The 60948-nt window shown below is 37.4% G+C and overlaps 5 protein-coding genes across 6 annotated transcripts; 2 read left to right on the top strand and 3 right to left on the bottom strand.

Moving 5' to 3' along the window:
- Positions 1–10204: 10204 nt before the first annotated feature.
- LOC311069027 (uncharacterized protein) lies at positions 10205–13889 on the bottom strand. Of its 2 annotated transcripts, XM_084091951.1 has the most exons (13): positions 13758–13889; positions 13413–13438; positions 13150–13234; positions 12926–13016; positions 12509–12597; positions 12070–12197; positions 11823–11874; positions 11588–11685; positions 11358–11494; positions 11219–11284; positions 11070–11116; positions 10839–10987; positions 10205–10762 (listed from the first exon to the last, which is right to left on the bottom strand). In XM_084091951.1, the coding sequence occupies exons 2-13, from the start codon at positions 13426–13428 to the stop codon at positions 10467–10469; spliced, it is 1254 nt and encodes a 417-aa protein (XP_083948077.1). In that variant the 5' UTR covers positions 13429–13438; positions 13758–13889; the 3' UTR covers positions 10205–10466. The 2 variants fall into 2 exon arrangements, with proteins under 2 accessions (XP_083948077.1, XP_083948078.1); XM_084091952.1 differs by lacking the exons at positions 13413–13438; positions 13758–13889 and having other exon boundaries at positions 13150–13383.
- Positions 13890–20153: 6264 nt separating this feature from the next.
- tmem179aa (transmembrane protein 179a-A) lies at positions 20154–22840 on the bottom strand. Its single transcript, XM_084090925.1, has 4 exons — positions 22490–22840; positions 22265–22402; positions 21942–22020; positions 20154–21827 (listed from the first exon to the last, which is right to left on the bottom strand). The coding sequence occupies exons 1-4, from the start codon at positions 22789–22791 to the stop codon at positions 21648–21650; spliced, it is 699 nt and encodes a 232-aa protein (XP_083947051.1). The 5' UTR covers positions 22792–22840; the 3' UTR covers positions 20154–21647.
- A 705-nt stretch (positions 22841–23545) lies between these two features.
- Positions 23546–30001, top strand: prph2lb (peripherin 2-like b). The gene is made up of 4 exons (XM_084090926.1): positions 23546–23703; positions 24180–24994; positions 25492–25738; positions 26530–30001. Exons 2-4 carry the CDS (start codon positions 24417–24419, stop codon positions 26782–26784), a joined length of 1080 nt encoding a protein of 359 aa, XP_083947052.1. The 5' UTR covers positions 23546–23703; positions 24180–24416; the 3' UTR covers positions 26785–30001.
- Positions 30002–33595: 3594 nt separating this feature from the next.
- serpina10a (serpin peptidase inhibitor, clade A (alpha-1 antiproteinase, antitrypsin), member 10a) lies at positions 33596–38367 on the top strand. Its single transcript, XM_084091889.1, has 5 exons — positions 33596–33778; positions 35079–35649; positions 36302–36575; positions 36786–36933; positions 37530–38367. The coding sequence occupies exons 2-5, from the start codon at positions 35085–35087 to the stop codon at positions 37716–37718; spliced, it is 1176 nt and encodes a 391-aa protein (XP_083948015.1). The 5' UTR covers positions 33596–33778; positions 35079–35084; the 3' UTR covers positions 37719–38367.
- Positions 38358–60202, bottom strand: ppp4r4 (protein phosphatase 4, regulatory subunit 4). The gene is made up of 25 exons (XM_084091888.1): positions 59201–60202; positions 58131–58204; positions 49525–49627; positions 49257–49404; positions 48566–48639; positions 48341–48447; positions 48065–48172; positions 47529–47650; positions 46896–47018; positions 46650–46813; positions 44790–44909; positions 44608–44685; positions 43477–43560; positions 42288–42470; positions 42096–42201; positions 41858–42005; positions 41576–41717; positions 41187–41225; positions 40997–41068; positions 40410–40473; positions 40240–40320; positions 39494–39584; positions 39270–39331; positions 39026–39182; positions 38358–38873 (listed from the first exon to the last, which is right to left on the bottom strand). The coding sequence occupies exons 1-25, from the start codon at positions 59303–59305 to the stop codon at positions 38828–38830; spliced, it is 2601 nt and encodes an 866-aa protein (XP_083948014.1). The 5' UTR covers positions 59306–60202; the 3' UTR covers positions 38358–38827.
- Between the last annotated feature and the right edge of the window lie 746 nt (positions 60203–60948).

Raw genomic sequence — 60948 nt, forward strand, 5'->3', positions numbered from 1 at the left:
TACAAATTTGGATATGGTTTCTGCTCCGCGGTCAAGGAGAAGGAGGAAAGCTTCATGTCCTCCGTCCCAGTTTTTTCCGGGACCCGCATCGACTCTCCAGGCCACTGCGGCCAGTCCTGTCCACGCTGAGGTAGATGGGAAGGTGAACGAGTCCAGCCCTGTCCCAGCTAAGGAGTCCAGGCTTGTCCACGCTGAGGTAGATGGGAAGGTGAACGAGTCCAGCCTTGTCCCAGCTAAGGAGCCCAGTCTGGTCCCAGCTTCAGAACCGTCGGCTACACCATTTGTCTCAGGGTCACAGTCGTCTGTTTTGTTCCCTGTGGTTCCCCTGGCTACCCCTGCTACTGTGTTACCCCGATCTGTCCTCCCCAAGACTGTACCTATGTGTCTCCACCCAGACCTGTTCGGTTTCCTTGCCCTCAACCCTCGGCCATGTCCAGTGAGTTTAGGACCGTTGCTTCACCGATCCACTCTGGACCCCTGCCGATGAACTCTTTTGTTCACGCCCCCTTGTTCTCCTCGTTAGTCTTGATTGTTCATCGGTGTCACCTGTGCCCTGGTGATGTCTCTTATTTAAGGTCCTTGTGTTTGTTACTCGGTGCTTGTTCGTTTTGTATCTTGTCATCCTGTTCTGTGAGCTGTGTATTCCTGTGATCAGAGTTTGTATCCTGCCTGTTAGTTCTAGTCTCATGTTATTGTCAAGTTTATTAGTCTAGTCCTGTCTATGTTCGTTTGCCCCCTCGAGGGTCTTCGTTTTCTTTCTGTTTAATAAATCCGTGTTTTATTTATTACTGTCTGCGTTTGGGTTCATGGCCGTATCTCATGACAAGGTTTTACCTGTTCTTTGCCAATTTTCTTCTGCAAGAACCGCCTCCACTTATGCTTGTCAGGCATTGAATTGTTTTGTTTTTTTTATCAACTGCCTTGTTTCTACAGAATTATCATATGAAAATTCAACCACTGCAAATGTCTTTGTCTCCACCTGTTGAGAGATAAGAACAAAAACAAAATGAGGAATAGATACACCTCTAATGTTTCTAATAAATACAGTTAAATCATATGCCTATGCTGTGAGTTTTACAGGTGGGATTTCTGGAAACACAGGAACACCAAATTCATCAATCGTTTCCTTAAAGATGACATTAAAGGTTCAAAAGATATTGAATAAAAGTCCTGAAAGAAGGCATTTTTACTATATGCCTCTCGTGACTGCACAGGGCCTGCACAGGGCCTTCAGGCAACCATTCATTCTAAGCAGAGCCTACTAGATGTTTCATATAACAGTTTAATACAAGAGACAAATTGTGAACCAAAGCCAAAGGCCTTCAAAGTCTTTAAGTATAAATGGTCCACTCTGTCAAAAGTTTTTTCTTGATCTAGAGATAAGAGTCCAATATCAATTTGATGGTTTTTGGCAACTGCAATAATGTCTCTCAACAAAAATAGGTTGTCGAAAATGTTCCTTTTGGTGATACAGTATGACTGATCGTCATGAATTAGTTGCAATACATTTCTTTCTAGTAATATTTCGAGATGCACCAATTGCAATTTTCTTGGCCAATTCCGATTGGCCAACATTTCTTGTTCAGCATAAATAAATGCAATAGAATAAAGAGATATGAAATATACACGACTTGAAGTTTTTCAGGTGAGTCTAAGAGTAGGTTAGTTTTCAGGTAAGAAATACTACAGAAATTAAAGTAATCAAATGTAAAATAACACTGGATAGTCTTTGTAAAAATTAAATACAGATTAATGCTTACAATTAAAGTTACAAAAGCTATATTCAGTCAGGAGCAGAGACATGGCAGACAGCAGCGGGAATATTAGGCCTAGTCCACATGGACACGGGTATTTTTATAACCGGAGTTTTTCCTCCTGCGTTTAAAAAAAAAATCCCGTTCACACATGCTCTGTTTAAAAGAAATCTCTGCCTACATGAAAACGCAAAAACACCCTATCAAGCGCTGTCAAGAGCATGCCACACCAGCAGGCGGCAATATAACCCTAATCGTAAAGCCACGTTGGCCAATCAGAAGCCTGAATCAGAAGAAAAAACCCCGGTTTTACTGTCTACACCATAGACAGTATATAAACTGGACACAGCGACCCCATAGGTTTCAACGGAGAAAAGTGAAGCAAATTAGAAGCACTCACTTCCTGATGGCTGAGCACACTGCGCAGACTCAAACTGAGCTTGACGACGTGGATGTGACGTGAGCAGCCTGTCTGACAGTTGTAAGTCTTCTAGTAGCTGTGCCAAGCGAAATCTGAATCATTCCCTTACGAATCTTGCAGAGATGGAGAGCATGAGTAGGAGCTGTCCATGAGCTAGGAGCAGGAGCAACTTTATGACTCTCTATGGGCTTCTCCCTTGACTTTATCGGACTTTATGCCTCCACGTCCCCCCGATTGACTGCGAGCTTCTTCTCCTGTCTATACGGTAATTTCCAGAGAGTCGCGTGGTTATGATGCAATCGTTAGCCTACTTTTACAAAAACTGCTTCTACGGGGCCATAACGTAAGATACAAGGTAATGGAGCCTTTTATACATTGTCGTGTTTCGTTAGAAATAAACAATGGACAAATGGAGTCTTTAAACGCCTCAGATGTAAAGTTATTCACTGTTATAGTGACGCCAAAATGAATGGGAGTCAATGGAATGCTAACAGCAGGTGATGGCTTGTTAGCCAATGGCGGCCCCCAGGGGTGGTACGCCATTCGAGAGCTCGGTTACCCCCCTGGTCTACACGACAACCGCCGTTTCTGAAAATCCTCACCCTGGCAGGGGTTTTCAAAAATGTTCGGTTTCAGTGACCTGATACTGCGTTTCCGTGTGGACGAACGGCCGAACCGCGTAAAAAAAGTCACGGTTATAAAAATACCTGTGTCCGTGTGGACAAGGCCTTAGACTGCTGTCACTTTAAGAGTTTATGCACGGATCAAATATAACGTTACACAAGAACATTCTTATCTTTCTCAACTTTTTACGTTCCAAAACTGACTGTGTTTAACTGAATACTTACAGGCATTTTGACATAATTTTGTGTGTATTTTACTGTTTAAGCACATTAAGCCACTCATTTTGGCAGGTTTGTGTCAATTCGCCGTCGGAGAGAAGAGAGCGAGAACGTGCAGCTGACATTATAATTGCTTGTTATAACCAATAAACTAATAAAAAAAAGTCAGTGTAACACTGATAATCGCAACAAGCCTATCTGAAGATAAACTTTTCTCACAAAAATGGTTCACTATTTTAATGTAATGATTGTAAACATTTTACCTGTTTCCTCATCTTCTTTTCTAATTAGATGTGCGTTTGGGAGCCAGACTCATCCAATTCATCTTTCTTCAATGGCCTCAAAACCTTTTTCCTCAACAAGAATGAAGGCATTGATCAGTCTTGTGTTTTTGAACTTTGTGGTCAACAGATTGAATCTGTGGAGAATTTGAAATCGCCATCAACCGTTTGGCCACTTTGGTGCTTTCCTTTGGAGTCACTTAGAGCTTGAACGTTCTCAAATGGGAATGCACTGCAAGCATCAAGACTGACGTAATGAATTGCTTCTGCTGGTACATGTACTATTGGATGGATATATATTGTGCACCATGAGGTGATCGCCACTAAGTTAATTTGGTTTGTTGTATTTGTCCAGCAGACATTCACACCTTTCTGTCTCCTCAACCTACAACTGATTGGTCAGGATTCACTTTAGCACAGTATTGCGTACAAAGTGCAAACTAACACAGGTCAGTTGCCTTTCACCTGTCAGTGTCCCCTCATAAATGTGATATAATACAGATGATATTATGCAGTGTTTGGTCTGTGTACACTCTTACAACTGATTCCAGTCACGTATTACGGTGTACATTTTAGGACATCCTCAGACCTCGTACATAGGAAGACAAGGCATCATGCCTCAGACTAAAAGGCTTCAGTCATTGAACAAAACGGCATCGCGCCTCAGACTGAAAAGCTTCAGGTCTCAGGAAAAACAATGTCAGGTGTCAGGTCTCGTACAATTAGGCATCAGACGAAACAGCCTCAGACAAAAAGGCATCAGACATAAAGGCATCGGACGAAACGGCATCGGACATAAAGGCATCAGACTAAAAGGCATCGGACTAAAAGGCATCGGACGAAACGGCATCAGACATAAAGGCATCAGACATAAAGGCATCAGACTAAAAGGCATCAGACTAAAAGGCATCAGACTAAACGGCATCGGACATAAAGGCATCGGACGAAACGGCATCAGACATAAAGGCATCAGACATAAAGGCATCAGACTAAAAGGCATCAGACTAAAAGGCATCAGACATAAAGGCATCAGACTAAAAGGCATCAGACATAAAGGCATCAGACATAAAGGCATCAGACTAAAAGGCATCAGACATAAAGGCATCAGACTAAAAGGCATCAGACATAAAGGCATCAGACTAAACGGCATCGGACGAGACGGACTCAGGTGGAGTTTGGAGGTTCGCATTGCCCCGCCCCATGTGACGTCACACGTACGCGGTTCAGATCAGATACAACAACAGCTGATGGAGGAGGTAACCCGTCATGATATTTATATATTTGCTTTCATTAAATGTTTCACTAATTACGGTGTATACAGAAGATAACGTGCATTTCGCGAGTTTTATTTGCACGTTTAAAAAGTTAGATGACATATTTCAACTAGCTATAGCTAGTATGATGGCAAACTATCGATAGTTTTCACGATTGTGAAGTTAAAGCGTTGTTTCGAGCTATTAGACTGCTTGATTAAAATGTGATTGTCTTATGTAAATAAACTTTTTTTTTTTTTTTAAATCAATAGCGTTAGACTCATCAAAAGCAAACGTTGGGCTAACAAGGCTGGAAATAAGGGATGGTGACGGACGGAAGTAAGTTAATTATTTTATATTATTATGTAGGATACAATTATGGATAATATAAGTTTTTATATTTAAATGCATCTGAAATATAATTGAGAGTCCCATCTCCCCTCACCCCAAACGTCAGTCCGCTCAGTGAATATCATATCAGCTATTTCCACCTATGGTAATATGCTCATATTGTATTACAAAGTTTTCAGGACAGAAATATGGATAAGGTGAAGGCTTATGACAGTCTAAGACAACAACTGGATAATGGTATGTAGGCCTAATGAGCTTTTTGGAGTAATATTGAAAAATATTGTAATTATATTACTTATTTTATCATTACATGTGCATGGAATGGAAACTTATACAAATTGTATTCACTTCTGCTTTGCCTCATTTGTAGATGAGCTTACTCAAAAGGGCTTTGATGCCAGAGTCAAGCACTTATTGAGTGGAGGAGAGGAACATAGTGCAGAAGGAACATCAGGTAGGCTATCCTGTTATTTATTTTTACATATTGGAAAAACTTACATTTATTTAATAAATTTTCTTCTAGCCTATATATTTTGTTTTTCTCTTTAACATTCTAGAGACAAGCAAAGTAAAAAATCAGAAGGCATTCATGGGTAAGAAGACAAAATGTATAGCATCCTAGAAATATTGTCACCTTTGGTAAATATGAGCAAAATAGGCCTAGTCTTTAACCTTTAAAGTGGTCATGGCATGCCTTTTCGTTATTCTGATCTAAAACCTGTGGGATGACCTGACGAAGAGAGTCCATTAGACCTCTGAATCTAAGGAATGGAGGAATAGTCTCAGATACCTTGTCATGTATTCTACAGAAAATTCAGAGCTGTTATTTTGCCAAAGGGGGCTTACACAAAGCATTAAAGGAAGGGACACAAGTATATTTGAGCAACAAATAATTATGTCCGAATTTTATTTTATTTTTTCAATATAATTAAGGGTTACATATTTTGTGAATACTTTGAATAAAAGATAAAGAGGATAAACACACATTTTCCCATACCCTGGTTTGCTCATATTTACCAAGGGTGCCAAGGAAAGTAAATTCAACTGTCATTATAAAAGAGTTGTTTTGTTTGCTTGGTTGCCAATTCTTTAATTTGAAAATTATCGTTTAATGGAATTCTTATGTCTGTATTACAGATGCAGCACATATTTTTACCAAAGCAAAACAGTCAATGAAACCACAGGTGAAGAAATGCCAGTTTCCCCTCCGTCAAAAAGGAAAACCCCTTTTAAAGGTTAGTTGCTGCAATTATTAAGTCGGCTTTAGAAAGCCAACTTACTAATCTACTAGTTAAGCATTTGATTATTATTAAATTGGCTTGAAAAAGCCAAATTACTGAAATGCTATTTAAATTTATTATTATTATTATTATTATGAGACTAAAATGTCTGACTCTAACTAGCCCTTGGGCTTTCAAGCTAGAAGCACCAAACTCTGGTCTATCCATACATCCAAAATTCTAGCTTTTAAAACTATTTCAAACTTAATTCTGTCAAAACTAATTTAAACTTTCTCAAGCCAGCATCAAAGTTGGTCTTGTCAAATGTTACTATGTAGTTATAACCATTGTGATTTAATAGCATGTTTGTGGGGAAATTAAAGGTGTGTCATTACTTAGACTAACCTATTATTTCTCTCATGTTACAAGATAAAAATGACTCCCATGGAGTGGAAACCAAGAACTGCGAAAAGACCAGGCAGATATCAAAAAATCATCCTTGAAGAGGCCCCACCACGGATGATTGTCACAGGCACTGAGGGGTATGATGAGCTCCTAAAACTTGGCCAGGAAGCCTTTTGGCCAGACAAAGAGAGAGAGGGGAGTGTATTTACCCTCTGTCAGGCAGATGGGACGCGGTGGACGAAGGAACAGTTCAATCAGGAATTTGGATCCGTGGCAGAGATCCCAACCCTCTGGAAGCGAACATTTTACATTGGATGTAGAGAAATGGGTATGATAATGTTGAAATTACATGTCATGTGTAAACTTGCTCTTGTCTTAATACAATACCAATTTCATGTTGTATCTACAGATTTAATTTGCCTTGATGAAGCCAGCTCAATATCAGGTATGTACCATAAGTTTTGATGACATTTTAAATACCATGGATGTTTTGTAATACATAATAGTGATTATTTAGTGTGTGTTCCATTTATTTATGTATTGCTCCCTTTTTTTCCAAGGAATTGATGAAAGTGAAGTGGACTCATCTTTGGTAACTTCAGTTTACTGATTTATATTTGTAAATAAAGTCTTACTGAAATATTACTGTTGAATATTTGGATGTTTAGATAAGATTGATCGATATTAATGGTTGTTTGTTTGTAGGATTTACAACCAAACAGATCCAGATCTGCAGACCAAAGTGTAGTGAGGTGCATAGGTTCAGGTCAATGTGCTGGGAGATCAGAAAGCACTGATTCAGTTCCAGGTTCATAAAGATAATTAATTAATTAATTAATTAATTAATTAATTAATTAATTCCTTCCTTTATTCTTTCCTTCCTTTAATCATTCATTCCTTTATCAGATGCAGTGAAAGACACATGAAACCTTCACCCACTAATCCAAATTTAGAATCAGATGCAGAGAGATTCAGTAGTGCTGATAAATCCTTAAAGGATTAAAATTCTAATTTGATGTAAATTACAGCTTATAGTACCAATGGCTGTCCAGCTCCAGAAAAGACCAAAAGTATTCCATGCGTGTTGTACACTAGATTTCAAGTCTTGTGAATAGGCCATGTGATAGGTTTTAGTGGGGAACAGAATGTCAATCAGAAATATCAGAATTTGATTGATTTTTCAGAGCAATGTGCAAGTGGCTACACACCTCCAGAACTTGTTGCAGAGAAACCCATGCAAGAAGGCATAGGATCTGTAGATAAAGACAGTTGTCCACAAAATCAAGTGTGTTATGTGTCGTCCAATGTTGTCACCATATTACCGTCATGTAAGTAATATTGCAAACCAACACATACATGTTTGCAGTATTTCTTTCTTTTTTTTTTTTTTTGTAAATTTGAATTATAGTGGATAGATTTTTTAATGTTAAATGCATTTAATTATATACATTTTCAATCTCAACTTTATTACATATAGTATATGTTCCGAGGCTGCCATATGTGGATGAGTCCCTAATCCATTACAATGAAGAGAACCTGTTGGGTGAAGGTGCATTTGGAAAAGTATATAGAGGTTATTTTCAGGGCACCCCAGCTGCCATAAAAAAGATTCTGTGCACAGCAGGACTTCCAGACCAAGACATCCAGCATGAGATTCTCGTCTCACTGTAAGATTAATTCTCATCATTAATTAAAGATTTATTTTTAATTTAAATCTTATATAATAATCAACAGTTGGGGAAAATGGAACAGTTTGGAACAACAACATAATGATTTTTTACTGTGTGTAACTTACTGTTTTCATTTTTGTAACAGTTTGGCTGTGCATAAGTGTTTTGATCATTTAATTAATGCCTCTTACACTTCGTTTTTTACACTTTCGTATTTTATAGGCGACTGAGCCATCCCAATATTGTTCGACTCATGGCTGCAGCCCGTACGGACAATGCCTTCCTGCTGGCCAATGAGTATATACATGGTACAACCCTGGCTGATGCACTACACAATGACAATTCTTGTGTTAAGGTAAAAAAAATCTATATATATATATTTTTCATGTAACATTTGTGAAAAATTGCCCTAATATTAAATAGGGGAAGAAAAAGATGCATGCTTATCTAATACTTGTCAAACAAATGTCAAATCAAAACTAAGCATAACAAGAGGGAGGGATATCTGTACTCTGTTACCTTATTTTCTTTAATTAATTAAACCCCCGGTTTCACAGACAAGGTTTAAGCTAGTCCCGGACTAAAAGTCTTAAAGCATGTTTGAGCTGGTTTAACTGAAAGTAACTTGCACTGACAGATCTTAAAATATGTCAGTGCCATTGTTTTGTCTCAAGATACAGACCAGTAATTTTTTAAAATCTGAGTCTTATTTATAAAAGCTACTTCAATGTCCTAATTGACCTAAGGTCTCATCCTGGCTTAATCTAAGCCCCGTTTGTTAAACCAGGCCAAAACGTAGCAGAGTTAGTAATTTTGCCATCTTTATTATGCATAGGCAACAGTTATTTCTAAATAACTTTGTCATAGCCGATTACTTCGTATCTACCTGTTGGTTCTGATCTCGTAATAACAACCTTCTTAATTGTAAAACAATAACATATGTAAAGCAAACCAAGGGAGACAACATAACCTTATCAAAATTTTCTCTGTATGTGGTAGTTTGAATTTTGGTCAATTTTTTGTGACGTTTTTGCTGTTTTGTATGTGTATCTCTCTTCAGTGAAATGTAAAACCCTTTCATAAGTTTGTAATTTCAATTTGTATTGTATTTTTTGTTAGCTTGAAGGAGATGACAATTATTTTGTTGCCCTGGACATCTCAATGGCCATTGAGTACATCCATTCCAAAAATGTCATCCATCAAGACATAAAGCCAGACAATGTTTTGGTAATATAATCTATTTAAAAAAAATAAAAATCTACTAGTTACAAACAAAAATATTTAAACCAATTTTGTTACTCTAAACAGATCGACCAGTTCTCAAAAAAGGCTGTACTGACAGACTGGGGCCTTGCCAACATCAGAGACACTGTTGTTCTGCGACAAGGAAGCAGACTTACTGGAGGAAGAATAGGTCCAATGGGTGGAACCTTTCTTTATATGGCCCCAGAATGTCTGGTCGAGTTTGAACAGGCTTCCAGAAGTTCAGACATCTGGTCTCTTGGAGCAACTTACCTGGAGGTTTTCACAAAATCAGTGCCATGGACAGTAAAAAACCAAAGACAGTTGTGTAGTCTAATGGCAACAAAGGTGCCGCCACATGCTTTGCAACATCTACACGAAAAGTACAGGTTTATTGATACAATGTTGCACTATGAAGTAGCATCAAGACCTGAAGCTTCCTCTGTGGTGCTTTCCATAAAAACAGTGGAGGGGCCAGATTTAAAGAGCCGTTATGGTTACAAATGGTAAATATAATGGTTTGTCACAACCAAACATAGGTTAGACTTTTCCTCAGTATACTGTACATGGACAATGTAACATTTATTTTTCAGTTTGTTCTAGAAATACCATTGTTGGTAAAATGTTTAAATTTATAAGCATAGTCCTTCTCTCTCTAACACTGTTGGTTTGAACCACCTATAAACATTGAAATACTTTACTTACTCATTACTTTAGGTAGTGAGTGTAGGAGAATGTACAAAACTTAACACAAAATTCCATGTTATGTTCATGTTGTCAGTTTAATCGATACTGTTTCGATGTGAAACACCAATACATTATACTTTACTGTACAACAAATGTTATGCAACTCACTTGACTTGCCTTCACTGTCAAATCAACAAAAAGCTTTTAAAGCTTTAACTTAACATGCATTTGTTTTACTATTTGTTTGAAATTCATGTTCACATCATTAAAAGTGTTTTACATCCTTGTAGCATTTTTTTATTCATTTGGCATCTATATGTGAATTTGGTTTGATAAGCAGTTACAAAGTCCATGACTCATTGGCCAGTAGCTGGTATATTTCATTAGCCTCTGCAAATGTGGATGGAATGGAAATGCCTCTTGTTTCAAGGACTGTGGTGAATTTCTCGACCATCATGAGATAAGCTGCAAGAGACCCATCTGGTGATGATGGGAAGTTTGTATCATGAAGAATAGCCTCAGATATTGTTCGGAATGCTTCGTTTGCCACCAACAAAGGCTCATCTTCACCACAAACAAGCTGTTCTGCATACTGCAGGAGGTCATCATCTACTTTGCAGAGCATATCTGCAAATCCTGCAGGAAGATACAAATTCCTTTTTCAAGTTGCTGCTGCTTTTCTAAACCATTTTAATTTAGATAAAATGCATACCTTCGGGTGGGGAAATAAAGAGAAGGTCTGGTTTCCCAAATGGACCGGGAACATTCCTTTGCTTGCGAATGTCATGAGTGTTCCACAGTCTTTGCTCTAGGTCCAGCTCTCTCTCAAGAAGGGGAAGGTGTGTATATTGCAGGCAATTTCTGTAGGTTAGCAGCATGTATTGTTTATTTTTTCATAAAGTATAAGCAGATACATGAGGGCTGACAACAAATTTTAACTTACATGTGTACAGGATTGTCCAAATCGAGCATGTCAGACTGCATCATGGCCTGAAAATGCAAATTTGAATAAAGGTAAATAAATTACTAAAATGTTTTAATTTGCAGCAATAATCATTTGCCATAATTCCAGTTCATATACAAAAAGTTCACCTCAAATGTCACCTGCCATTTTTTGATCCATGTTTTCTTCAGCATACTGTTGAAGCATTCAGCTCGCTGATAAAACAAAATATTAAGTGTTAATTCTTGTGACAAAAAATATATTTTATCTGCATTTATGCTCACATACCTGATTATGTACCGATGTCCCCACTCTGAAGGAGTCTCGTCCTTGATCACTAGACTCCCGGAAGTGAAATGCCACTTGCATCTGTCCGACGAGAAGATTTTCCTTCCCTCTGTCTGCTCTTATGAATCGTGGGCAACCTATAGTAAATTAAAGTAATTTTTTTAATATTGTGAACAAATATGAGAAGCTCTCTCCTATCATGACTATTGTAAGACATCAAATATACTTACCACTGTGTTCCTGAATGGCATCAAAGAAGTACCTTGCAATGAAGGTTTGCTGTCGGTTAGAGGTGCCAGCCTTAAGCCAAATAATTTTCCTAGAAAATCTATGAAGAGAATTGCAAGTACATTAACAAAGAAAAAAAAAAACTATAGACTTGTTTTTACCAAAAAAAGTAACAAATTAGACTACATCTCAGAGGCTAAAATTACAAAAAAAGGCAATGAAATTTGTTAAATGTACCCATCAATACCAAGATGTACCCAGATTCCAAAGAATTTCAATTTGTCATTTCCTATAACAAATGATAAAATATGTATCACAATAAATATCTATTATTCAATCAAAACATCAGTCAGAAAACTTCGAATTAGTTCATGCTTCACTTCACTTTTAAAATATGGATTTTAAATGACATTGGGAATAGAGTTTCGCTTAACTATCCCTTTACTAATATCTGTATATATTATTAATATTTAATAATATTTACCATCAATATGCCAAGTGTAATTTGGTCCACGGCTGAAGTAGTTCCTACGTTCAATTCTTTTTTTCCCAGGACATCTATTAAGAAGACCACTACCATCAAGTTCTCTCATTATTAGAGCCACATCATTCCTAGAGAAATAACAGAGAAAGTAACACATTAAATGATGTTTTATTAACATAGTTTGGGAGGAGCACGTTCAGATAATTAACACGAGTGGAGAGCACTCAGCAATCAATGATAAGAGGTATATATATATTCAGCAGTCTCACCTCAATCCATTGACAGTTTAGCAGCATCCCCCCACCACCCCTTCTCCACACTTCTAGTCCTAACCATTTACATACCCCCTGTAATTGTATATAAGTGTGAACTCATGAAGTGTTTAATTAAAAACACAATCTTGACCACATCTAAAAAAGTACGGTTATTATATTGGTACCTGTAGCAAGGCTGGATTCCTCTGACATCACGAACCCGTTTGTGCATTGCACGGATTCCTTGACAAGGTGACCAGTGCCTCAGTTCACTCTAAATAAATATTATTTGGATCATTATTACCAGTATATGTAGGTTGACAATCCTGCTATGGGAGAGGCTTTTTCCTGCAGAGGTTAGTTTCAACTCCACTTAATATGCACCTGATTCAACGAACCAAGGTATTTGAGTTTTCATAGAAATTACAGTTGACCAGTTGTCCAGTTGAAAGAAAACCCTTGATAATACTATCAATGAGGGTTTTCTTAACCTAAGGCAGTTTATTGCTGCAGGTGCTTTGTAAAATGATTGGAACTGAAATCTGAAGGTAAGTGGCTTTCCAGGAGCAGGGACACTGAGGAACACTGCTTTAATACATTACCATCACAGCTTGGCGAATTTCATTATGGGGCCTTTCAAAACTCCTCCGTTTCAAACCAAGTGATTTAAGTAATCTTCTTAGATGCCTTTCACTGCAAGATAAAGAATACAATGCTGTAAACATTTTTCATGTGTATTGGGATACACTGTATATTTAACATCAGTATTATCAAAGCAGTACTGAGCACTGCAGTTCGATTAACATTAACTAAGCATAAAGATTACCTGATTTTGTATCCAGAAGCACCAAGAAAAGAGCACATTTCTCTTTGTTTGAAGCCACAGTCAAAAAGACACTTTATCATTTCATCTACAAATAAGTTAAGGCACATTACGTACGTTTTTTTTTATTTTTTTATTCTGAAGTAAGTTTCAACATTCATTCTGTAGTTAAGCAAACAGAACATGATAGTAGCCTATACCATTTAGCAATTAAACCATAACAATATATTTAGTTAGACACACAAGACAAGTTAAATGCAGGATACTTATCTCTGTATCCATTCTTGATTGACTGAAACACACACAAATATGTAGTTTAAGACTGAACCAGGCAAAATCGTTTAATTCAACAACTGTTAGTGTTAGACTAATACAGTTAGATTAAAAATTAGAATGAGATTTCAGTCTAATAGCTCGAAACAACGCTTTAACTTCACAATCGTGAAAACTATCGATAGTTTGCCATCATACTAGCTATAGCTAGTTGAAATATGTCATCTAACTTTTTAAACGTGCAAATAAAACTCGCGAAATGCACGTTATCTTCTGTATACACCGTAATTAGTGAAACATTTAATGAAAGCAAATATATAAATATCATGACGGGTTACCTCCTCCATCAGCTGTTGTTGTATCTGATCTGAACCGCGTACGTGTGACGTCACATGGGGCGGGGCAATGCGAACCTCCAAACTCCACCTGAGTCCGTCTTGTCCGATGCCGTTTAGTCTGATGCCTTTATGTCTGATGCCTTTTAGTCTGATGCCTTTATGTCTGATGCCTTTATGTCTGATGCCTTTATGTCTGATGCCGTTTCGTCCGATGCCTTTATGTCTGATGCCTTTTAGTCTGATGCCTTTTAGTCTGATGCCTTTATGTCTGATGCCGTTTCGTCCGATGCCTTTTAGTCCGATGCCTTTTAGTCTGATGCCTTTATGTCCGATGCCGTTTCGTCCGATGCCTTTATGTCTGATGCCTTTTTGTCTGAGGCTGTTTCGTCTGATGCCTAATTGTACGAGACCTGACACCTGACATTGTTTTTCCTGAGACCTGAAGCTTTTCAGTCTGAGGCGCGATGCCGTTTTGTTCAATGACTGAAGCCTTTTAGTCTGAGGCATGATGCCTTGTCTTCCTATGTACGAGGTCTGAGGATGTCCTAAAATGTACACCGTACTTGTTGCAATTATCAGATGACGAATTGCATGTTCATGTGCTGGGCGTGAATTTTCTTTTTCTAGCCCAAACCACTTCAGCAGAAATCACGCCCTTGCAGCTAATTTCATTGGTTAAGGTTATAGTTAAGGGTAGGTTTAGGGATCAGTGTTTGGTGTAGGCATTCATTACTGTGATTAACGTGACCAATACGATCTTAAGAATCGGCTGCAGGGCGGGGTTTCCGCTGAGCTGGTTTGGGAGGAAAGCCGTTTATGGAGGAAAGTCACGCATGTGCTGAACAAGAGCGTGCACTTTTCACACCCGCACTAAAGGAATGGATTTATGGTTGTATTTTCACTTTGCTTAACCACATAGTTTAATATTTTCAACTACGAAAAGTCAGATTTATAACATTCTGTTATCCATATCTGATCATTAACACGTTTAAACTGTGGATCTAAGTTCTACATTTACATTTGCATTAAATATGCCAATCAATGTCTACCAGTTCTGAGAAGTAGTTTGTAATTATTCAAATGAATTATAATTATGAAATTAAACAAATTCTTATTACTATATATATATATATATATATATATATATATATATATATATATATTAAAAAAAAAAAACATTAGGGAATGTTCTGTATAAATTATTTTAGGTTGTTTAAAAATAACCTCTCTGCAATGTTCTGGGAACGTTATTTCATAGTTACAAAAATAAAACCTAAAAAGAACGTTCTCCTAACGTTAGTATTTTTAAAATAACGTTTGAAAATTAATAAATAAAAAAATGTTTTGGGAACATTATTTTATGTTTGCAAACTTATTTTTAGGTTATTTAAAAGTATAACCTCCCTGCAACATTCTGGGAACGTTGTTTTATGGTTGCCATAACATTAGGGAACGTTCTGTATAAGTTATTTTAGGTTATTCAAAAATAACCTCATTATAATAACCTCACGTTATTTTATGTTTACAAAAAAATAAAACCTAAAAAGAACATTCCACTAACGTTAGTAATTGTAAAAAAAAAAAAAAAAGTAAAAAAAAGAAAACGGAAATACTTCTGCGGAACGGAACGTTCTGTGTTTGCTTTTTATTGTAGCCTATGGGATTATTGGGGTCCGATCTTTATAATCCAAGTTGAATTCATTTGTATCATGTCCAGTGGTCCTTGGAGTCACACATGCCCTGCATCCCAGGGGAATTCAGCTGTTTTCATATGTAATCTGGCCATGTTCCCATTAATGGCCACCTATGATGAATATCTGCTCGAAACTCTTTAAGTCGTTTCTGAACGTCAACAAATCTGAGTAAACTCGAAAACTGTGCAGAAAGTGGGTTTACTTATTTAGTTATCTGATATTTTCCTTTAAAATTAATTATTAGAGTTGATTATTGGTATATTCAAAATTCTTTGTATTCAAATTTACTACTCTGATATGTTTGATTTTCCACAATTGCTTAAGTTATTCCGTGTGCTTTAAGGGCCATGGTGAAGAAGACCTGCATAGTTTATCTTGAGTCATGATTGCAAGTAGGCTAGGTACTAGTAGTTTAACGTAGGCACTGCATATAAAATGTTTAATTTCAGAAGACTCAGGGCTGCTTCTTCTTCTTCACGATTTTCTCTCCTTGTATTCTGCAAACGTCTTACTTCCTTTGGGCCGTTCTTTCTCTATACTGTAATCTTCACAAACTTCTTTTATATAAAATACTTATTAGCCTAATATTTCTTATCTTATCTTGAAACTACAAGCTTACAATTTTAAAATGTACTTGATTCATTTGTTTGTCTCTGTAATTTTACATTTTAATAAAAGTTGTTATTACCTATTAAAATTTGATGTCTGACAATCATTGCTCGTCTGCTTGGACCTCACTGCATGGACTGTCAAAATTTGAAAAATTTGGTTTAATGCGTAAGCTCTAACGCGTTTAATTAAAAGTAAAACAAAACACAAACTCACCTCAAACCCAATACAAATAAGATGTACCGTTTAAATTTGTCCAAAAACTACATCTAATTGCTACTAAGTTGATAAGAGTGCGTTACCAAAGGCAAACACTAAAGCTGTCCTGTTTGTATCAACATAAGAAAGAGTATAAAGGTTTTACTTTAAATTAGGTTTATTATTTTCAAACAAAATACGAAAGATTAAATGTAAAGCCATACAATCAGAGATTTCACACATTTCAGAGAGAGAGAAAGAGAGAGAGAGAGAGAGAGAGAGGCCAACAACGCATGTCATCACAGTGAATTCAACAAACCTGATTTTAACAAAGTAACAAAGCCGACTCAACGGTGAAATTTCCCTTCGTCTGATCAAGTGGTCCTGAACATTTCACAATTTTCAAAAGAACTGTTGAACTGTTGAGAACCACTCGGCCAAAGAGGAAGCCACAGGTCACCGAGGAAAATCAGTGTAGAGTGAACGCCATAGATCCGGCATCTTCGAAACCTGCTTGGAAAAAACAAACATTTGAAACCGAGATTCTCCGTTTTTAAGAGATCTTCTTCTCACAGACAAACTGCACATCTCTTTCCGAAAACACGATGCTTTTATAGAGAGCAAAAGGATGGGGTTTCTCACTCAGGGCGGCGTGGAATGATGATCCTGCCGGTTGGACTCGTCAGAGAGGTTCTTACCATGCGTGGGTTAGTTCTCCCTAAACCTGCCTGCTTGACCGGTTATGAGCACGCCTTTCCTTGTGAGAAAACCACACTTTTTGCACAGTTTTCGAGTTTAATCAAACAATTAAATTCACCAATTTACTGATCTGAGTGTCTCCACTGTGCTTATTTAGGCTACTCATAAATAAATTATTTACTTCATTCACTTAATGAGTGAGGAGTTTAAAAAAACATAGCCTACATGCATGTTAGATGAGTTTACACTGTTTTCAACCAGGAGTCACTGGAGAAGAGATATAAACTGTAACTTACTGTAACATGAAGAAAATATTAATATATGCATATTATTTAGTCAGTGCAAATCAAAGCAAAAGAGTAATTTACTATATTAAATTACAATTGGGGATCACTTGTCCTGAAAATACAATTTAATTTAATAAGATCAGGTGACTGGAATGGTCATGGCAGAACCTTCATTTTGTGTTTTGTGACCCATTTTTGTGTTGATTTTGATATCTGTTTTGGATCCAACCACTGCCCATTATAAGATTTCTAGCAAAGGCTTTCAAGTTTAGATTTTTTTTATCTGTTGGTATTTGTTAGAATCCACGATACCATGTATATGAACAAGATGTCCGGGACTTCCAACAGAAAAATAGGCTCACAACATTATTGGGGTGGTGGTGGCGCAATGGATAAGACACATGCCTTTGGTGTGAGAGACCCGGGTTCGAATCCACTGTGAGACACCAATGTGTCCCTGAGCAAGACACTTAACCCATAGTTGCTCCAGAGGCGTGCGACCTCTGACATATATAGCAATTGTAAGTCGCTTTGGATAAAAGCGTCAGCTAAATGAATAAATGTAAATGTAAAATGTTAAAGATCCAGCAGTATATTTAATCGTGCACATGGGGTATACTTTTTTATCCCTGTGTGCGCCGAACCCATCACATTGGGTTTGCTGGCAATTAAGAAGCTCTTTTTTTTTTTTTTTTTCATCTGGCCATAGAGCCCCGTCCCGTTTGAAGTTCCTGTCGTGTCTGACTACTGAATATGCTGGAGTTTGTTTTTGGATGAAAGCAGAGGATTTTTATTGAAACCCTCCTAAACATCTTGTGGTGATGTAAAAAATATTATTTTTTTGTGACCCCAAGACTCAACTATTTTCTGCAATATATATATATCTGACTAATTACATAAAAAAACATATGATGACTTACAATTGTTGCGGTAATGCACCATTACACTGGTTGCCAGCCGCTGTTAAAAAACAAGAAGATTATTGTTGCTTTGACAATGTATTAGTTCACCCTCTTGCTTAACATTACCAGATGATAGTATGATCAATTAGTATATAACTGAGAGAACACATTTAGATCTATTTAGCTTGAGAATATAATATGGTAGTGATAAATGCATTTAAAAACAGCATTGGAACACGTTGCAAATTGCTTGACAAATGCATATCATCATATTGTAAATAAGAGAGAAAAAATTCAATATGAGAGTACAAAAATGTTCTATTGAGAAATATGAATAGACTTAAAATAGAAATTAATGTTTAATTTTAACATTAGCCTTAATGTTTAAGACTCTAAAAGTTTAAAGCTGATGTCACTGTATTCTTCAAGAAAGGATTCACTTTGGATTCAAAAAGACAAATGAATGCCATTCTACAGGATATACGTGTAAAGATGTCATCTTTTAACATGCGAAGTCTAATCAGAAGCTGTTGTTGACACGGCAGACCTGTTCTTTGAGGTCACAGTGAAACTAGCCTAACTGCTAACATTCCTCTGCGTTCAGAAGAACAGATGTGATGGAGGGTCATATAGCATAAGAGGGCATTAATCATACTAAATGTTTCAACAACATAAGTATAAATACAGACTATAAATTCACAATCTGAAATATGAATAAACAATGAGTTCTATGAAGCACACAGTGTTGTCCCACTCTAATAGAAAAAAGGTGGTTAGGGTTCTTGAATATTAAAGAAGCCTTGCATGTCAAAAAGGTTCTATTTAAATAGAAATGTCTTAAATTACTGCATAATACTTTCATATTTAATAGGTTATTTCATTTTCTCTAATGAAAAAGTATGCTTACAAACTGTTGAATTCATAAAATGTAATTAAAATTAAAACTAAATGAATTAACTAAATCCATAAAATGATCCCATGATGGGACCCCTATATGTTCTATATTTGAAGCGCCTGACAGAACCCTTTAAGTTTCTATATAACCCTTTTTTCAAAGAGCACGTTTTGGCTAAACTTGCTTGTGAAGTAGAGCTAGTTCCGGTGATAGCATCAGATTGCATTTCTTTGTTTGTTTTTTGAAGGCTCACAGCAGTGAGCCTTTTGCAGGCCAAGTATTACCTAAAGTGCATGTAATGTGTGATATCTTCAATCTCCTATAAGATTAACCCACATAATAGTTCAATGAAACTTGTCTCCAGTAGCCTTATAGCCCACCTTTGGAGTGTCCTGAGAGACCATGGCTGACCTGCTGTTCAAAACCTGTTCAAAACAAAATCAATGTTTGGCAAATTTGAACAGCAGGTCAGCCATGGTCTCTTAGGACACTCCAATGGTGGGCTATGGAGGAAATTGGATGCTATAAACTATAGTAGGAAACAACCACAACATAGAACATTTGTATAGTTTTCTTTGGCTGCTAAGCAACCATATTATATCAGGAAACTGCAAACTGGTAAAAACTGGTCTCAGATGACACAAATGCTATATCTATGAAGTCATCATTAGGCCAGTATAGAGAAATGGGAGGGAGATAAGTGGAATGCCGTCTGTACTGAACTGAACCATCGCTCCTCCACATTCTTATTCTCTGAGAGGATTGGTGACATTTTTAGCCTCTGTGACAGATCTGTATCAAAACAGCTCTTTCATGTGTAAATTAAAGATCCAGTTTGTTACCGACAACCCGTTCTTTGAAAACGATCAACTTCACATAACCACTGTCGCTATAGTTTGTTCAGAGCTTATAGGCTAAAGAGGAAACATATACATTTCTAAGTAATAGAATATACTGTATGGCCCTTTCTTTATAAAGTTTTATAAATTTGAGTGTTTTGTTGAAATTATTTTATTTGAAAATTGCACATTTCATTTTGCTGAATCATCAGGAAGTTTTAACTGAGGGTTCATGTTAGGAAATGGTTGAAATATTCTGTCAAGTTAGGTTTAGATTAGATTAGAAAACTTTATTGATCCCCATTAGGGGAAACTCATTTTCCACCATTACAAACGACACAAATAGACAATTAAACATTAAAAACAACAACACAGTCAATTCATACATTTTAATGTCACATCCGATGTTATAATGTTGTACAGTATAACCAAAACATGGCCAATATTAAAATGTTCAAATCTATGCAATTTTGTCCATATAAAAGTAAAAAACTAAAAGCTAAACTGATCTGATTTAAATGCTAAAGGTTCATTTATACATCACAACATTTATAATGTACAGTATGAAAAATAGATATTCATTTTGGTATTTGCTAAAGATTACATTTAAATTATTGCTGTTTTTAAAAACGTTTGAAGTGAGGTTAGATGAGGGTAAAGGTCATTAAATAATCTAAATGTAAAAATTGATAAAATGAGCATGGACAATATATCAGAGGTTCTCAACCTTTTTGAATCAAGGTTATGCTAAATGAATAACTCTAAATGTAAAATAAAGCAGTTAGTGTTATTTTCGAGATGCGTCAATAGGGCTGTTTTGTACCTTTAGCTGTATGTGTAGCAATTTTTTTTTTTCAGCCACTTGGTGGAGATAGAGACAATGAAACTGCAAATCCATATGCATGGTGTGATGAATGGTAAGTTGCACTAGCACATGCCTTGAAGCCAGTACAGCTTTACATAATAATCAGAATAAAAATAAATAAATAGTTTCGCTGATTATCATTTAAGGTGTTTGAGCTTCAATAACAGAAGACAGGTAGCCTACCTAAGCACGGATAAAATTCCAGTTGCATTTCAAAACAGTAGACTACCACAATAAATTTTAGGTTTCACATAAATAAGTTATAATGTAAGGGATCAGCAATAATAAGGGAGAAGCAATCGAATATTGTGTCAATCTAGTGTGTTGGCTACATGCAAAAGACTGTATAAAAGTGAGGATAAACTCTGGTCCTATAGGTTAAAGAATAAAGCCGCATTAAGAGCCATTATTCAATTTTATTTCTGATTATGTTCTCATGTACAGTAAAGGCAGTACAGTTTCTATTTGCAGTCGACTTTACAATTCACAACAGAGTGAACTTGTAAAGCACTGACATCTGACCTCATTTACGCTTTACTGAGTCTCCTAATGCATGAGATACAACAATATCTCACAGGCAGTCTTCATTATGTCCTATACTGTAAAAATAAGAGCGAATATGAACATGTGATAATTCCATGTACAGTTTGAAGAGAATTATGTCAGGGTGCTGTCTAAAGAACAACAGTGGAAACAATTTAACTCTGGATTCAGCCTTGTGTCCCATGAACATTTATTTAATTAACATAATTTGAGTTAAAGAATCTAATAACTAAGACTCATATATAATGTTTGATAGAGGTTTTATACAAAAATACATTTTATCTTGAGGGCTTAATTCTGCTCTCAGAAACTAGCTCATGCAGTGTGTAAATGGACTAAGTGAGATATGTACAGTATGTTTAAATCATGGCGTTCCTGTTGTACATATAAGAACTCCTCTGTAAAGGATGACCTAGCAGGAGCTCCTTCTCTTGAACTAGACCGTCTAGCAGCTCCTGTTGTCGGTGGTTATGGTAAACCTTCAGGAAGGCTATCACTGTTAGACCCAGCCAGCATAACCAGGCCGACCACAGGCCAAACTGTGGAAAGAAGAAAATATTTACATATCACATATTATGGATATTTTGAAATACATACTGTAAAATCTCAGCTTGTGAATGTAGATTTTATATTACTTGTGGATGAATGTTTACCTGTGCAATGGCAAACTGGTCATAAAAGGAGGAGTTGTCAACACCGAGCTCTAAATCTGTGTCTTGCAGATCCTCACAACTGCCAAAGAGAAATTAACCAAAATTAAAGCAGAAGTAATATAAAAAGTGACTATATTTTGGAACTATTTACAATCACAGCCATGCCAATATTTATTATATAGGCTATCTTATATATACAGTACACACAGTATACATATACATACATTGTAGACAGTCAGCCAGTCATGATCTGCAATGCAGCACTTCTGCTTGTGTGATATTGCTTGATTCTAACTAGGTCAAAATGGTTAAAACCCGTCTACCTGCTCGGCATCGCCCCATTTTCAGTGACAGCATCACACCATCCACTGAAGCCAACACTGGAGATAGTACCGGCCACAAACACTATAAAAACCACCAAGAGGGACAGGAGAAGATTCAGGAAGGCATGCAAAAGAGAGCTGCAAAGAGATGAGGACAGAAAAGAACATCATTTACTGCTTGAAACGTTGGGGTGATTTCATAATCAATTTGATGTAAGTGCTTACTAGTCGTGGCCTTTGCAGAGGAAGAAAAAGGTCCGCCACGCCTGTACGGCCGAGAGGATGAGAGACACGATGCCCACGAAAGTGATGAAGCGGCAGGACGACTCTGGTCCCCATTCTTCAACTATAAAGCGCTGTTTCCCCATCGTCATGTTCTCGTTTTGCCACATTCCCGCAGTAAACAGCAGGCATTTCCCCTGAAAGTCATCGCCGTTTTCAGAGAGAGGCACAACGGCGATAAAACCGAAAATAAAAGCTAAAAAATAAAGGATGCACTGGCCAAAGAGAAAACTATCCACGGCCATAGTTCCGGCGACTGCATTCCGCTATTGCGCATGACGGTGAATGTCGGCATCGTATTATTGGACGACTAATGTCACCACCGCATGCATTGCACTCTTTACTTTATGATTGCAGTGTTGTCACCGTTGCCTAAGCTATTTTAAATATTAAATGTTAACAAAAATTGTTTAGATATGAAAAATATCGAACGCTGCAAAATGCAAAAATTGTGTTATATTTAATATTCATTTCAGCACTGGACATGGACTTTTTTTTCTTCTTTTTTTTACTTCTGACGTTTTATTTTACACATTTTATAGACAAATGGAAATGGAATCAGATTCATATACAATACATGCTGTCAGATTCATATACAATACATGCTGTCAGATGTGTTTAGCATCATTCTTACGTTCTGCAACTTATCTCTAAGCTGACCAACACAATTTTTTCCCAATCTTTGACATAGCCTTACCATTGCTATAGGCTACATGTCAAAAACTAATTTGTCCAGTATACTGACAAATACCAGTCTGAAAATACATAAACATACCAGTTAGGGTTTACCCCAAATCTAAACATTTTAGGGAGTTTGTCCTTGAACTGATCCATGTTTTGGGTTGGTGGGGGTTATTTCACATATTAATAAATAGTCCTATATATTATTACTTATTATTGAAAGCATGGGGGATGTGGAAGCACTGATTTTATTCACTTGGGATTGGCCCAGATGGCTTGGAGGTGTTCTGTTAAATCCTAGGGATAAATGGATTACGTGGAGGTCAAAGTGAGTCTGGACGGAAGTCACTCTAAACACGCTTTTCACCTCTTCTGTAGTCCCTTACCAGAAATATGCAAAAAAGGGAATATGACAGCACCTACAATCAAGGTCCATGGATTACAAGCCCTTATGCGACTATGTGAGATCTGAGCAGGTAGGTTAAAGAGGGATAGGGATGTGGAAATTCGACTGAAAAAGACATTAGCTATTATTCAAACCATTATTATTTTTTAATGTTCTTTTGCAATAGCTAATGTAATTATCTATCTATCTATCTATCTATCTATCTATCTATCTATCTATCTATCTATCTATCTATCTATCTATCTATCTATCTGTCTGTCTGTCTGTCAATCTATCTGTCTATCGATATTGTGTATCGAGTATGACTGAATATAAGCTATAATTAATTCAGTAATTTTCAATATGCAATTTCTAAACTTACTGAACTACAATAAGCTTGCACATTACATTAAACTCAGAAATAATCCTTTAGTATTTACAAGAATATGGTATCAGAATATTAGTATATATAGTATTTTTACAGATATATACTATGTATATTAAATAGACATTTTCACATGTAAAGTGTCTGTGCATTAATTCCTTACATTTTCATCTTGATTTCAGTACCTGCACTATTATGCAGCCAAGACCGCCATCCAGGAGTGTAAAAATACCTACTCTAAGCTGCTTATGTGGACCTCTTGGCCTTCTCTCCCAGTTCACTCCCCTCCTCCCTGTGGAACATATTCCCTGTTCTCTCCCATTTACCCAGTACGTTATATCAATGTAAATAAAATGTGCTTCTCACATGGACGTAAAAATGTACTGCTGAGACGGTAAAAGTAACACTTTACATTGACAATGGCAGTTTTAAAAGTGACATTTACGAAGACAAGGAGAGACAAACTGGCCCAGGTTTTATGGGTGCTGAATTGGGTGTCTGTGGTCACGGGAGTCACGCTCTTCAGCCTGGGCTTATTCTTAAAGGTGGAGATCGAGAAGAGGTGGGAGCTGATGTCAAAAGAGGTCGACTCGGTGCCAAACATGCTTATCTGTGTTGGCTTGACTGCCTGTGCGATCAACTTCCTGGGGGGCAAGATCTGCTATGACTGTGTGGACACCACCAAGTTCCTGCGATGGAAGTTGCTGATGCTGCCTTACATCATATGTACCTTTTTCTTTACGTTCTGCATCCTCGTGGGCGCCCTGATGTGCTATAGCATGCGCAACGATCTGGAAGAGTCGCTGTTTTTAGGCCTTCGTGACGCCATGCGCTACTATAAGGACACGGACACGCCAGGTCGCTGCTACATTAAACGCACAATGGACATGCTGCAAATGCAGTTTCAGTGCTGCGGCAATGGAGGGTATCGGGACTGGTTTCACATTCAGTGGATTAGTAACCGCTACCTGGATATGACCAATAGCGAAGTGGTGGAGTAAGTCAATTTTAGTCAATGCACTTTCATGTTAAGGGGTTAAAGGCATTGTTCACTCAAGAATGAAAATTCTGTCATCATTTACTCACCTTCATGTAATTCCAAACCTGTATGACTTTCTTTTCTCTGCAGAGCACACATTTAAAGAATGTTTTTGTCTCTACAATAAAAGGTAGTGGGGTCCAATATAACATTGAACCCCATTGAATTTCATTGTGTGGACAATTTCCAAATATGTTCCACAGAAGAAAAAACTCATACAGGTTTGGAACAACATTTAGGTGAGTAAATGATGACATATGTAATTTTCATTTTGGTTTAATTAGCCCTTTAACAGATGATGCAGAAAGTTGAAATAAAGCTGAGGATTACATGCATTTCAATGCACACTAATATTTCAGAGCAGTGCATCAACCTTCATCATCAAAACATTTCTTTACTCTTATCCATCTGTGTATGCCTCCATACATCATTTAATGCACTCTTCTCTTCTTCAGGAGGCTGCGGAGTAACGTGGAAGGGAAGTATCTGATCAACGGGGTGCCGTTCAGCTGCTGTGGTCTGCATTCTCCTCGGCCCTGTATTCAGCATCAAATCACCAACAACTCAGCGCACTATCATTATGACTATCAGAAGGAGGAGCTGAACCTGAACCGAAGAGGTTGCAGACAGGCTCTGCTTGAGCACTACACACAGATAATGCAGTCCATTGGCTTAATCGTTCTCATCATCTGGCTATTTGAGGTGTGTGATATTGATCTGACCAAATTAAAGTCCATATTCTGTAATATATACACTACTGGTCAAAAGTTGGGAACAATTTATTTGGAATAATTGAATAAAATATACCGTACAAACAGTAAAATTGTGAAATATTATTACATATTAAAATAACTTTTTTCTATTTTAATATTTTATAATGTAATTTATTCTTGTGATGGCAAAGCTGAATTTTTAGCATCATTACTCCAGTCTTCAGTGTCACATGATCCTTCAGAAATCATACTATGCTGATTTGGTGCTCCTTATTATTATCAATGTTGAAAACAGTGCAGCTGCTTAATATTTTTGTGGAAAGCGTGATACACTACCATTCAAAAGTTTGGAGTAAGATTAAAAGAAAAAATAAATTAATACGTTTATGCAGCAAGGACGCAAGGCTTCTGTTTGCCTGGACCAGATGGGATAGCCTTCATTGCCCTCATGCATCAATGAGCCTTAGGCACCCAACACCCTGTTGCTGGTTTGTGGTTTGTCCCTCCCACTATTGGAAAATTTTCACCACTGCTGACCGGAAGCAACCCACAAACCTTGCCATTTCAGAGATCATCTGACCCAGTCGCCTTGACATAACAATTTGGCCTTTGTAAAAGTCACTCAGATCTTTATTCCTGCCCATTTCTCCTGCATCCGACACTTTGGTTATGAGAAATGATTGTTTGATTACCATCTAATATACCCAGTATCTTCAATGTGGGTTGGTCACTTGTAGTCTACTCATTTTCTTCTTTTTTTTACCCCCCTCATTTCTCTAGGTGTCTGTGCTGACAGGAGTGCGTTATCTTCAGACAGCCATGGAAAATGTGCTGAAGTTAGGGGACCCTGACTCTAGGTCTGATGGCTGGCTTCTGGAGAACAGCATTGCAGACACTGCACGTTATAACTTCAACATCATCAAGAACCTGGGCAAGTGCTACCAGGTAGATGATGATCCCAACATAGATGTACCAAGCACCAGCCAGCAACCACAAGAGAACGTGCCCATTAAGGAAATCCCTGTCGCCAGGTAGAGCTAGAGACATTGGATATTGAGACTTATCCAGCCATTCAACAATGGCAGCCTTGGAAAGGCAGATCCAGCTCTGCATTGTAGCCTTTGACTCTTTACTTTATTTGCACAAAGAGGGGAAAAAATGAAGAATGAACTGGAACAGAAAAACATCATATTGGATGCTGAAAATGTGATCTCAGTTAAAAGGCACTTAATTGCAATGTAATCCTTGTGCCATACAAAAGGAACTGGGGAACAGGACTGATTTGTATCAACTCAACAGCCAATAATCAATCAATCACTTCATGTAAAATCTCATTTTGCAATTCTAAAAAGGGGGAAATTCCAGTGATTGATGACTTGCAAGATTAATTGGGATTAATATGTTAGTAACACTGTTAAACATGGCTATAAACAATGATGGTAATGGAAGACAAGCTTCCCTGTGCCTCTACCCTGTAATGAATATTATTTTGTTCATCCTAATGATAATCACGTTTCAAGTTAATCTGAAAAGGGTTCAATTATAGGCCTTTGTTCCATTACTAAAGAGTTATTACCATCCATACACTATAAAATGCCTTTTGGGATCCAACAAGGATCTTTTTTTCTCTTTCGCTCACTTACTTTGTTTCATGTAGGTCTATTCAGTTTTACTACAAGTCAATCATTCATATATTACTTTGGAGACTTACATAGGACTGAGCCAATGGGGCTGAATTTGTTTTTCTTTCTTTTTTCCCCAGATAACGTATCGGTGCTAACAATGGCTTCTGAATGCATTACTGCAGCACTGTTTTATATAAATCTCACTGTTTTGCAATGTATTACACTCATGGTGTTTTTTTAATTCTTATAATTGAGACTTTATTTTTTACAACTGCTACTTTATTATATTTGGAGTGTTTATTCAAATAAAAAAATAAATTATGTATATAATTTACCATTACAGCTATCTTGCATATGCAGAAAGACAGACATCTGACTAGTTAAAGCCATAATTTTAAAATAAAGTCTTAATTATAAGAAATAAAGTTGAGACAATGCCTATCTACTGCATTACAAGTATGCTCTTCAAGGCAAGCTAAGATGCTTAACTTTCAGGCACAAGTACTGCTCCAAACCAAATCCCCTGAACTAAAGAGATTGCACTGCACTTATCTTGCAGTCCGCCACCGAGGTACGCATCCGATTAACAGCATTCTCTCCATCTTGGATTAAAAAATCACGACTCAATCAACCGCTATACTAGACCTTTTGCGCCAGAGAAACGAGGGCGCCGCCATCTTAAGAATATTGTCTTTTAACTTCCGTTTTTGCGGTCGCTCTGTATATTTCTATGGCGCTGCTGTCCAGGAGTAATTAGCTTTTTAAGTGGATTTACTTAATGTAAAGTTAACTAAAGTTATCATGAGGACTGTAATGTTTAAAGCAGATGACTTAACAAATGTCAGTCGACCGGGAAGATTTTAAAACGAGCCGTTTATTAATAAACGCAAAATCGCTGTGAAAATACAGACCGGAAGTCAAAAGAAAATGAGCGAAGCGCTGAAAAGGGGCGGGGCTACATAAGGTCTAGCTAGCCTGAAGCCAGGGCTGAGTCTATGGTTCAGCCCCGACAAAACGTTGCACAACGTTTTTTTACACAGAAACGGTGATGCGTTGAACACACTGTTCTGATGACGCAAGAGTTGCAACTATGGCAGCTGAGAAGGCCATTCTTTGTGTTCTTTGTGAAGAATTTTCGGAGCCTGATGAAGTCGTTATAAATATGTGTTTAATACTACAAAATATGCCCGATGTTACAGTTACTGCACTTGCCGCCCAGAACAAAAGAGAACATCCCAATCAAGTGAAGGGATTGCTGAAACTGAAATGGAAGCACACATCTTACCTAATTCAGACTAAAACACATCTATTTAGCCTCACATACTGACTTCATTTGTAGTTCATACTGTTTTAATACCCTGTATTTTCTTTCTCATTTTTAGGAAAAGCACTTAATTACCATTGTTTATTTCTATACCAAATGTCATACACTTGCAATGAAGCTAAAAATATAAACAACTACATCATTATGTTGATATCCTATATTTTTACAATAAAACTTACTACAAACATGTCTTCTAATATCCTCAGTTGTTGCGTATACCGAGCTGCATCAAACACATTTGTAAATTACTTTCCTTGAACCCATTGTGCGAGTTCTTCTTCTTCTTCTTCTTCTCTTGATTAATGGCGAATTGCATTTGCAACCAACTTTAGGTGCATACCGCCACCTACTGTACAGGAGTGTGTAACATCATGCTATTTAATTATTCTCATATTCTGCTCATCAACCCTGTATCTTTAAGAAATTTAAAAAGAGCCGTTCTGGAGCTTATTATCCCTTCTCACTCTCCTTCTGTTCCCAATATCCCCATCAGATTCCACTCCCGCCCTGCTTCCTGAACCCGGTCTTGAAACACCTGTCTTTCCACCTCATATAATATACAGTGTAATATGACATGTTCAGCATTTTCCACAGTTTTCACAGTATTCACTATTCCTTTTCCCCATTAGAAACAAGGTGCCATTCAATCCTGTGTGATCCACTCTCAGTCTTGTCATTATGATTTCCTCCCGCCTAGTCCTTTCTTTATAATTTTTAATACTGACAGATTTTTGTATTTTATGATATACCCTTCCTTTCATGTCTTCTTCCCACCATTTCTGCCATATTTCCATACCTTTCTTTCTAATCACTGCTTTTCCTTCTCCTTTTCCAAGTGGAATTGGAACTGTTATTGCCTTGCCTATGACTGTAATGCATCTTTTGCTAGTTTGTCTGCACTCTCGTTCCCTTTCACTCCCTCATGTGCTGGCACCCAACAAAACTGAACGTCTATTCCACCCCAATGTAATCTTAGCAGACTGTGATGTAGTTCTAAAAGTAGATCTTCTCTGGCAGATTCCATTGACTGTATGCTTTTTAGAACAGATAATGAGTCTGTACATAATACTACCCTATCAGGTCTTACTTCTTCAACCCATTGTAATGCAATGATGACTGCCACAATTTCTGCTGTGTATACAAATAACTGGTCAGATAATCTTTTGGAAATATTTATTTTGAATTCTGGTATATGTATTCCAACTCCCACATATTCCTGTTTGCTCTTGGATCCATCTGTATAAATTTTGAGATAATTATTGTAACTGTTCCTTATATAAATACTTATCTTAATTCCCACTTCCTCCATTCTCCATTCTCATTTCTTTTCCAGGACCAGGATACTAAAATCTGTTTTTACCTCTGGGAAAAACCATGGTGGAATATTACTAACTGGGGTGGACGTTGTGAAATCTAAGGCTTTTATTCCATATTCCCCCACTCTCTTTTCCCCGTTCCATCCAAACCCACGCCCCTGATACTTATACTCCGGACAATCCTGTATGGTCTCCTTAGTAGGGTTCTCTTTCTCACTTCCTTTCAATCGGATCCAATAAGCTAATGCAAGTTTTTCTCTCCTTAAAGGGACTGTGTGTAGGAATTTCTCCCATCTTGTGGTGAAATTGTATTTTGCATTCAAACGAATAATGCTCTCCAGTGCCTCACTTTTTCAAATGCGTGTTGCATCTACGGTAGCCGTTATGTACCAAAAAGCTATGACAGGATGTCTTATAATAGCACTTCGAGTTTTTCTTCGGGTGAACAGGTTTGTTATTTAAAACAAACTGAAACTTGAAACAACGAAAAAAAGAATGTTACAGTATGAATTACTGACTGTGAAAAAAATTAACTATGGTAATTAGTAGTAATGCCTTCTTTACTCGTTATATTTTTTGAAGTACGTGCATTGTTAGATATCATCATCATCAGAGCCTTCTCTAACGTTACTTTACTCAATAGCTGCTATTCATCAGAGCCTGTTTAACTTTTAACTATAAATGTTCTACTGTCTTTATAATAAAGTACACAACCAAGCAATGAAAAAAAAAAGCTTGTAATTAAGACCGTAACATTGACTTACCTGTCGAGAAGAAAGCAGGCAACTTCAGCATCTCTTTTGAAAGCTTTCTCCTGCATTAGCTATCCCGACATTAACCCTTGTTTTTGTAATCTCCGGTCACGTTTCCTTTTACGGTCTATTTTGGACTTTTTCGACGACGAGGACTCATCCTGTGACTCAGCATATGTGTGAATGAACGGTGTATAAATAACCGTGCAGTGCAGCCTTTCAAACTTGCCGCGGCAGTGACAAGCGCCTCTCACTGCTCTGCTCCTCCACTTCTGCTGGCTTCAGTCACATAGCTGGTTCTGAACGAAAACGCGTTGTGGAAACGCGTTGGCTTAGTACTTTTTGTCCCTCTCTGCTATTATAGTTTTTCAAGATGGCGGAACTACATGGAAGCCTCCGTGGACCTACCCGTCCCATGTATATAAAGATAATAAATTCTTCGTTTACGAGGATTAGTCTGATCATTGGCATAGGTATTTGTACACCATTGAGGGCATATTTATGAATAAAAATATTGATTTTAGATAATAAAATACCTAAAAAGCTACACATAGTCCCTTTAACTTCAGTGGTGTCTCTCCTGTTTCTATAAGTATTGCGTTAGTGGGTGTTGACTTAATAGCTCCAATGCACACGTAATGCTCTGTACTGTAATCTGTCAATTATTTTCAATTATGTTTTTGTCATTGTGCGAGTTCACTTACCGCGTGCTTTATATAGGCTACATGTTGCTGCTGATTGGACTGCAGTTCTGACACACCCACCAAACAAGAGAAAACGTATCTCAGATCTCAAACCCTGTTGCACACCGGTGCACGCCGTTTCCAGGAAACATGACGTTCAACCCGGAAACCGTAGCAAAACGTTGCGCACCGTTTTGAACTTGAACGTGCCCCAGGTATGACGTTAGAATCCGGAAAACTATAGGCTTGTTCGACTTCATGCAGCTCTGCGCAGACCGATCGGCGGCTGACTTGAAGCAGTGCATGCCGGTTAGAAATTTTGTCCGACTTGATGCAGCGCCGACGCCACGTGACTGTGACGTATGCCATCAAAGTACCGCGAGAGCGATTCGAGAGTAGCCGGAGAACTCAGCCAGCGCAGCTTCTCAAGAGCGGCTGCATTGGGCTGCACGAGGGCGGATGACGACACAGCTGTTCCACGATTGGCCGGATTCACTGCATGACAACGATCACGTGTGTTTCGTGTTTATTCGAACACCTTTAGTTCTTCTAAAGCTCTCAAATCAGTTTATTATAACAGTAAACACTCTTTTCATGTCGTTGTCATGTTATATTGTGTCATGTTTATCAAATAAAACAGATTAAAAAACGTAGACTCCACTTCATTTATAACAGCTTATGTTGAACTTTATTCTTGTTCAAACAGACGCTGTATGAAGCAGTAGCCTACATAAAGTATTGAATAAAAATGTATCTGAAAAATCTGTGTATTATTTGTCAAATATTGCATTTATTTCACTTCAGCTGTGGTAAAGTATGCAAACACCACGTGAGCAGTCACTACGGGAACCAGAAAGTGTCCGACTTCACGTCTCCGTTTGCAGCTCCTCCCCGCCTGCACGCGGCTACTCTCGCCGATCGGTTGCATCCAGCCGCAGCCGATGTCGAACACACCTTAATTCGCTGAGGGTTCCTTCGAGATTTTCGGTTTGTGGTTAATAAAGGTTAATAATATACACATTATTGTGTATAATAAAGCATGTGGTAAACATTATTTGACGATACTTTAACCCATAGCGAAATTTTGAAGCAGTTATGTTCATTTTTGAAAACGTACGTTTTTAATAAGCAACTAGAAACGTCAAAGTATCGTCAAGTTTTGTTTACCACGGGCTTTATTTGACTCATTAGGGGGGAAAAAACATTATAAACCCCATAGGAAAATCTCGGACTTTGGCGAGTCTTCCAGTTTCTGACGTCATACCTGCTGCGCCACTCTATTGTCACGTGTTACTGTTCCTTTTCTCAGCACTGGTAAGGTAAACAGGATGACCAATATTTTTTTTTGCAAAGTGTGCAGGGGTATATTTCCATATGTTGCTCAAATATAAATCTTTGAAATTAATATATTTACTTTTTCGTATAATGCCTCAAGACACACACACACACACACACAAAAAAAACCCCCACAATGCAGATAACACAAAAGACAATGCAGCCAAACAACTTTAATTTTCCTTGACATCTTTTGGTTTTTTTTGTGAACAGAATCACGATTTTATATAGAAGGGTATTCAAATTGGATCGTCGCAATCATTTTATACTGGAATACATTCGTTAAAGGGATAGTTCACCCAAAAATGAAAATGCTGTCATCATTTACTCTTTCTCAAGTTGTTCCAAACCTGTATGACTTTCTTTCTTCTGCTGAACACAAAAGAAGATATTTTGAAGAAAATCGGTAACCAAACGACTGATGGACCCCATTGACTTCCATAGTAGGAAGAAAAAAATACTATGGAAGTCAAAGGGGACCAGCAACTGTTTAATTATCAACCTTCTTTAAAATATCTTCTTTTCTGTTCAGCAGAATAAAGAAAGTCATAAAGGTTTGGAACAACTTGAGGAAGAGTAAATGATGACAGCATTTTCATTTTTGGGTGAACTATCCCTTTAATATAGGTAGGTATATAAATATTATTATTATTATTATTATTATTAATATTATTATTATGTTACCACTCAGTTGTCAAATAGCTAGAAAAAAAATGACACAAAGCAAAAATAAATTTGACTGGTTGGGAAATTTGTTTATGTTGCTCATGTGCGATGAATGTGAGACATGCGTAAACTACGTACATCATCAAGAATGCGCAAAGGGCGGATGTTGCGTAATCTCCGTACGTTCCGTTTGTTATTGATGGCGACATCATGTGAACGGTTAGTTTTAGACATTTTACCTACTGTGTTTGCAGTGAATGATTTTAAAACAGACCTGTCTGTAGTCATTTAACAAGGATATTAGGCACTGACGTCGAATCAAACATTTGTAAGTATTATGGCCTCCGCCATATTTTTATTGCATGATTTTATTTTATGATGGCATCTCTGTAGAATCTAATGCACGCGAATTCGAACACTGTATTGAATTATGTAACATTTCTATTATGTTTAGTAACAGTGTTGCTATGTTAGCGCAGTATGTATGCGAAAAAGAACCCTTGAAGGAACTGCGCTGTCAACACACTACCTTGTAATCATCACGACTGTTCACGAACTTTAATTCAAATTTCCACATCTTGTATCCAAATTTAAACGATGCTGTTTTGTTTAGCTGTTTTATTTGTCTTATTTTTTTATTTATTTTTTGGCTGTGATGAGAATGACAGTAAATTGACAGATTGGTAATTATGACAGATTACTTTACTACAATCTTTAGATAAAGGTCTGCATGTTTATCAGCCTTTAAAAGTAAGCTAGATCTGCCATTTGGTTCCGCAAACCACAAAAACATCTTAGTACTTCAGATTTGTTTACAACGAAACGGCCATGTCATTGCAATGGGACATAAATGAACCAATCAATAGCAAATTGTTGTTTACTAGTTGTGACCTATCAAATGTTCAAAGTTCATGCCTATTGATCAGTTACGTTACCTTAACAAAACAATGACAGTCAGCTTGGTGTTTTCCAGTGCGGGCTCTCATATATCACTTTTTATTTTATTAATCATACAGAATTGTCTCTTAGCCCCATATAACATACTGTATCACATTTCTAAGCCCTTTAAATGATCAACATGATCAGAACATAACGGGAATTAACGGTTATACAGAATTGTATTGCATTATTTTGCCCCCTAAAATTAAAACTGCAGAGCTTTGATCATAAAACTAAGCATTTAAATATCTTACTAAGACATAGCCTATTATTGGTAGATATCGTGACAATTGATTTATGCATTTTATGTTAGTAGTACTCTATATTGTTGTAAATATCTCATTGATTTACATTACAAGCTATCAGAATTGTATCTAACTTTTTGGCCATAAAAATAACATCTGCACCAAATTGCATATTTTTTGCTGTCTGGGCCTCTGAATAATTTTTTTTTTATTTCCTCCTCGGGTGTTTCCATATTCCCTATTCTCACTCTATCATGCTGTATGAGCCATATGATTCAAAATACACAAATAAGCAAAGGTTCAATAAACTGTTTCATAAAATATATATAAATATATCGTTCTGACTATTATTTCATATGTCAGGCTTTACAGTGTTAATTGTATGAGACCTATATAGCTATTTTTTGTTCATTATGATAAATAAAAATGCCTGTTTTTCACCAGAGCAACATGAAGATGGACATCTTCTCCCTCTTGGTCAGAGCAGCTCTGCTTGCTGTGTCAGTTCTTGGGCAAACCACAGATGTTGAAGAGCTTGCCCGAATGAATGCCGACTTTGCTACCCGGCTTTACAGCAAGATTGCTAGCTCAAGTGATGATAATGTAGCCGTTTCAACCCTCGGGGCTACCTTAGCTTTAGCCACATTAGCAGCTGGGGCTGGTGGGGCTTCTCGTACTGAGCTGCTACAGGGTATTGGTGTGGCCTCCATGGAGAAAGAAGGAGAGCCGGAAAGAGTTCAGACCCTACTCAAGCAGCTGAGGGAGACGACTGCTCAAATCCAGGCCACTGGCCTCTTCGTGAAGCAGGACGTCAAGGCAGATGACAGCTTCAGCAAACAGGTTAAGCAGTTTTATGATGCAGATGTTCAAAATGTGAATTATGCCAATGGACAGCTGGCCAAAGGGAGTATCGATAGTTATGTAAGAACCAAAACAGGGGACAAAGTCAAAGACGTGGTGGAGAATGTAGATCCACAAAGCATGGCGATGTTAATCAGTGCAACTTTTTTCACAGGTAAGTGAAAAACAAATGATTAATGTCATAATTTATATTTTATCTTAATATTCCAAGTAGTTATATATTATCTTCTGCTAAGAAAAATAGTCCATTACAATTAGGGATGCACAATATATCGGCCACCATATCGGTATCGACTGATTTATGTTCATTTTTAATGTGATTGTTATCTGCCCAAAGAAAATTTGGCAGATATTATAAAACCGATAAATAATGAATTTTTCCTTCAGCTGGAGACACTTCAGATGCGCACTGTTCGCCATGATGGTTTTGAATTGCTTGAAATATGATTTAAATCACTTAAAAAAAGAAAAGGAAAATAGTTAAGTGCAACATATAAGGTCTTATGGGCTGCATGAAATGATGATGAGGACACTAAATTGTGTGCTTGGGACATGGCTTTTATTGGTGAGACTTTTGTTTTTATAATCAGGCTCAAAAATTTGGATTTAGAATTATTGGCCAATATATCTGTTATCAGCTTTCAAATTGAAAGAATTATTGGTTATCGGCCAAAATTTTCATATCGTTGCATCGCTAATTACAATGTACAAAACAATCAGCTTGCATTTGACTGCTGAATGTCTATTCAACTTTTTCAGAGAGCAGTGCAATAAGCTTTGAAAATGATCCTCTCAATCTTTAACAGGTTATTGGCTGAAACCCTTCAACGTTACCTTCACCCAAGAGGATCGTTTCTTTGTGAACAAGTATAACATTGTGCAAGTGCCCATGATGCTCCATTCAGGAATATACTACCTGGCCTATGACCCCATATTAAAGGTTGGCATTCTGAAACTGCCCTGTGAGGATGGCATTGCCATGCTTGTCCTTCTTCCAGATGAAGATGTGGACTACACCTATGTTGACGAATCCATGACTGGTGAAGTGTTCCGCGGATGGGTTGCAAAGCTGAAAAAGACGTGAGTCATGTAATCAGTCTCTCACATTTTCGCAAATTAATGTTTTTTTTTTTTTTTTTAAATGACTCAAATTTCCATCAAACTCATGCTGAGCAGCCAAAGCGCGCAATCATATGACATGCTTGACAGATTCTAGTTACTCTGTAGAAACATGCAATTTCAAGACATTTCTTTTGATCTCTAAAAGATCAATTTTATCTCTCTCCTCAGGAAGCTGGAGATTCAGTTGCCCAGATTTTCACTGAAGCAGTCCAACTCACTAAGTATGAGTCTGCCCAGTCTGGGCATTAAAGAGATCTTTGGGAGTACTGCAGATCTCTCTGGAATCAGCAGCGATGAAAGCCTGAAACTGTCAGAGGTGTGAGATTTTTCTAACAATACAAGGAGACTGTTAAAAACCATGTCAATTCATTTATTAATGGAACCATGATTTTAACTAGTATTGACATAACCAGGAGGGTGTATGTGTGTGCATATATACTGTACACTACTGTTCAAAAGTTTGGGGTTAGTAAGATTTTTTAAAATGTTTTTGAAATAAGTCTTAAATGCTCACCAATGCTGCATTCATTTGATCAAAAATACAGTAAAACAGTAATATTGTGAAATATTATTACAATTTAAATTAACTGTTTTCTATTGGAATTTATGTATTTTATTCCTGTGAAGGCAAAGCTCAATTTTCATATGCTATTACTGCAGTCTCAGTGTCACATGATCCTGCTGAAAGTATAAATTCCTTTTTCTAAAAAAAAATCTTACTGACCCCAAACCTTTACAATGTTATAATATTATAAAACAAAATTCTTGAAATTTTTGTATTTGTATAATTTAATATAATTATTTAAATGAATCTGGTTTATTTCTGAAATCTAATGTGCATATCAATTCTATGGAATGGTAGTAAAAGAAGTGATATACCAGCATGCATTGACCAATGCCGCTTGATTCCAGGTGGTACAGAAGGTCACCATGGAAGTGGATGAGACTGGAGGCTCAGTGTCCGATGCCTCCACCAATCTCTTTACGAGCCCACTTCCTCCCAGGCTCACTTTCAACCGACCCTTCATTTTCATCGTTTACCATGAGGCCACAAAATCCATCCTCTACATAGGACGTGTTGTCGACCCAACTAAGAACTAAATATGTATAAAGAAACTACCGGTGAATGTGATTTTACCAAGTACATGTTCCTGGAACAACATTCCAATCAACCAAGTTTAGGCTTACAGCCAGGGTCATGTGCTTGTACATCAGTATTATTCACCTATCATTTTCCTCTGATTTTAGGGATAAGTTATGGCTAGGGTTAGTTTTAGGGGTCGGGATAGGTTTAGAATTTTCGGACAGGAATGTTGTTCCAGGATCAACAAAATATGTTGATCCAGGAACATGTCTTACTTGGCAAAATCACAGTGACCAGAAACTACCAATGGTGTAATTACAGTAAGAAACTAGCCTGTATCAAATCCTAACCACTTCTTTTGCTTGAATAACCAACTTTGAATTTAAAATGTATTTGTGTAATATAACAGAGTAGTGTTTTTGATGTGATCAATATAATATAGACACAACACAATGCATACTAAGAAAATAACTGTAAATGTATAGTGTTTTCTTAAATGGTTGATTTAGGAGATTTATTGATAGTGTGATGGAGTTACCCACACAGTATAATGCTACATGTGACAAGTAAGTTTTTTGTTTGTGCTTTGTCAGTATCAGCATTGTATTTGTATTAGCACTTCAACAGGCTGTTCAAACACAACTCATTAAAGCACGTCATATTCAACATGAATTTTATTCATTGGGTACTAAGATGTTGGCGTTAATCAATCAGGTGCTGGGCAGCACCAGGCACAATCTCATTGGTGGGATGGGATGGAGAGTTCCAAAACTCTTCAATCATAAAAATACATAGTGCTTCTTTTTCTCTTAGCCACTTCAAAAATATAAAACAGAGAATTTGCAAAGCATGCTATCATACAAGAAACAAAATAATGAGGCAGTAAATTAAATACATTCAATTACTCCTCAACTCTCGGTTTATCATGTCATGATGTATGGTGTGAGTTTTTGTGAGAAATAAGGCATAGATGGATCAATGCAGACCTTAAATGATGCCCCAGCACATCTTAAGCCGTTTCTGGTATAGAAGAGAATGGACACATCAAAATGGAGGGACACTGCTGCTGCTGCAGAATGAAAAGTCTTATAGAAAGGGGCTTTTAAGTCAGAAGGCAAAGTGGTAATCACTCTCTCCCAGACTGCATTCCAAATGAATTCGACTTCCGCTGTCTGTCAGACAAAAACAGAAAAACAACATCAAAGAGTTAAGCTCGCATTGGCTGAATCATTCCAGTTTACAATCATAAAATACCCAACGATTTCACCAACGATATGATTAATAATGATCTTCAAAAAATACAGGATGAACATAAAAGACGTACACAGAGAGCTTCCTAGACTGTGTGTCTTTATTCCCATTACTCCGGTGATCCACAGAGCTGCTCGTGTTGCTGCGGATCAGGACGGGCATGGAGGAGGATGATGGGGTGGAGGAGATTGAAGAAGCAACATTGAAGTGGTGCGGTCGAAGGTTATCATCTGGAAAACAAATGAGGGCAAGTAAACAACAGCAATTTGAAGGCAAGGAGCATACGTCATTAAAAATTATGAAATACTATTAGTTACCATTTAATGGTAGCATAGGACTCTTTCCCGATCCAGGGCAACTTCCTGAATCCTTCACTTTTCTAAAGAGAAAATTGTGAATATAAATACATTTTGTACAGCAATGAAACTACTGGTGATGGGTGATGGGTCATGGTAAATTCATGATAAAATTTCAAAACCCAGACAGAACTCAGCTGGTGTAACCCACTGCAATAGCAACACAAGATGATTATGCCACGTACAAGGTTTTGTCTGGGTTTGTCATCTTGGTTGTCGTAGGATGGCCACTGAGGGAACGACTGCGAGCTAGTTTGGCCCTCCGCATCTCCTTACCTGAAAGAGCATTATCAATGTTATCAGTGTTGGGAAAAAAAGCACTTTCCAAATCTGAAACTTTCAGAAAATTGTAACTTTTTTTATGTCATTTGTAATGTTAAATAAAATTATTGCAGTAGTTTCCTGCATGTTTATGTTAAGTCTCTTATGCTCACCAAGGATGCTTTTATTTGATCAGAAATACAGTAAAACCAGTAATACTGTGAAATACTATTACAATTTAAAAATAACTGTCTTGTATTTTAATATTTTAAAATGTAATTTATTCCTGTGATGGTAAAGCTACATTTTCAGTAGCCATTACTCTAGTCTTCAGGGCCACATGATCATTCAGAAATTATTTCATCAATGTTTAAAAACAGTTGTACTGTTATACTTTTTTCAGGATTCTTTGATCAATAGAAACTTCAAAAGAACAGCATTTATATGTAATTTTGTGATTTCTTTGTAATATAAACATCTTTACTGTAACTTTTCAATGCATCATTGCTGAACAGATGTATTAATTTCTTTTAAAAAAAAGAAAAAATCTTACTGATCCCAAACTTTTAAAAACAGTGTATATGTTTAAAAAAATAATTTTAATAATAATAATGTTATTTTATTTTAATAACACCATTAACATTATTGTGCATCAGAGGAGGATGCTAACCAGTAGAAGTGGATGATGTTGCTCCTGATGTAGATGCTGACATTCCTTTACTACCAGACAGGCCTGACTTGCTGTCTCGTTCTGCATTACAAACCAAAAAGTGAGCATTCATACAGTAGATCTACAGTAGTATGCTAGAAAAACATCCAATGTTTAAAAGAGTCACTCACGTTTCTTCTCAGACTGTTTATCTCCAGTTAGCTTTGCCTCACTCTGCTGTCTTTCTAGTAGTTCCTATTGGTTGTTATTGAATGTTACAAAACCACAAGTTGCACACAGTAGCAACATTTAAAAATTCATTTTTGTCTTTATTCTGACCTCAGGAAATAAATACACTTGACTTTGCATATTTACATGGGCTTTTCAGGCCGGATCAGTCAAGAGTTAAAACTGACAAAACCATACTGAAGAAACCATAACTAGCATCCAAGCAAGCAATAGCAGTCATTTCACCGTCTAGGTTAACTAAAGACTCGATATAGTCCGGCTATGAGTAACCTACTTCTAGCCAAAATAACCTTGAATTTGGTTATGTACAAGGTGTTTCATTTATTTGTTATCTAATTGATGACTAGTCTATTCTTGGGCTATGGTTTAGACATCTATAAAATTTTCACGAACAGCCCAAATTTTGCCTTGTTTTAGCCTAGACGTCTGGGTTGTGTTTGGACGGCTATTAGACGTCTTTTAAACGCAAAAATGCTTGCTGGGATAGCTTGTCTTCATAAAAGGATTTAAAAAAGGGTAAATCTCTCACCATTTCAAATAAAAGATTCTCCTCCTTCTCCTTTTTTTGGTCCAAGAGCTCTCTTTCATGCCTTTTATGATACTATAAATATGAAGAGTTATTTCAACACTAGTGTTCCAAAAAAGAATAGGTGTTGAGGTGTATAAAAATTGTCAGAACAACTAAATGGAAAGGGTTAAAGTCACAGATCTTTTCATACCGGCTCTGTAATGTCCATTTTGTCCAGCTCCAGAACTGTCTAAGAAAACATAATAATACAGTTTTAATTAAACAAATTTAATTACTTCTAATTAATGAAATGATACTTAATATGTGCAGTATATAATAAGGCGCAGTCACATTTACTGTTATTCAGCACATTTTCGTCAGAATCCACACAATCTAAAATTTCGAAAGATTTTGCTGATTCAAGTTGATCAAATGAATTTGCCGCATTGACCAACAGAAAGCTGCTTGGTTTGAAAGTGACTTCCCAGTGAGCTGTGCTAAATATGATGCTACACTATTGACAATAAACCTTTATTGGCCATTCAATTTTGCAGAAACTTTGCTAATGTGACCGCCGCACCTTAGTAATGAGAGCCTCACCTTACGCAAAGTTCCCACTACATCTTTATCCTTCTCACGGCACAACAATTTCCGCACACAGAACTCCAGCTGCTGAAGTAGATGTTTGTCTGTTGGTCTGATGGTGGATCTCAGTTTGGGTAACATATAACAGAGTTTGTACCTGCCAGAATGTTTATTTTTTTGATACATAAAACAAACAATAAGCAGTAGTACTTTAAAGCATTAAAATAAGCAATTCAAATTCATGGCACAGTAAAAAAGGACGCAATAACAGATGTAAAAAAAATGTGAGCTGTTCACCTGACGTTGGCAACGGGGTCACTGACCAACTCAAGCGCTGGAATAAGGAAATGTTTGCAAAAATACGACTTGGAGAAGAGATCTATTGTAATCTCACACAGGTCCAGATAGCGAAGCCTGTTCCAGTAGCTTCTACCTTGAGCAAGCTCTTAAGTTCAGAAGAAAAAACAGTCCTGACCAACTACAATTGCTGAATCTCATTCACAAAAATAAGCAGATCTTGCTTTTTTCTTTTTACCTTGCTTTATTTTGCTGATTATCTCTTGCCGCTGTTCCTGTTTGCGGTTATAGCGCAAGAACACACATAATGTCCTGACAGCTTCTCGCTGGACTGGCAGAACATTCTAGAACAGCGTAAACAGAAGGACAGATGAAACACAATTACAATTGACAGGATGTACAGGGAGGAGTGTGCGTGTAAGAAGTTTACAGTCGTAGTGATGATGTTGAACATTCTCTGAAAGAAGCGGAAGTAGATCTGATCTCCGGAGATGACACGGGGCAGACAGGAGTAGCACTGCAGGAGTTTCTCATGACCCCGCCAGTGCAGCGAGGATGCCGCTTTCTGTTCCGCCGCCACCAAAGCAGGCACCAAGTCCGGTATGTTCACCTGCTGTAAGGGCGAGTGTGAAACATACACTTCAGTTCAAAAGTTTGGGGTCAAATCTTGAGATCTTTTTTAATCACAGTTATAACGTATCACAGTTTCCACAAAAACATTACACGGCACAACTATTTTAACATTGATAACAGTAAGAAATGTTCTTTGAGCACCAAATCAGCATATTAGAATGATTTCTGAAGGATCATGTGACACTGAAGACTGGTGTAATAATGCTTAAAATTTCAGCTTTGCAATCACAGAAATGTGTTACACTGTAAAATATATTAAAGTAGAAAACAACTATTTTCCATTGTAATAATACTTCACAATATTCCTGTTACTGTATTTTTATATGCATTCAAATGCATGTTTCATGGGTAACGATTCATTTTAAGGCACGGCATAGCAGCCCACGCTCCCTGTAATTATTGACGAGACGTTGGAAAAAAATTAGTGAGGGAAAGCAAGAGAAAGAGAGGTAGAATGAATAGGATGAGAAAGGATTCACAAATAATTTTAGTTTGAGCAAGCAGCTGATCATGCTGTCTTTGAAGTGGAGTGGCATAGTGAGTGGCACTGAATTGTGTGTGTGGTAATGGTGATTTGCCATTTTGCTGTTTGCACAAAAGAAAAAATAACTTAACATAATTAAAATAAATAATAATAATAATTTTTAAATAAAAAAGAATATTTCTATTTATTATTATTATTTTAGATTTATTTTTGGCATTTTTGTCCTGACAGGAAGTGAAGAGGGAGATGGGATCGGGAAAGGACCACGAGCCAGGACTGGAACTCGGGTCGTCCGGAGCGCAACTGTGCTACATGTCAGCAACTTATTCTTTTTTAATAAAATAGTAAATAAGTAAAAAAAATAGTTTATTTTTTACATTTTTTAATTGTTTTATTACTGCTAGGACCATAAACATTTCAGGCCAAGCTAAAATGCTAACAGATCACACAAAAGATAATGCTGCCTAAAAGCATCAAAAAGTAAAGCACACTTAGCTGTTACCTTGCTCTCAGGACCTGCTCCCTCCCCTCTAGATGTGGCCAGCTCTAAAGTCTCCTGAAGATTGTTCAACAGAGCATCCAGCACCTGCAGATTCAAAAGCATTGAGCTAATGCTGCAAAAACAGACAAAATCAACAAAGCCACCATCAGATGTTTCAGAAACACATTTCTAGCAACTCCAGGAAGCAATTCTAAAATTAGAGATAAGCTGGTGTGAGATCACTGACTATAATAGATAGTCTATAATGTTCATCATTAATCATGAAAATCACTACTGTACGTCTGATGGCTCAGGGAGCTTTGCACTATAGCGGATGCTAATGCAGTGTGTGACTAACACCGCTCAGAGGATCATGACAGAATAAACAATACCACACTCCTAGCCTCAGCTAGGGAGGTGCAATGCATTCATTCATCCTACACAGTTGCATGCAACCTCCGCAAAGGCTTACACACTTGAGCATGCGCCCCCAAACACACACACACACGTAGGCATTGCATGTCTGGCGCATATCATGAATTTTTGGTAGTCTGGTGTTAAAAGAGATGTGTGCAACTTTCAATGCTGAAATCGTTTTCAAATATCAAATAATTAAAATGAGCAAAATCAAAACATTGCTCTATTTGTTTGAGCAGTCAATGGTGTGACCGATTGCATAAGGAGGAAGTGTTTGGGAAACCTGTAATTATTTTTGCAATTCCATTTAGTAATGCTAGTGGTGCAGAAATGACACACTTCACCTTTAAGGTCTAAAAGTAGTTCATTTTTGTTAATACATTGTAAAGGATGAAACCAAACAATCTGCTTCACACTCCAAAAGGGTATATCTTTTCTAACTAATGGGCATCCAAATAAAAAGGTTACATAAGCACAGTTAGCCTAGCGAGAAGGAGGTTTTTAAAGGTCAGATGGCTATTTGTTCATGTGAACTCAGCAGTCAGTAGAGAAACACTCTGAATGAGGAAAAAGGTCCTGAGAAAGATTGAATCTTTCCGTGAAGAAAGTTGTACGTCTTGCACAACACGATGTGCCGAAGAAATTACTGTGCTGACTGAAGCGGTTACAGACACCTGAAAGCTTTTTTTAATAAACAAACACACACATACACACTAACCTTTTTTCAGGACTCACCTCTAATGAATCATCCTGCAGCAAAGTGATTAGCTCTTTGTGTACATAATGCACATTTGGGCCCAGCAATTTGATCACCTAATGCAGAGGAATTAGAGAAGATGGTACTGTGCATTCTGAACAGAGGCATTGCTACTTGTCAAAATGTGAGGCTCATTGTGTACCATGACAAAAATGTGTACCTCATGGAAACCACCAGCTGCCGTCCTTCGTACTGAAATCTCAGGATCGTGACAGAGACTTGAGAAGGTACGATATAATTCAGACAGGAAGTGGTTTGGATCTGCAAATAACACTATGGCCTGCAAATAAATAGAGAAGAAAATGAAATCTACAGAGAAGAGTCCAGTCACACAACAATATGTTCATGAATTGCTCAAGAAAGTAACCTTAAAAACATATACTAATGTTCAAAAGTTTGGGGTCATTATGATTTTTTTAAAAAAAACTAAAAATGTTTTTCAGCAAAGATTCAATAAGTTGATGACTTTTACATTGTTACAGAAAATATTTTAAACATTTAAAATATATGCTGTCATTTTAAACCCTGAAAAAAATGTATCACGAAAAAAAGAATTTTGTTTACACAAAAATATTAAGCAGAACAACTGTTTTCAAAATTTATAATAATAAGACATCAACATCAACATATTAGAATGATTAGAATGTGACACTGAAGACTGGAGTAATGATACAGAAAATTAATCTTCGCCATCATAGTTACATTTTAAATACAAGTACACCAAATTACATTTTAAAATATATTCAAATAAAAACTTTTTCTTAAATTGTAATAATATTTCACAGTACTACTGCATTTGTGATCAAATAAATGCAGCCTTGGTGGGAAAAACATTTTTTTTTAAATCTTACCAACCCCAAACTTAGGAACAATAGCATAGTACATTTTACAAAAATAAAAATGACTGGCAATTCTTTTTCAATATATTGAAAGTGAATCAAAACCGGGGCTGTCAAGCCCCAAAACGACAAAATAGAAACACCATAAAAGTATTATAAAAAGTCATAAAAAGGGAGCAGAATAAAATTTTATTTGTCATTCAATGAAAATCTTGATATTAACGCTTTCAGTAGCGATGCATGATGAACGGTGACAAAATCGTTCTTTTGAGTTGAATTCAATGAATCAATGAGTAAATGATCCAGTTGCAGCCCACTGGAAGGAAACACCATTAGTGAATAACTAAGTCCAAGTCATAAAGACTACTTTTATGACACTTTTATCAGGCTTTTGTGTAAATTAATACAGAATTTTCATTTTTGGGTGAACTGGTCCTTTAATGATAACCACTCTGAATTATTTAAAATGAGTTTCTTAGACATAACTTTCAGTCACCTTCATCTCAGACTGCAAACTTATTCTGAGTGACTGCTGCTATATATAACCACACTAACAACAAAGGAGCACTTCAGACGTTGATGATGGAGCAGCCAGAGGTCTGATTTCCTAAAATGAGCTATTGAGCTATTCCAGTAGTCTTTGCCTCCACTGACAGATGTTAAAAATAGATGATTGTGCAAGATATTCGTTGGTCAAAATGCTTTCAAATTATTCAAATATTCTAAAAACGTTTTAAAAGCCAAGCGACCTTAGAACTTTTAAAAAGCATTCATTAAGACTTACAATAAACTGCAGGGAATCTCCTGGACTGAATATTTTAATATTTATTTAAATACACACCGCATACCTTCTTGGTCTTTCTGAGAAAGTGCTCAATACCAAAACCACCCGTATTCTGAATTAACCGGTTTACATGTTGGATGAAGCCAAGCTACAATTGGATTATCTACAGTAGGTCTATTAATCCGACATCGCAAAAATTAGATTGTTATGATTTGAGTTGCTTTAGTCTGACTGAAATCTAACTTTTAAAGTGCATACTTTTACTTTTTGTTTTAAAAGCACCACAGAACAACAGTGTTTACACTCTTGAAATGGCTCTGCAAAAGTACTTTAAACACATTTCACCTTTAAAGACTTCAGGCCGAAACAGTTATGGATGTAAGGCAGGGAAACTCACAGGAAAGTTGTAGGCACAATTCCTGCGCACTAGGGCGTATTTGTTCTCTAGCTCCAGTGGGTAGGGTTGGCTCTCACAATGCCCATTTTCATGCTGCAGACCCAGGCAACACAGCTTCTTATAAAACTCCAGAAACCAGAGGTGTTGCTCGTCAGTAAAAGACTCTGTTAAAAAATAAGGTACAAAAATCCATGACTGTAATCCTAAAATATATCAGAAAGACTTAAAAAGAAAACTGACACTGACCTGAAAGCCCGTGACAAAGCTTTCCATACTGGAAGGACAAGGAGGCCAGCACTGCTTCATCTCCTTTGAAGCATTTTTCACAGAATGCCTTCACCAAGGGAAATATGACACAAGTCCTGTCATCTGTGAAAGAGGGTGATAGAAAAAAAGGGAGGGTGAGATGCTGACAGAGAAAGAGTGTGAGACATGTTTCAACACAAAAGAGCCACTTGCCCGTATCTGATTCTGATGTCCCAGCATGCAAAACAAAGTGCTTAAGATACGGAAATAAAAAGGAGCTGCGTCTGATGATATGAGCAGGTACACAGCATGTGTTTCAAACAGTACTCTGTGAAACAACAGGAAGTGCAAACGCTTTCACCCAAGTGTGACACCTCTCTGTTTCTCTGTAATTTAACTGTATTTCAGATTGTCTGACTTCCACAGCAGAAAAGCTGATATAAACATGGGTAATATCCTTTAAAAAATTTGTTTCATATATTAAAACAAACAATAACTAACAATATATTTATCCACATATGAAGAGTACATTTGTATTAAAATATCAATTCAAGAATTTACATGAATTGTCATTTTAATAAAATAACTAACATAAGAATCAAACTAATTCAAGAAGGGCTGTAAGTGGCTTACCACTGTCAAACATCTCTAAGAGGTTGATGATGGTGTCGAAAGCTGCAAGTCTCACAGTACTGGCTTCGTCTTGGGCCAGCTCAACCAGTTCAGGGAGCACTTCAACCTTAGTGTGGTCCAGTCTAGGACAGAACAAATCAGTGAAGCCTGCATAAAACGTTAGGACTTCTTCCTAAACTTTAGTTTAACAAAAGAAGTGCTTAAGTCTACGTATCAGTCTGTCACATTGTGAAAGACTTGCATCCATAGGTTGTCACGAAAATCTCTCAAATTTGGAAGAAGCAGCAAAAACAATAAAGTTGTTAATAAAATGGAAGGAAATGAAGAATTTCTTTAACTTATCTAAAATCATATACACTTTACTCGATATTTACAATATGCATGTATTATACAATATACTGTGTTTTTCTGCATAGTGTTCTATCTAATGTCTGTGAATCAAGGTCAGGACTCTTCCATACAGGAGTAAGCCATTCAGACTAAGCAGCATTAGATATTCAAATAACAAAATGTCTCTCTGCTTTATATCTTTTTACCCAATTCCCCTGGTGATGTTCTCCAGCTGGCGACACATGCAGGCGCGCACCTCGTACTCTACATCCTGGCATAGCGACCTGATCAATGGCAAAAGGTCCTTCTTCACTCTGCAGAGAGAAGCCACGGTAGACACGGTAGTCAGCAAACAAGCAACAAAGTGTAAGTGTATCTTTACTTTATGAAGAAAATTATTCTATATTAGGAGTTTCATAAAAACAGTTTGTTTCTGTCATCTTATTTGATTGGTCAAGTGGTGTTTCAACTGTAGAACTCACACTGACGACTCGAACTTGCCAACAACTTTTCCTAAAATGCGACAGCTGGCCAGACGTGCCGGGACAGACTGGGAGAGCTGATGTTTCGACAGTAGAGGACTCAGAATCTGTGCAAACAACCAACCAAAGCAAACTTAATTTTAATTCACACTAACAGCTGATCCCTAAGACATATCCCATAGGATTAGAAATGATAGGCAGGAGAAATAATGCAGTTGTCATTACCTCTTGCCTGATAGTTTCCTTTGGTAAAGCATCGATTGCTGACAACAACGTCTCCAACCAAGCATTGCTGACCACTATTAAAAATAAAGATGAAGTATCTACCGGTGTCCATGATATACAGAAACATGCATATTTTACCCTCGCATACCCTACCATTCAAAAGTTTGGGGTCAGTAAGAATTTTTTTAGGCTTTTGAAAGCAGTCTCGTATGCTCATTTGAGCAAAAATACAAAATATTATTACAATTTCAAATAATGATTTTCTATTTGAATATATTTTAAAATGTCATTTATTCCTGTGATGGCAAAGCTGAATTTTCACCAGCCATTACTGCAGTCTTTATTGTCACATGATCAGAAATCATTCTAATATGCTGATTAACTCTTATTATTATAATATTAAATGAACATGTGCGCATTAGCATTTATTTGAATCAGAAATATTATAAATGTCTTTACTATCATTTTTGGTCAATTTAATGCATTCTTGTTGAATAAAAGTGTTCATTTCTTTACAAAAAAATATCTTACTGACCCCATTTTATGAACAGTAGTGTACGTTAAATCATCTTCCAATCACAAGACTTTCAAGGATTCAAGCAGTCAATTAAAAAAAAAATCCAAAAATAGTCAAATGTACAATATATGCTTTTCTACAGGAGCTTTACAAGCTTTCTTAAAGAATGACAACCTGTGTCCCTGTGGTCAAGATTTAGTAGAACTATCTGCAAGATTGAGTGGGTGTGTGTCTGGATGAGGACAATGTCATCTTGGAGGACGGTCAGGAAAGATCCTGCTGCGGCAAGCTGCATATCCGCCCCAGCTACATGAAGCACTTCCTGTTGGAAGTAGAAGAAGGAGCTCTGTATGATCATACACAAACAGCCATACACATTCACAAAAAGTCATAGAAGGATCTCAAATCAAAAAATCAATGAAAGAAACATGGTTTGGCCTACCCTGACTTTTGGCACTACCCTGCGGAAGGTCTCTGCTGGGTTCTGACGCACCAGGAATGGCAGGTTTATGATCACACTGGCCCGTTGGACATCCTCACCAGAACTGAACAACATAGAAATATGGCTGATGATATAAATAACAACAGATGATAGCCTAAAGCTACCAGCTTTGTCACATATCAAAACGATTAAATTGTTGTAGTTCTGCTGTATAACAGAAGTTATTTATGTACTACATATATATTTACTTAAAATATGCAAAGCAAAGTCAGACATGTACTTGTTCAGGTGTGAGATTCTACAGCTTCTTTTATTCAGCTGGATCAGAAAAAAAAAATCATAGGCCACTAGGCCAGATTCACAAAAACCTTTTAAGAAGTTCTGAAATTTCTTAAGATATACAGTGGGGAGAACAAGTATTTGATACACTGCCGATTTAGCAGGTTTTCCTACCTACAAAGCATGTAGAGGTCTGTAATTTCTATCATAGGTACACTTCAACTGTGAGAGACGTAATCTAAAACAAAAATCCAGAAAATCCCATTGTATGATTTTTAGATAATTAATTTGCATTTTATTGCATGACATAAGTATTTGATCACCTACCAACCAGTAAGAATTCCGGCTCTCACAGACTTGTTAGTTTTTCTTTAAGAAGCCCTCCTGTTCTCCACTCATTACCTGTATTAACTGCACCTGTTTGAACTCGTTACCTGTATAAAAGACACCTGTCCACACACTAAATCAAACAGACTCCAACCTCTCCACAATGGCCAAGACCAGAGAGCTGTGTAAGGACATCAGGGATAAAATTGTAGACCTGCACAAGGCTGGGATGGGCTACAGGACAATAGGCAAGCAGCTTGGTGAGAAGGCAACAACTGTTGGCGCAATTATTAGAAAATGGAAGAAGTTCAAGATGATGGTCAATCTCCCTCGGTCTGGGGCACCATGCAAGATCTCACCTCGTGGGGCATCAATGATCATGAGGAAGGTGAGGGATCAGCCCAGAACTACACGGCAGGACCTGGTCAATGACCTGAAGAGAGCTGGGACCACAGTCTCAAAGAAAACCATTAGTAACACACTACGCCGTCATGGATTAAAATCCTGCAGCGCACGCAATGTCCCCCTGCTCAAGCCAGCGCATGTCCAGGCCCGTCTGAAGTTTGCCAATGACCATCTGGATGATCCAGAGGAGGAATGGGAGAAGGTCATGTGGTCTGATGAGACAAAAATAGAGCTTTTTGGTCTAAACTCCACTCGCCGTGTTTGGAGGAAGAAGGATGAGTACAACCCCAAGAACACCATCCCAACCGTGAAGCATGGAGGTGGAAACATCATTCTTTGGGGATGCTTTTCTGCAAAGGGGACAGGACGACTGCACCGTATTGAGGGGAGGATGGATGGGGCCATGTATCGCGAGATCTTGGCCAACAACCTCCTTCCCTCAGTAAGAGCATTGAAGATGGGTCGTGGCTGGGTCTTCCATCATGATAACAGGAAACGTATGATCTCTGTAATTGCAAACAAAGGTTTCTGTACCAAATATTAAGTTTTGCTTTTCTGATGTATCAAATACTTATGTCCTGCAATAAAATGCAAATTAATTACTTAAAAATCATACAATGTGATTTTCTGGATTTTTGTTTTAGATTCCATCTCTGACAGTTGAAGAGTACCTATGATAAAAATTACAGACTTCTACATGCTTTGTAAGTGGGAAAACCTGCAAAATCGGCAGTGTATCAAATACTTGTTCTCCCCACTGTATACTATGAAGTTTGTAATAATGTTGCTTTGCTTACTGCAATTCTTTAGTTCAGCAAAAAAGAAAATTCTGTCATTTACTCACCCTCATGTCATTCTAAACCCCAAAAAACTTCGAAACTTTTAATGAAACCTGAGACTTTTCAGTCCCTCCATTGAAAGTCCAGGTAACCAAAACTTAGAAGATCCAAAAAGGTCAGGTATGTTGAATGCTGCTGAAAATTATGTCATAATTGTACAATTAAAAATGAGGCCCTTGACTCATTTTGTAGAGGTATTACTAAATTTCTAATTCATCAGAAAGTCACTTTTTTTGGCATTATTTATGTGCAAATCTCCTTGTCCACACAAACTTTTTGCAATGTTTTTGTTCCAAAAATCTACAAGATATTTTCCCCTTTGGAACAATGGGTAACTATGGTAACCAAGATTTTTCACGGGTTTCCTTGCTGGCTGCATAAATAGGGAAATTAGAGAATTTTTTTTGATTTATAAGGACAATTATTCAATCCCAATCTTCATATGCAGGGTCAAGACTAACATTTTTCAACAATGCTTGGCTTAGAGGCACATGATGTAAGTTTTGCCGCTAGAGGTCGCTTATTCAAAATATTAACAAAGGCGTTGCTTGATGACGCCATGAATGAGCGTGGATTTCCATGAATGAGAGACCTTCACAGCAGATGGAAAGCAATCCAATGAGACTCATTATTGTCCGACACTGTTCACATGAGCACCATGATGTATGCGAGAGATGCTGACACAGGAGCTGGCCAATAATGAGCCGGCATTCTGACGTAGAACCTGGAAGTGCTACACTCTGTTTACTACATGAACAGTGTAGGCGAATGATGTTGAAGAGAAGAGATTGTTGAATGAAGTCGTTATTTTTGTTTTGTTTTTTTGGGCACAAAAAGTATTCTTGTCGCACTTCTAACATTAAGGTTTAACCACTGTATCACATGGACTATTTTAACAATGTCTTTATTACCTTTCTAGGCCTTGAAAGTTGCAATGACGTTGCTGGCTATGGCTGGTTAAAAGACTTCTCGGATTTAATCAAAAATGTCTTAATTTGTGTTCCGAAGATGAACGAAGGTCTTACGGGTTTGGAACGACATGAGGATGAGTAATTAATGACAGAAATGTACATTTGGGATTCAGTAAGTACACAAGTCAACAAAATTTCAAAATTTTTCTAGTGGTTTTTGGATATTTTTGTAAACTTAAGTTCACTTTTTTTCACTAGTTTTATTGCATGTATATGAGCTTTCTTTGTACTGGTTCAAACTTGGTTTCATTTGTTCAGGAAGCACTTCTTTCCTACTGTAGCAAATGATGCTCCGAGTTGCGTGCTTGCCATCTGTTGATCACAATGGTCTTTGATGTGAAACCAAAGCCCTTTTTGTATGTTGCTCAGCATTGGAGTGTCTGCTAAATGCCTCTGATGTAAATGCTTTAAGTGCCAGTGAACTACTGCTGTGCCCAGCATTGAAGCTTCACTGAGTGATAAAACTTGTGATTTTTCCTTTTAGGTCCATTATCTTGTCTCCAGCAGTCAATATGAAGAGCTTCTTTAAAGGTTCTTTAAAAGAGTTGACCAAAAACTCTTTAAAGAACTTCAAAGGTGCACAAAATCATTTTACCCACTTTAGACCTAGTTTTAGACCTAGACATGAATACTTTTGACAGACATTATGTACAGTCACATGGGATGAATACTCCAGCCATATCAGTAGCCAAAACAATACATTAAAAATAAGCTACTTTATTCTAAATAAGGCGGTTCACCCCCTCATAGTGGCCACCATCTAGAGATCACATGACCAGTCATTCTAACAATTCAAAATGCACTAATAAACCTTTTCACCAATACATGTCAGTAAGTTTCAAAAACATTTGGTTGATTAGGAAGAAAAGAGAGCACAACATAGCCATGAAAATAACCATTTTTAGTGCACCTTCAATTTTCTTTTTAAACAATTTTGCCATTTTATTTTGGATGAAATGTGCAAGGGATGTAGCCATAAAGGTGAAGAAAATGCCCACATGTTCTGATTATATATAGAACCATTGTGCTGTAGTTGTTTCTACCATTGAAGCAGAACCCTTTGAAGCTTAGTCCAGCTGAACCTCCCAGACGACACTCCCATGTCTATCAGTCTCTCGTGTGTGCTGTTGTTCTAAATAATGAACTATAAACAGGTAGCCTATTCATTACTTTTTCAGGGATAAGTTGTCCTTCTGTGTCCTTTGTTGGCAGAGGGTTATTTAATAACCAAGAAACAGCCTGACCTGCTGCCAAGTTTGTCTAAGAAGGGAGTAATGTGGTCATGCTTTGTGCACTTCTTGAATATGGTCAATAATGTGCAGCACCTTAGCAATGCCTGTGTTTATACACTAAACGACAGAGGTACCACGCAGAGAGAGAAGCAGCTGGCATCTACAGGAGGATGAAAGAGATAACCAGTTAAAGACCAGGTGCTGAATGGTTTGGAAACACAATCCCACTGCCGTGAGCCTCGAGTCTCTGTTTGTTCCGGACAGGTCCTAGCTGGAAAGTGGTCAGAAAGTAAAAAGAGCTACGCTCGCATTTGTAATTAGATTTCCCTGGTGAGTGAATGATATCCAATGGCCTAAACCCAGAAGAACATTTAATGAATTTAGAAGTTTTCCTCATAGCTCAAGAGAGTTAATGGAGATCTCTGATATGTTTCTTCTAAAATGAATAGAAAAATAGAAACAAATGCGGTAATTGTTAACATACTCAATGGAGCTATACAATTGAATGAATAGAGCAAAATAAAGAAAGAAATATCACTGGCTTGGATAATTTTATTTAGGAAGAATCTGGGGAGGAATGTTTGAATTCTTATCAAAAAATCTCTGACTGCTTATCAGAGTTTGGCAAATCTGAATTCCTAGAGGAGGAGACAAATGTGAGATTACATTGGTACATTTCTAAGAAGAAAATATAAAAACCAAAAATATCTCCATTCACTCTCCATTTAATATCTTTGCTAGCTAGGAGAAATAATTGAATTATCTCATTTTACAATCTTCCTTTCCTATGGGGTGGTTATATGACAAAATATGTTTAGAAAGGCCTATTTTGGAAAGGAAACTGTGAAACAATTCACATCAAACCCCAGCTGAGCTCACGTAGTTGGGAGAGAGCGAAAGTACAAAGCCCCTAAATAGTGGTGAAAAGAAATATGAGAAAAAAGTAAATGCTTTTGCATTCTCTCGCAAAACGTTTTGCATTCCCCGAGAAACTTCATTCACTCGTAAACCTTTTGAGCTCTTTGCGAGCGAACACAAAGTTTCTCAGCGGAACGCTACCGTTTTTGCAAGGGAACACAAAGTTCCTCGGGGAAACACAAAACATTTGGGAGAGAACGCATAAGCATTAACAATTTTTTTTTTTTCATGTACGAAACAGCTCGAGCAGACAACACAGACAAAAGTGACACACTGTTTGATTTCTCCCCCACCAAAAGAAATGAGTCGGCAGTTGATTGTTGAGCCAGCAGGACTGTAATGAAACCTAAACAAAGCCCACTTAGCAATTAGTTTACAACTGGCAGCCTCTCTAATCCTTCCAACCCCAACAGGGCCAATGATGATGCTGGGGGAAAAGAGTGAAGAGCACAGGCTGTGTGCAGTCTGGCTGTGAACAAACATTTCATTCCTTACATTTCAAAAGAATAACACTTTCCTTTCAATTGTGCACATCCTTCATTCCATAATACTCTTGTATCTGGAGTATCAATGTTTTGAAGATTGACCAATTCACGTACATACACAAAAAATGCTTTTAGAACCCGATAGTGTAGTTCTACCAGCAGTGCTAACAGGGCCATGGTAACCAAACCTTTGGAATATACAATGCCCTAAGAAGAAACAAGTCCTGACTCCTGACAAACAACAAAAATCATGTCCTAAAACCCTGCAGACTCATCTGTTTGACTCTCAGAAAGAGCATTGACGCATGCGATGCTGCTCCTGACATCAGCACACCAGAATGAAAAAATCTCTCACTCACGGTACCTTAAAGCGGGTCAGCAGAACCTAGACTTTCAGAGTGTTTACCTATTACTCAAACTGTCACTGAAATGCACAATTCCAGAGTTTTATAATCTCTCATATTGTTCCAGCATAGAGTATACATATTTGTGAATTATGCCCAATGATATGCAAACTTTAACTACATACAATATATATTTTTTTCCAAATGTGCCTCTTGTAAATGATAACAAGTTCACCTTTAGTTTAGAAGTTCTGCTTGAGGGTGAAAAAGTTCCCCATGCAGATTTCACTCGTGTTCAAGTTCACGTATTCACTGACCAACAGACAGCTGCTTGTTTGAAAGTGTGTTCTGTGTGACAATGGATTTTTCTTGTCCGCAAAAATTCTAATGTGACTGCACCTTAATGCTTAAAAATTACTTTGATCAAAACTCAAATTAAAGTTAAATACAAAAATTAAATAACATAACATTTTATTCTACTGAAGTTAACCTGACAGTATGCAAGCCATTTAAAATATAAAAGCATTGTGTACGACAGTGAGATTAATAACAGTATCATGACATTAGGCCTCATGTTAGCCTGACAGTTGACTCAGCAGTTACTTGATTATCAAGGTGGATTATTCAAGCAAACAATTACATTGTTGTCACAGAAGACAAACAACTAGACACCATTAACGAATTAAGTGTTGATACACTGAAATATGATATTGGTTTATGCAATACAAAATAAACATCCTAAAGTTTGCACAATGCTAAAAATGCCTCACTAAGATGGCACCATGTTTGTGTAACCATAATCTATGAGGTGTCTACACATCAGAAACACGTCTTCTTTTAACCATTCATCCATTTCTTAACAAGCACTCTCTTCCCTGTCATCTTACAGATGCTCTGGCAGCCTGCTTTTACGTGCCAAATGACAACGAACAGGGGCAATTAAACTGTTCTCAGAACTAGTTTGCCACCCGAGGGAGTCGGGCTGTGGACCATTTAATTAGCACAGGCAAGGTGTAATGTAGAGTTTTATAGGTTAAAGAGGGACACTATCAGATCTTCCAAAAGAGGGAAGTGTCTGAGTTTTGGGTCAAAAAGCCTAACATGAAAGAGTTTTGGATATTTGGTCCAAGCATTTTAGTTTTCATCTCTGCATAGAATGGAGGCATACATCATGTAACCAGATTACAGGTCAACTACTGCTATGTTGCTCTAGTACCGAGAAACCAATAATATATATACAGTATATATATATATATATATATATATATAATGAACTGGTGAACATGGCAGTTAGACTTTGACCCAGAAGTTGACTCCATAAATCACATTTCAAAAACAATGGTGCTCCAACTAGGCTCCTGTAGTGAAAATATGTCTTTATAATAACTATACTAACTCAGCATTCATGTAGCTCAAACAATAAAGCATGGCGATAGCAACATCAAGGTCATATGTTTGATTTCCAAGGAATGCAGGGACTGAATTGAGTCACTTAAGATAAAAATGACTGCCAAAAGCATTAATGCAAATGTACAAAGATATCAATATCAAGATGAATATATATTTTCAAGGACCCCTAAACATGATAGTTTATGTTGTCTAAACATTTCTCGTAATGCTGATAAACAGGTATAAGAGCAACACAAGCAGACAATTACAATCTAGTCATTAAAATGGTCTCCTCTGATATAATATTTGTTTGGAATTTTGTAAACAGCTTGGAATATTCTTAAAATTGTCTTGACTAAAACTTCACAAGACAAAGTTTGACCGAGCATGTCCATTTGCTAACTATAAATTCATGATAAGATGATTCTGGGAAAATCTGATCAAATTTTAACTCTGTTTCCCCAGTAATCAGCACCAGATCCATTCAACTTTAATGATCAGATAACACCATATCACTGCTAAACCTGCATCTGAGCGACAGTAACATGGAAACTTAAGAGTGGTGACTCCCCAAAGTCCTTCGAGATGAGCATGCCGTTAGTTAGCTCTGCCTAGATATCAATGAGAGACTATTCAAGGGATCCATTATTCATAAGACTAGTACAGCGGCGATGACACTACCTGCCCTGACCCACTGAGCTGGATGTTCTGTGCCAGTCAGCAAGCATTGAGTTGTTGTTGTGCGGTCAGCTTACCCAGGATAAAGATTTGGCTAAACAGTTGTAGCCAACAATGCTGGCACGGGTAAACTGTTTCCAACCAAGTGTCAAGTGGAAAAAAAGAGCACTGAGCAAAACTGACTTAGACAATCTGGGTTCCAGAGACTTGACTAATGATGCAAAACATGGAACAGTGAATAAACTTGCCAACCTTAGAGGCCTCAGCTCCCTACCTGAGCATGAGATGATGTGGCTTGAGAGGTTGCAAGTTTGAATCTTTCTCAAGTGATAACTTGTTTTAATAAATAAAAATTGTAACTGGTTGTCAGTAAATTGTATATCAGTCAGTAATAATAGTGATAATAAAAAAAAAAAAATGAAATCACTGGAACAGAGATCAATGACTGAGACTAGAAGGATGGATAATATATAATGAACTTTAAAAATGGTATGAAAATGAAAATTCTTAATGATCGTATAGTGAACAATTAATCTGTGCATGTGTTTAATATTTTTAATTAAACCCCACCTCTTTCATACATTTTAATGATGTAAAATGGTTACGTAAAAGTGTATTTACACATTTTTAGGGGTGCTGATTGCTGAGTTAGCAATTACAAATCAAAACCAACAAACCAAGCCATAAAAAAAATAATAATTTATTATAGTACCAGTGCCACAAATGGGTCATATTTTACCTGAGAAGGTAGACTGCTCGCTCTATGTCATTCAGATCTTCATCCACAGTGAGCTTGTCAATCTCTTCTGCAGTCTGCAAATGGGGGAAACAAGATCTGCACTTTACCAAACACACAGTGCTTTAATAAAGAAGGAAATAAAAGTTATTAGCATAAAATGTTAAGCATCTCAATTATAGCAAAGGCGAAGATTCTCAAAAGTGGTGTATCTTAAATAAAGAATGGCCAGGAATTGGGCAAGATTCCATTACAGATGACTCAGCCAAATATGTGAGGAGGCTTGCAGGGAGGCAGGATGCGAGGCATGAGGGACTGCGTGGGAAGAGATAGTGTGGGGGACGGGAGCCATGTGTAGGTGCCTAGTCTATTACTTTAGGGCTCTCAGAGCCACGATGCTTTTCTTTGGAACCTCCCCATTAAAAAAAGATAAGGGACAGAAAACACCCGCCCACTCTGAAGGCGTTGCATTATTCCCGCATACGTGATGCTGAGAGATGAGGGAGTATCCATGCTTAACTTCACTGCTGCCAGGTACATGTTTGCAGAGACCCACAACACGACGTTCACACAACTATACGCTGCTACCGCTGTACATGAAAGGATTTGAGGTAGCAATGGGAATAACGTTATGGTTTGAAGTGGAAATCCTCTATTCCGCAGTGGCGAGAACGAGGAGGCGAAGCAGTGATGCGGACAGCTGACAGAAACTGCGTCACTCAGCAGACTGAAGTGGGCAACCCCCGTCCACCCCAAAGGATGCTAGTACAGTTACTACTTCAAATAAAGATAATAGAGTGTACGACGCGATAATGTCGAAAGGTCGCGGCGCGCGCAACAAAATAAGCGAAAACGTCAAATAGCGTGAATGTTTTCTGTTTTAGTCTTTCCCTAAAGAAATCATCTGCAGCGTCAAAAAAAAACAAAAAAACTCCACTGTTACACATAAGTGTTGAATCATTAAATGTATAATTATCACGGTATTGTTTGCAGCCAATGAATATTATACGAAACAAATAGTTTAAAATGTAGTCATTTATTGACAGAAGAAAATGGTAGGCTATTATACATACCTTTAGGCTCCTGCGTATGGGTCTCTCGATGAAAGTAAGGTCCTGCAGGTCATCTATTTCTCCAAATAAACTGGACTGACTCGGTGTCATTTTCCTGACAAACATCTGTCCTAAGTGTCTTCGTCAATGTGTCAGACGCGGATGTCAAAGTCCTGTCATAATTGTGGCTCCTTGACAGTAAATGACTGATGTGATTTCTTTGATGAAGAGAGGATGGTCCTCCCACGACAAACGCGTCCCACTGGTAGCAAAGCTTGATCTAGCACTAATTTATTTGCGTGGTGTTCAATTGTTTGTGCAGTTTCTACACGCGCTTTCAGTAGACGCGCGTGCGCTGACGGCACATTGTAAGGGATTCCTGCGATAAAAGTGTTGCTAACTTTCCGAGGAAAAGGTGGATTCGATGTGCGTTTTCCAACTGGAGCAGCTCGAGACGTCGAATGCTTGTGGTCAGCGCGTGCTGCTGATGATCAATAATAAAATCCTCCCCCCGCTGATGGGAAAACAATTCAGATATGGCTGTTGTCATATGAAGAAGAGATGCCTGATATTCATGATGGGTGCTAAATGTAAGATCGCACTAACATCAGCATACAGCGTGAACTACATTCGCAGTTTAACCTGGTCGCACATACCTGTTCACCTGCCTCCGTTAGCTCGCTAATGACACGACAACAAAGTTGGGAGGGAAAAAGGCCTGTCGAAAAAGCTCCTCTCCAGAAAGCCGTGCATTTAGCCTATTTAATACTCATCTCAAGTAATCCTCTGTAAATCTAGCTCAAATGGTAAACGGATCATTTCATAAAAGCTACGTCTTTTATATTGTGGATGTGCTAGCAAGCAGGAATATTCAAACCACGCAAACGCACTGCACCAACTAAACAGGTTTCCATGGAGACAGCATGCCACAGCTCCTGAGCGGTTGGAACGTCAGAGCGTTGTATCGAGGTTCGTCAACGTCATCGAAATGGATTCAGAACAGCACAACTAATGGTTTCGACTGTTGTGTTGTAATTGATTACGTTCACTTACGCCATAATATTCTAAATATGGCTAATTCCGGGTAAACCTTCGGCTTAGAAGTGTGACGATTTACTCATTGTGTAAAACCAGTGCCTACCACAGTAATTCAGGCTTACACATTTAACACACAGTGTGGAACTTGGACACAGCATTTTTTTAACCACTCTAAAACATTGTAAAAGTGAAAACTGCATTAATACAGCGTCTTAATGATCACACTTGCACTGTAAAAATGGAAACTGCAGTAGCCTAATAGCCTACTGTGTTAAAATTACCACATTACAAAAAAAAGAAAAAAAAAGGTAAAGTTTAATTTGCCACCCTTTTTTACTTTCCACAGTTTTTACATTTTATTTAAAGCTGGCACATGAAAATGGCTACATTTACCTTATTGGAGTCATTAAAGTCACCATGAAAGCCCTCATCATTTTTAATCAATTTCCCTCCCTCTTGTAACAACATTTCTGATTACTGGCGCAAGGTTAGGACAACCAGTCACTCACATGAGATCACAGCAATAGCAAACCATAACGTTTTACTCAGATTATACATCACAATATGGAAAGAAAAGACTATCGCAACTTCTGTTTTATGCTGACTTAATTAACTGCAGTCTATGTTTGCAGTCCAGCTGTTAAACTGCAGGTGTATTATAAAAATCATTTGCAGCATTTGACAGAACTTCAGTTATGTATTGTATTGATCTAAACTTGTATTTCACTGAA

This window comes from Abramis brama (genome assembly GCF_963993115.1).
Source record: "Abramis brama genome assembly, chromosome: 18".
Classification (NCBI taxonomy): Eukaryota; Metazoa; Chordata; class Actinopteri; order Cypriniformes; family Leuciscidae; genus Abramis; species Abramis brama.

Bases quoted from the DNA above. Each gene is read 5' to 3' on its own strand.
- ppp4r4 (XM_084091888.1), bottom strand. From the start codon at position 59,305: ATGTTTGTCAGGAAAATGACACCGAGTCAGTCCAGTTTATTTGGAGAA. The intron at 48,448-48,565 runs GTAATGACAACT...TTGTTTGCACAG, and splicing joins AGGAAACTATCAGGCAAGAG to ATTCTGAGTCCTCTACTGTC. The intron at 46,814-46,895 runs GTCAGTGTCAGT...ATTTTTTAACAG, and splicing joins GCTTTGTCACGGGCTTTCAG to AGTCTTTTACTGACGAGCAA.
- prph2lb (XM_084090926.1), top strand. From the start codon at position 24,417: ATGGCAGTTTTAAAAGTGACATTTACGAAGACAAGGAGAGACAAACTG. The intron at 24,995-25,491 runs GTAAGTCAATTT...TCTCTTCTTCAG, and splicing joins ACCAATAGCGAAGTGGTGGA to GAGGCTGCGGAGTAACGTGG. The intron at 25,739-26,529 runs GTGTGTGATATT...TCATTTCTCTAG, and splicing joins TCATCATCTGGCTATTTGAG to GTGTCTGTGCTGACAGGAGT.
- tmem179aa (XM_084090925.1), bottom strand. From the start codon at position 22,791: ATGGCCGTGGATAGTTTTCTCTTTGGCCAGTGCATCCTTTATTTTTTA. The intron at 22,403-22,489 runs GTAAGCACTTAC...ATCTCTTTGCAG, and splicing joins CTCTGCAAAGGCCACGACTA to CTCTCTTTTGCATGCCTTCC. The intron at 22,021-22,264 runs GTAGACGGGTTT...TCTCTTTGGCAG, and splicing joins AATGGGGCGATGCCGAGCAG to TTGTGAGGATCTGCAAGACA.
- serpina10a (XM_084091889.1), top strand. From the start codon at position 35,085: ATGAAGATGGACATCTTCTCCCTCTTGGTCAGAGCAGCTCTGCTTGCT. The intron at 36,576-36,785 runs GTGAGTCATGTA...CTCTCTCCTCAG, and splicing joins GTTGCAAAGCTGAAAAAGAC to GAAGCTGGAGATTCAGTTGC. The intron at 36,934-37,529 runs GTGTGAGATTTT...GCTTGATTCCAG, and splicing joins AAAGCCTGAAACTGTCAGAG to GTGGTACAGAAGGTCACCAT.
- LOC311069027 (XM_084091952.1), bottom strand. From the start codon at position 13,256: ATGTGCCTTAACTTATTTGTAGATGAAATGATAAAGTGTCTTTTTGAC. The intron at 13,017-13,149 runs GTAATCTTTATG...TTTATCTTGCAG, and splicing joins GCTTCTGGATACAAAATCAG to TGAAAGGCATCTAAGAAGAT. The intron at 12,598-12,925 runs GTAATGTATTAA...ATATTTATTTAG, and splicing joins AAATTCGCCAAGCTGTGATG to AGTGAACTGAGGCACTGGTC.